Raw genomic sequence first — 72089 nt, 5'->3', positions numbered from 1 at the left:
AAAAGGTGATATCAAAAGGACACTCTTTCTTAAACAATCCTTCTACCTTCTCCTATCAAGGGAAACCTCCCTTAGCACTGGCACAATTCTTACATTTGAGACCTTACCCCCAAAGGTCCAAGAACTCTTACACGAATTTGGTGATATATTTCCCAAAGAGATACCCCTTATGCTACCTCATCTCAGGGGAATAAAACACCAAATAGACTTAGTCCCAGGAGCAAGCCTTCCTAATAGGCCAGCCTATAGGACTAACCCTCAGGAGACTAAGGAGATAGAGTCTCAGGTTAAGGAATTGTTGGAGAAGGGATGGGTCCAAGAGGGACTAAGCCCTTGTGCTGTGCCAGTGTTGTTGGTGCCCAAAAAAGATGGTAAGTGGAAAATGTATATAGATTGTAGGGCCATCAACAACATTACTGTAAAGTATAGGCACCCCATTCCTAGACTTGATGATTTACTTGATGAGTTGCATGGTGCCAAAATCTTTTAAAAAATTAATCTTAAAAATGGCTATCACCAAATCAGGATGAAAGAGGGCGATAAGTGAAAAACCGTTGTCAAGACCAAGTTTGGTTTGTAAGAATGACTAGTAATGCCTTTTTGGGCTCACTAATGCAACAAGCACCTTTATGAGGCTTATGCATCATGTCTTAAGGGATTTCATAGGTAGATTTGTAGTTGTTTATTTTGATGATATTTTAGTGTACAGTAGGAGCCTAGATGATCACTTAGGACATCTAAGACAAGTTCTTAGGACATTCTCTATGCCAATATAGAGATGTGTACCTTTTGTGTAAATAATATAGTTTTCTTAGGATTTGTAGTTGGTAGAAATGGGTCCAAGTGGACCCTGAGAAAATCAAGGCCATCGAAGAATGGCCCACCCCAAAAAATGTAGGAGATATTAGGAGCTTGCATGGGTTAGCAAGCTTCTACAGAAGGTTTGTTCCCAATTTCTTTACACTTGCCTCACCTCTCAATGATTTGGTGAAGAAGAATGTAACATTCACATGGGGACAAAGACAAGAGCAAGCCTTTTCTTTGCTCAAAGAAAAGCTCACCAAGGCACCTTTTCTAGCTCTTCTTGATTTTTCTAAAACTTTTGAGCTAGAATGTGATGCCTCTGGAATGGGTGTGGGAGCTGTATTGTTGCAAGGTGGGCACCCTATTACTTATTTTAGTGAAAAACTTCATGGTGTCACTCTCAACTACCCCACGTATGATAAATATCTTTATGCCTACATAAAAGCCCTCCAAACTTGGGAACATTATCTTGTTTCCAAGGAATTTGTCATTGATAGTGATCATGAATCACTTAAATACATTAGGGGGCAAAGCAAGTTAAACAAAAGGCATGCAAAGTGGGTAGAGTACCTAGAAGAATTTCCATATGCTATAAAATACAAAAAGGGAAAAACAAATGTGGTAGCTGATGCCCTTTCTAGGAGGCACACATTGTTTTGCAACCTAGTAGCTCAAATTTTGGATTTGATAACATTAGGGAATTGTATGCTTCAGATGAACATTTCGTTCCTATTTATGAGAGTTGTAGCCAATAAGCCAAAGATGGATTCTATTTGGTTGAAGGGTATTTGTTCGAAGAGGGAAAGCTTTGCATACCCCAAGGATCCATAAGGAAACTACTTTTGAAAGAGAGCCATGAAGGTGGGCTCATGGTCCACTTTGGGATAGACAAGACCATTGTCTTACTCAAAGAAAAGTTCTATAGGCCCCATATGAAGAAAGATGTCCATAATCATTGCACTAGGTGTGTGGCTTGTTTACAAGCCAAGTCTAGGGTGATGCCTCATGGGCTATACACACCTGTACCCATCCTATCTGCACCCTGGGTAGACATTAGTATGGACTTTGTCCTTGGGCTTCCTAGAACCCAAAAAGGTGTAGACTCTATCTTTATGGTGATGGATAGGTTTAGAAAGATGGCACACTTTATACCTTGCCACAAGGTAGATGATGCTTCTCACATCTCAAAACTCTTCTTCAGGGAAGTTGTGAGACTCCATGGTTTGCCTAGAACCAATGTGTTAAATAGAGATGCCAAGTTCCTTATCCACTTTTGGAAAACCTTATGGGCTAAGCTAGGAACTAAGCTTCTTTTCTCTACCACTTGCCATCCACAAACTGATGGGTAAACAGAGGTAGTGAATAGGTCTCTATCCACCCTTTTAAGGGCTCTTCTAAAAGGAAACCATAAGTCTTGGGATGAATATCTTCCTCATGTAGAATTTGCCTACAACAGGGGGGTTCATAAAACCACCAAGCAATCCCCTTTTGAGGTTATCTATGGGTTCAATCCTCTAACACCCTTAGACCTAATTCCCCTCCCACTTGACACTTCTTTTATACATAAAGAAAGGGAATCTAGGTCGGATTTTGTAAAGAAGTTGCATGAGAGGGTTAGGAACCAAATAGAGAACCAAACAAAGGTGTATGCAACTAAAGGCAATAGAGGAAGAAAGGAGCTAGTTCTTAATGAGGAGGATTAGGTTTGGCTCCATCTTAGGAAGGATAGATTCCATACTAAGAGGAAATCCAAGCTTAGTCCTAGAGGTGATGGACCTTTTCAGGTCTTGGAGAAGATCAATAACAATGCCTATAGGTTGGACCTCCCAGAAGAGTATGGAGTTAGCACCACTTTTAATATTTCTGATTTAATTTCTTTTACAGGTGGAGCTGATGCTGACAAGGAGGAACCAACAGATTTGAGGTCAAATCCTCTTCAAGGGGGAGGGGATGATGCAATCCTCCCTAGGAAGGGACCAGTCACCTATGCCATGAGTAGAAGGCTCCAAGAAGATTGGGCTAGAGTTGCTGAAGAAGGCCCTAGGGTTCTCATGAACACCAGGGTAGATTTCTGAGCCCATGGGCCAAGGTTGGGTCCACTTGTCTTTCTAAATATTAGAATAGGTTGTTCTTCTTCTGGGCCTTATATTTTGGTCATTCTAGTAGTATAGGGTTTTAACCTTATATTTCAGGGCATTTTGAGTAGACTTTGTAGTAGAGACTTTTTTGTATTTTCATGTATTTTGGCATGAGGGTGAACTTAGCTATTAGAGGGGTGTGTGTAGATAAGTTCTAGCTTCTCATCCCAAGGAGGTGAGCTTAACTATTAGAGGGGTGTGTGTAACTAAGCTCTAACTTCTCAAGGAAGCTTCTCAAGAAGTTTCTCAAGGAAGCTTCTCAAGGAGGTGAGCTTAGCTATTAGAGAGGTGTGTGTAGCTAAGCTCTAGCTTCTCAAGAAAGCTTCTCAAAGAAGCTTCTCAAGGAAATTTCTCAAGGAAAGTACCTAGGCTATAAATAGAAGCATGTGTAACACATGCTGTAACTTTGATGAATGAGAGTCTTGTGAGACACACTTCAAAGTTCCACTTCTCTCCCTCCTTTTTCTCCTTCAATTTCATGCCCCCCCCCTCTCTCTCATTCTTTTCCTCCATTGAAGCTTACTCTCTAAGCTTCTTATCCAAGGCACTCTCTTGATGGTGAAGCTCCTCCTTCCATGGCTTATTCCTTAGTGGATGACGCCTCCTCTCACTTCTTCTCCTTTATCTTCTACTGCATATCCATGGTTGAAAATCACCATTGAAGGACCTCATTGAAGCTCAAAGATCCAGCCTTCATAGAAGCTTCTCAAGCAAGCTTCCATCATGTTATAGAGAAAAACCAACTTTTACAAAATACAAAAGATAAGCACCTCTTTTTCATTTTCTTAAAAATGAAAAGAGTCTCATTAGTATTTCTTAAGGTGTAGAGCATTAAGGTAGTCTAAAACCTAAATGATCATTGTTTAAATATTGTACTTTTAGTTTCTTTGATTTTATAGACAACTAGTAGGGTACCTGTGCCAAATGAGCATAAAATGGAGAAATAATAAAATCATATATCTAACTTTAGCGTGGAAACGAAAGAATAAGCTTATCATGTTAAAATTGATTTACTTTTATTATATTGCATTTTTAGGAATACTAAATATATAAAAAAGGAATACTAAATAAAGTAAAGTTGTTAAGAATGGGTCATTGAGGTGATAAGCGAATATGCCTGTATTTTCTTATTTAAATATTCACAGAGAAAATCAAAAACCCTTCTCGTCTTCCCACCATTGCATATTGTTATTTATTGGGTATAGAATAAATTTGTTTTTTTTTTATTTCTACAAATATGATTGTTTCATTTTACGAGAAAATTTAATGAAAGGCTAGAGTCTATAATATAATTTTTTCAAGTGCAATAAAGTTACATAATGTCTATTTTTTTTGTTGATAGAAGGGGTATTTTCATGGGTATTGCACAGGTCACGTTAGTTTTCATCCATATTATAAAATGACATGTGAATAAATTGATAAGTTTCTATAACTAAATTCTTTAATGTAATGCACAACCATTAGTTTAATATACACAAAATTTTAATTAAAAATTTAGCCACAATTAAGCTTCTTGTTTCTCTCCAAGAATGTTTTAGTGTGAAATTTCTATTTATTCTATTATTATTATAATAATAATCATAATTGTTTAATTATGCCATAAAAAATTCTTTCATGAATGGTTTAATTTTCATTTCCCACTTAAAGATTTTGACATTTATAGTAAAATTGAAATGTAGTATAACTTTAACACCAAACACGTAGATGAATTAGTCAGACAATGGATTGGGACGTGACGGGAAGAGATGTGATGAGTCTGAGCAAAAGTCCTCTACGCTGGTTGGTATTTATATAGGTATACTAAAAATTATTTGGAGTTATTTATTATTATTATTATTATTATTATTATTATTATTATTATTTAGCATAAAATAAATTATCTTTTCATAAACCTTATGTCTGCCATTGTTGAATGCAGAGCTAACCAAGAAAGCTTGCAAGAAAAGCTAGAAAGAAAACTAGGAAGCAGTGAATGAAATTCTATGTATTGAAAATTAGTTCTCAAAGTTGTACAAATGGTTTTATATATATATATATATATATATATATATATATATATATAATCAATTACAACAGCAACTAACTTCTAACTAACTAACTAACACTAAGATCCCCCCTCAAACTAGGAATGGATATCAAACGTTCCTAGTTTGGAATTCAAAAATTTAAAAGCACCAGGCATTAGGGCTTTAGTGTAAACATCAACTAATTGATTTGTAGAAGGAATGAGAAGCAACTTCACAAGACCACTTAACACCTTCTCTCAAACTATGTGGCAGTCAATCTCAATATGCTTTGTTCTTTCATGAAACACTTCGTAACTATGTGAAGAGAAGATTTGTTGTCACAATACAAAGTGGCAGGTTTCTGAAAGTCTACTTTGAATTCTTCCAACAAATAGGTAAGCCATTGTAGATCACAAATGGCGTGGGCTAGTGCTTTGTATTCGACTTCTGATGAGCTTCTAGATACAGTGGCTTGCTTCTTGGATTTCCATGAAATCAATGAGTCACTAATGTACATCATAGCATAACCAGTGATAGACCTTATGGTGTTAATGCAACCAGCCCAGCCAGAATCACTAAACCCCTTTAAATGAAATTTAGTTGTAGCAAAAAGGAAAATCCCTGCTCTTGGGGATCCCTTAATATACCTGAGAATTCGAACAACAGCCTGTTGATGAGCTGAGGTGGGAGCAACAACTAATTGGCTTAGATGTTGCATAGCATAAGTGATATTTGGCCTTGTATTAGTCAAGTAGATCAGTCTACCAATTAACCTTCTAAAAGAGGAAACATCTTCCAATGAAAGAGGAGTTCTTGATTGTTGATGCAGCTTAGTAGCATAATCTGATGGAGTAGATAATGGCTTAGATCCAAGCATACTAGCATCACTGAGAATGTATAAGGCATACTTCCTTTGACATAGATTGATACCAGTAGGTTTTCTGGCTACTTCAAAACCTAAGAAGTGTCTCAAGTCACCTAAATCCTTTATCTTAAAAGCATTGTCCAACAACTGTGTAATACCTGTTGGATCAAATGGCCTCGGAATAATTAAGAAGGGTGTAGATGCAATTGGCATTGATGTTTTGATGATGATCATGATGATGTGTTGCAATTGATGCAAATGGGCTTTTCAAGATTAAAATTCAAGACAATACTTCAAGATTACAAGTCACAACATCAAGATGATCACTAGAATATTAGGAAGGGAATTCCTAATTGAATTAGCAAAGGTTTGGCCAAGTGATTTAAAATAAAAAGTGTTTTTCAAAGGTTTTACTCTCTGGTAATCGATTACCAGAGGATGTAATCGATTACCAGTGGCCAAATACGTTTTATAACAGCTATAAAAATTTGAATTCGAAATTTTAGACTGTGTAATCGATTACACAATTTTGGTAATCGATTACCAGCAGTTAGTAAACGTTTTAATTCAAATTTTAAAAGCTGTAATCGATTACACAATTACTGTAATCGATTACCAGACAGGAATTTCAGAAAAATAATTTCAAGAGTCACAACTTTTCAAAGGCTTTACTCATGACCACCAATGGTCTATATATATGTGACTTAAACACGAAATTGCTCAGAGATTTTCATAACAACAAAGTGTTTATCCTCTCAAAGAGCAAATTCATTTTATCCTCTTAAGAATTCCTTGGCCAACTTGATTGCAATTCATTAAGGAATTATTTGAGTGCTCAATCTGTAAAATCCATCTCTTTCTAGAGAGATTTGTTCCTCTTCTTCTTCTCATTCTCTAAGGGATTAAGAGACTGTGAGTCTCTTGTTGTAAAGGATCTCTAAACACAAAGGAAGGATTGTCCTTGTGTGTTTAGAACTTGTAAAAAGAATTTACAAGATAGTGGAACTCTCAAGCGGGTTGCTTGGGGACTGGACGTAGGCACAAGGGTGTGGCCGAACCAGTATAAAACTGAGTTTGCATTTTCTCTTCCCTTAATCTCCTTTATTTATTATTGCTTTATATTCATATTCAAGTTGCTTCATTTGAATTAACATTTAAGAAGATTGTCATTAAGGGAATTCATAACTTGTGTAAAAAGTGAAATAGATTTTTAATTAGGGGAAACAGTTTGCAATATCTTAATTCAACCCCCCCTTCTTAAGATATCTGAGGCCACTTGTCTAACAAAGGGGGGGTTGAATTAATTATTACTGAACCTTTACTAATTAAAAATCTACCATTCTTAGGCTTTTACCATGTTGTTAAGAAAGTAAAGAATAGAAATAAAAACTTAACCACAAGTAAAAGCGATAATTAAAGTGCATAGCGGAAAATAAAGAGTGTAAGGAAGAAGAAGTCAAACACAAGAGTTTTATACTGGTTCGGCAACAACCCGTGCCTACATCTAGTCCCCAAGCGACCTGCGGTCCTTGAGATTTCTTTTCATCCTTGTAAAAGCCTTTACAAGCAAAGATCCACAAGGGATGTACCCTCCCTTGTTCTCTTTGAACAACCTAGTGGATGTACCCTCCACTAGAACCGATCCACAAGAGATGTACCCTCTCTTGTTCTCAGTCACAACAACCCAAGTAGATGTACCCTTTACTTGTACCACAAAGGATGTACCCTCCAATGTGTTAAGACAAAGTTCTCAGGTGGTTAGTCCTTCGAAACTTTGTGAAAGGGAAACAAAATAATTCTCAGGCGGTTAGTCCTTTGAAATCTTTTGTTTTAGGGAAAGGGAAGAATCAAAAGAATTCTCAGACTATGTCGTTTTGAATTCTTTGACAAGGGAGAAGGGAGACACAAAAGAATTCAGGCGATTAGTCCTTCGTTCTTTTGGAAAAGGGAGAAGAGAGACACAAAAAGAATTCAGGCGGTTAGTCCTTGGCGAATTCTTTTTGGCAAAGGGAGAAAAGAATGAAAAAGATGAATAACACACTTTTGTTTTCAAGGTTTGGAAAACCAGAAAACTTTTAGAAAGCTTTTGACAAAGGAAGAAGAAGAAGTTCAAAGAGATGTTCAAAAGTAAATTGGAAAAGTTGTTTGTAAAGGTTGTCAAAGATTGTAATGAATATCTCAAAATTGCAAGTCAAGGTCTTGCTTTTATAGACTCTTCAAGTCTGGTCAAGAAAAGCATTAGAAGAGTTATAGCCTTTAAAAAAACTGAAAACCATTGGAAGAGTTACATCTTTTGATTTTTTTTCAAAACTTGTCATTGGTAATCGATTACCAAATCCTTGTAATCGATTACACAAAGCATTTTTGTGAAAGGATGTGACTCTTCACAATTGAATTTGAATTTCAACGTTCAAACACACTGGTAATCGATTACCAATATCTTGTAATCGATTACACCATTTTGAAATTAATTGGAACATTGTAAATTCAATTGAAAGCTTTTGAAAACAAACTTTGCCATTGGTAATCGATTACAGGAATCTGGTAATCGATTACCAGAGAGTAAAACCTCTGGTAACTTAGAAAATTTTGTGAAAACTTATTTTGAAAAACAAAATTAAGCTATGTTTGTTTTTTGAAAAATCTTTTCAATACTTCCCTTGTGAAGTCTTCTTGATTTCTTCTCTTGAATCTTGAATTCATCTTTTCTTGAATCTTGAAATCAAATTTCTCTTGATTCTTGAATTGTTCTTTACTCAATCTTGAAATCATTCTCTTGGGCTTTTTTGTCATCATCTTTGTTATCATCAAAACAACTTGAATCAATCTTGATTCAACATCATGAAGCTTGCTTCTACAATGCCTTGTATTTCAATCAAATCGTAGCCTTACAAAGCAATATCATCCACATAAACTAACAGAGCAATGATAGTGTTGAATCCATGCTTGAGAAACAAAGAATGATATGAAGCACATTGCTTGTACCCATGTGAGATTAGAAAGAAAGACAGCCTGGCATACCACTGCCTGCTGGCTTGTTTCAGTCCATATAGCTAATAACATTCTTATGCTGAGGCATATAAGTTAAAACCTTAATCTTTGCATTCATTGCCTCTATCCATATAGGATCCTTAGAAGCTTCATTATAGGATTGAGGTTCAAGACTTTGTGTAATGGATAAAATGATATTGTGATAAGAAGGAGACAATTTGCTATAGGAAAGAACAAAATTAAAAGGATAGAGACAAGTACCTGCAGAATAACTGGCTAAAGTTGAAGATGGGTATGAAACATGGAAGTCCTTATACTTGCGGTCTATGTGCCTGTCTTAGAGATCTTCTGGTTCTATTAGAGGACTGCTCTAAAGTCAAGGGATCAGAATTAGTATTATTTGGCACATGCATGATATGATCAACTGGTGATTCTGATGAGACACCGTTAGATTGATCAATGGAATTATGAGGAATAGGAAGGATAGTGACAGGATCAGGTTTGTTTTGGCCAATGAATGAAAAACAATCCTCATAGAAGATCACATTCCTAGAGACAGATATGGCCTTGGTTTTAAGATCAAATATAATGAATCATTTGGTGTTTGGCTTAAAACCCAAAAATACAGAAGTGGCAGCCCTAGGATCTAAATTCTTTCTATTAGCTGCTAGAGTACTAGAAAAACATAAACACCCAAACACTTTTAAAGACTCAATATCATAGATTCTTCCATGTAATTTTTCATAGGGTGTATGATTATTAAGAAAGGGAGAGGGCATGTAATTGATAAGAATAGTAGAGTGAATCAATGCATATGACCATAAGACAGTTGGAAGATTTAATTGAAATAACAAAGATCAAGTCACATTAAGCAAATGTTGATATTTTCTTTCAACAATGCCATTTTGTTGGGGTGTTTCAATACAAGTAGTTTGATGCACAATACTAGTATCATCATAAAATTATCTTATGATAAAATCTAGTCCATTATCGGACCTAACCACTTTTACTTTTGTCTCAAACTACCTTTTAACATTGGCAACAAAATTCTTTAAATGAGACTGTGTCTCAGCCTTTGAATGCATGAGAAAAACCCAAACAAACCTTGAGTAATCATCTATCATAGTAAAGAAATACTTGTAACCATTTAATGAAGTTAAATTGCAAGGACCCAGATATCAACATGTATAAGAGCAAAAGCACAAGAAGAATGTGATTCACTACTAGGAAATGATAATATTTTCTGTTTTGAATGATGACAGGTTTCACAAACAAATTGCTTATCTAATATAAGTATAGGATAAAATTGTTTCAATAACAACAATCTTTCTAAAGATGGATGACCAAGTTTATAGTGTCATAGATCTATAGGTATTATATTACATGAAAAGGTAGAAATATTGGAAATGCTAGAACTAACAAAATCATACTTGTACTTAAACTTGAATGGAATCATCTTGAGTCTATAAAGTCCTTACACCATCTCAATTGTACCAGTCTTCTGCTGGTTCATATCCTGGATAAAACATTTATCATTCATAAATGTTAGTGATGCAATCCTCTCTAGGAAGGGACCAGTTACCAGAGCCATGAGCAAGAGGCTCCAAGAGGATTGGGCTAGAGCTACTAAAGAAGGCCCTAGGGCTCTCATGAACCTTAGGGTAGATTTTTGAGCCCATGGGTCAAGGTTGGATCCACTATTCTTTGTAAATATTAGAATAGGTTTTTCCTTCTTTTGGGCCTTGTATTTTGGCCATTCTAGTAGTATAGGGTTTTAGCCTTGTATTTCAGGGCATTTTGAGTAGTCTTTGTAGTAGAGACTTTTTTTTTTGTATTTTCATGTATTTTTGGAATGGGGGTAAGCTTAGCTATTATAAGGGGTGTGTAGCTAAGCTCTAGCTTCTCATCTCAAGGAGGTGAGCTTAGTTATTTGAGAGGTGTGTGTAGCTAAGCTCTAACATCTTTAGGAATCTTCTCAAGGAAGCTTCTCAAGGAGGTGAACTTAGTTATTAGAGAGGTGTGTGTAGCTAAGCTCTAGCTTCTCAAGGAAGTTTTCTCAAAGAAGCTTCTCAAGGAAGTTTTCTCAAGAAAGCTTCTCAAGGAAGCTACCTAGTCTATAAATAGAAGCATGTGTAACACTTGTTGTAACTTTGATGAATGAAAGTCTTATGAGACACACTTCAAAGTTCCACTTCTCTCCCTCTTTTATTCCTTCAATTTCATGCTTCCCCCTTCTCTCTTTCTTTTCCTCCATTAAAGCATTCTCTTCAAGCTTCTTATCCAAGGCACATTCTTGGTGGTGAAGCTCCTTCTTCCATGGCTTATTCCCTAGTGGATGGGACCTCCCCTCTCCTCTTCTCCTTTGCCTTCCGCTTCATCTCCATGGTAGAAAATCACCATTGAAGGACCTCATTGAAGCTCAAAAATCCAGCCTCCATATAAGCTCCACAAGCAAGCTTCCATCAAGTGGTAATCAAAGCACAAGAGCTTCATGTAGGTGCTCCTTAAACCTCCATTAATTTTTTGCTTTACCTTCTCTTCCATTGTTGTTTCTTCATTTTTCTCCATGTATCTCCTCACATGTCTTGTGCTAAATGTTGTTAACATGATTCTTTAGAATTTCCACCGATTAATCTTGCTATAGAAGCTAGATTTGTTTTTCTATGGTTCAAATTTCTTGTTCATGTTCTTGAACCATGAATTGTGTTGAGTTTAGGTTCCTTTGAGTTTTGTCTCTCTATTTTTTGTGGCTGAAACCTAAACCATAAAATTCTTACAAAAACATTAAATTAGAATAAAACATCAAAAATCTAGAGTGACTTGTTCACCTATTGTAGTTTTGTCATAGAAGTCATGTCTAGTCATGAAACTTGTCACATAAGATTTCTTATGTTGTGCTGAATTTTATTTTTCTTGTTTCTTTGTCTAACTCATTTGTTCATGAGTGTATGAAATTCTTTTAGCCTATTATTTGATTTGAGTCAAATATTTGCATGTTAATTAGTCCTTAACATTTTCATGCAAAATTCTTAGAGAGTCTTTGATTGTGATCCTTTTCTTGAACTTTTAGGTTTCCTTATGATTGTGTCTATTGTGAATTTGAGTTTTGGTGAATGAATTGCTGGCTGAAATTTTGATTCTAAGTGAATATTGAACTCCTAAAACTGTCGTAAACAAGCCTAGTGAGTTCAACATACATAGGAAGGTTGAAAGTAAGCCCAAGGCAATCAATATTCCATGCTAAAAAAAAATCGAAGTCTGAAATCGCTGGTGCTGGCTGCTTGGACATACAAACTTGTAAAAATTACTGAGAATTGGTTACTTCGAATTTTGAGCTGAAAGTTTTACTGAATTTTATAAACGTCTGGAAAAAATTTATAAAAAAAGAAGGAAGTGATTTGGATAAAAGGAAAAAATACTAAAAATCACACAATTTGGCAGAAAAATCAATATCTAGGAAAAAAAAGTGAAAGGGAAGTGTGCTTGTTGTTTTTGCTCAAAATTTATTCTATACTTGGTGCTTATTTTATACCAATCTTAGTTCCTAAATTTCAATTGAAAATTAGTGTGAAAACAAGTTCCAAAGCTAGAGGTTTGTTGAGTCTTTTTTTCCAATTTTTTTTACTCTACTCTAGAGCCATTCTAAGTTTCTCTTTGAGTCCTAGCTTGCTTCTATGTCCTTTTCATTGCTTTAATTGTTGAATAATCCTTGAAAAAATTGTCTTGTTAAAACTCCATTGGTTTAACTTTCATTTCATTTTTTTTGTCTTTGGTTATTGTTGTCTCTTTGTTTCCTTGTTTGTGAGTTGCCATATAGGGGAATTGGAAAGGAGGATTGGTGCCATCCCTTGAAGAGTTTGGGTCAAGAAGCAAGGGGCCAACCACCTTAAGAGTTATTGGACTAAGAAGCACTCCAAATTGAGTGAATCACCAAAGAGAGAAAAACCACCAAAATTGAGGACCTTTTTGCAATTTTGTAATTGACAATTTACTTACTTTCATTGCTTTCAAATTTTGTAACAGAAAGGCCTTTCATTGGAAGTAAGTTGGGAGCCTCCAATAAGTCACCCTACTTCCCTTTGTGTGTAATAATTTTAGGCAATTTTCCCTTAGGATTGTGAGTGTTTTGTTGGGAACCTTAAATGTAGTCTTCCAAACACTCTTTGGATTCGCCTAGTTTACATTTCTTGCTTACTTTCATAGCTTATTTCCTTTACCTTCCATTGTCAAACCGCCTAGATAGTTTACCCTTTACCAATTAGTTTTTACCTTATCTTTCACACCTCTTTAAGTGTTTATTTTGACTAGTTTCAACCATAGTTTCTTTTACCTTTTGTTTTCAAACCCCCAACAAGAAATAACCACAACTTAGGAACCAACATGAGTCATCATTCAATTAGTGTTAATGGTGAGGGTACTAGTCATAAGGACCCTCTATCTAGAATCTTAGATGAGTTGAGTTCCCTTAAGTTATGGAAAGAAAAACAAGAGAGAAAAGAAAAAGGAAAAAAAGGAGTGGAAGAAATAAGTCAAGATGAAAGAGAAAAAATAAGAGAGGAAGAAAAAAGAAAAATAATGAAAGAAATGAAAAGAGAAAAACATGTCTCCTATAGTAGTCATGACTCTTGCAAGAGTTTAAGTGAATAACTTAGCGACTATTATTGAGGGCGTCATAGTTCACATAGAAAACATCGCTCCCAAAGAAGAGAAATGGATAGAAGGCCTCAAGAGGTGAACATTAGCCTTCCATATTTCCATGGAAAAGATAATGTTGAGGTCTACTTAGATTGGGAAATGAAGGTTGAACAACTCTTTGCTTGCCATCATATTAGCAAAGAGAGAAAAGTTCCATTGGCTACCCTTAGCTTTCAAGGGTATGCCCTCTATTGGTGGACTTCCCTTGTTACGGAACGAAGGATTCATGGGGATCCTCCAGTAGAGTATTGAAATGATCTTAAGAGTGTCCTTAGGAAGAGGCACATTCTCTCCTACTATGAAAGGGAGCTTATGGACAAGCTCCAAAGGCTTAAACAAAGGAGTATGGGTGTTGAAGAATATAGACAACAAATGGAACTACTCTTTTTAAGAGCTGGACTTAGGGAAGAGGAAAGAACAAGCACAACTAGAGTCCTTAGTGGGCTTAGTATGGAAGTAAGGGACAAGGTTAAACTCCTTCCATATAGGGACCTAGATGAACTAGCCCAACTTTGTATAAGAGTGGAACAACAACTAAAAAGAAAGCCTTCTTCAAAATCTTATGGCTTTCACTCTTATCCAAGGAAGGACCAAGCCCAAGGAATTTTGGGGGTTGCACCTTCAAAACCCAAGGAAGATAAAGGTAAGACCATAGAGAAATACACTCCTAAGACTAGTTCCTAAGAAAGGACTAGCAACATTAAATGCTTCAAATGTCTTGGGAGAGGTCACATTGCCTCTCAATGCTCCACAAAGAAAACCATGATTATGAGGGGTCAAGAGGAAACTACTTCTTACCCTTCCACTAGTGGAAGTGAAGATGAAGTAAGGCGTGAAGAGTCTAGTGAGGAAGTCTACCCCCATGAAGAAGGTGACCTCTTAATGGTTAGAAGGCTCCTTGGAGGTCAATCTTGTGATCTATCTCAATCCCAAAGAGAGAACATCTTTCTTAATGGATGCAAAATTTTAGATAAAACTTGTTCTCTCATTGTGGATAGTGGATCTTGTTGCAATTGTTGTAGCACAAGATTAGTTTCCAATTTGAACCTTACTATCATTCCCCACCCAAAACCTTATAAACTTCAATGGCTCAATGAGCAAGAGGAAATGATAGTTAACCAACAAGTGAAGGTAACTTTCTCCATTGGGACATATAAGGATGAAGTTAATTGTGATATAGTTCCCATGGAGGCTGCACATATTCTTTTAGGAAGACCATGGCAATTTGATAGAAAGATAATTTACAATAGCCTAACTAATGAGATTACCCTCACCCATCTTGGCACTAAATTTGTGTTGCATCCTCAAACACCTTCACAGGTGGCCAAAGATTAACTAACTATGAGAGATAAGAGGGATGAGGAAGAAAAATAAAAGAAAAAGAAGGATAGTAAGGCCCTATCTTAAAAGGCCAAGGGGAAAAGAAAAGAGGAAAATGATTCCTCGAAGAAGATTGTTAAGAAGGAAAATCATTTTGCAACAAAAGGTGATATTAAAAGAGCACTCCTTCTTAAACAATCTTTCTACCTTCTCCTATCAAGGGAAACATCCCTTAGCATTGCCACAATTCCTACATTTGAGACCTTACCCCCAAAGGTCCAAGAACTCTTACATGAATTTGGTGATATATTTCCCAAAGAGATGCCCCCTGGGCTACCTCCTTTATGGGGAATAGAACATCAAATAGATTTAGTCCTAGGAGCAAGCCTTCCTAATTGGCCAGCCTATACGACTAACCCTCAGGAGACTAAGGAGATAGAGTCTCAGGTTAAAGAATTATTGGAGAAGGGTTGGGGTCCAAGAGAGCCTAAGCCCTTGTGTTGTGCCAGTGTTGTTGGTGCCCAAAAAGGATGGTACGTGGAGAATGTGTACAGATTGCAGGGCCATCAACAACATTACTGTAAAGTATAGGCACCCCATTCCTAGACTTGATGATTTACTTGATGAGTTGCATGGTGCCAACATCTTTTCAAAAATTGATCTTAAAAGCGGTTATCACCAAATCAGGATGAAAGAGGGTGATGAGTGGAAAACCGCTTTCAAGACCAAGTTTGGTTTGTATGAATGGCTAGTGATGCCTTTGGGTTCACTAATGCACCAAGCACCTTTATGAGGCTTATGCATCATGTCTTAAGGGATTTAATAGGTAGGTTTGTAGTTGTTTATTTTGATGATATTTTAGTGTACAGTAGGAGCCTAGATGATCACTTAAGACATCTCAGGCAAGTTCTTTCAGTCCTTCGGAAAAACACACTCGATGCAAATATAGAGAAGTGTACCTTTTGTGTAGATGATATAGTTTTCTTAGGGTTTGTAGTTGGTAGAAATGGGGTCCAAGTGGAACCTGAGAAAATCAAGGCCATCCAAGAATGGCCTACCCCAAAAAGTGTGGGAGATATTAGGAGCTTCCATGGGTTAGCAAGCTTCTATAAAAGATTTGTTCTTAATTTCTCTACAATTTCTTCACCTCTTAATGAGCTGGTGAAGAAGAATGTGGCATTTACCTGGGGTGAGAAACAAGAGCAAGCCTTTGCTTTGCTCAAAGAAAAGCTTACTAAGGCACCTGTTCTAGCTCTTCCTGACTTTTCTAAAACTTTTGAGCTAGAATGTGATGCCTCTAGAGTGGGAGTTGGAGTTGTTTTGTTACAAGGTGGGCACCCTATTGCTTATTTTAGTGAAAAACTTCATGGTGCCACCCTCAACTACCCCATCTATGATAAAGAGCTTTATTCTTTAATAAGAGCCCTCCGAACTTGGGAACATTACCTTGTTTCCAAGGAATTTGTCATTCATAGTGATCATCAATCACTTATGTACATTAGGGGGCAAAGCGAGTTAAATAAAAGGCATGCAAAATGGGTAGAGTACCTAGAACAATTCCTATATGTTATCAAATACAAAAAGGGAAAAAAATGTGGTAGCTGATGCCCTCTCTATGAGACACACATTGTTTTGCTCCCTAGGAGCTCAAATTTTAGGATTTGGTAACATTAGGGACTTGTATGCTTTAGATGAACATTTCTCTCCCATTTATGAGAGTTGTGGTGAAAAGGCCCAAGATGGATTCTATTTGGCTGAGGGGTATTTGTTCAAAGAGGGAAAGCTTTGCATACCCCAAGGATTCATTAGGAAATTACTTGTGAAGGAGAGCCATGAGGGTGGGCTCATGGGCCACTTTGGGATAGACAAGACCCTTTTCTTATTCAAAGAGAAGTTTTATTGGCCCCATATGAAGAAAGATGTCCATAAGCATTGCGCTAGGTGTGTGGCTTGTTTACAAGCCAAGTCTAGGGTGATGCCTCATGGGCTATACACACCCTTACCCATTCCATCCGCACCTTGGGTAGACATTAGTATGGACTTTGTCCTTGGGCTTCCTAGAACCCAAAGAGGTGTAGACTCTATCTTTGTGGTGGTGGATAGGTTTAGCAAGATGACACACTTTATACCATGCCACAAGGTGGATGATGCTTCCCACATCTCAAAACTCTTTTTTAGGGAAGTTGTGAGACTCCATGGTTTGCATAGGACCATTGTGTCAGATAGGGATTCTAAGTTCCTTAGCCACATCTGGAAAACCTTATAGGCTAAGCTAGGAACTAAGCTTCTTTTCTCTACCACTTGTCATCCATTAACTGATGAGCAAACAGAGGTAGTGAATAGGTCTTTATCCATCCTTTTAAGGGCTCTTTTGAAAGGCAACCATAAGTCTTGGGATGAGTATCTTCCTCATGTAGAATTTGCCTACAATAAGGGGGTTCATAGAGCCACTAAGCAATCCCCTTTTGAGGTTGTCTATGGGTTCAATCCCCTAACACCCTTAGACCTCATTCCCCTCCCACTTGACAATTCTTTTATACATAAAGAAGGGGAATCTAGGTTAGAGTTTGTAAAGAAGTTGAATGAGAGGGTTAAGACCCAAATAGAGAACCAAATAAAGGTGTATTCAACTAAGGGCAATAGAGGAAGAAATGAGCTAGTTCTTAATGAGGGGGATTGAGTTTGGCTCCATCTTAGGAAGGATAGATTCCCTACTAAATGGAAATCCAAGCTTAACCCTAGAGGGGATGGACCTTTTTGGGTCTTGGAGAGGATCAATAACAATGCCTATAGGTTGGACCTTCCAGAAGAGTATGGAGTCAACACCACTTTTAATATTTCTGATTTAATTCCTTTGTAGGTGGAGCTGATATTGAGGAGGAGGAACCAACATATTTGAGGTCAAATCCTATTCAAGGGGGAGGGATGATGCAATCCTCTCTAGGAAGGGACCAGTAACCAGAGCCATGAGCAAGAGGCTCCAAGAGGATTGGGCTAGAGCTACTAATAAAGGCCTTAGGGTTCTCATGAACCTTAGGGTATATTTTTGAGCCCATGGGTCAAGGTTGGATCCACTCTTCTTTGTAAATATTAGAATAGGTTTTTCCTTCTTTTGGGCCTTGTATTTTGGCCATTCTAGTAGTATTGGGTTTTAGCCTTGTATTTTAGGGCATTTTGAGTAGTCTTTGTAGTAGGGACTTTTTTTTTTGTATTTTCATGTATTTTTGGAATGGGGGTAAGCTTAGCTATTATAGGGGGTGTGTAGCTAAGCTCTAGCTTCTCATCTCAAGGAGGTGAGCTTAGCTATTTGAGAGGTGTGTGTAGCTAAACTCTAGCATCTTTTGGAATTTTCTCAAGGAGGTGAACTTAGTTATTAGTAGGGTGTGTGTAGCTAAGCTCTAGCTTCTCAAGGAAGTTTTCTCAAAGAAGCTTCTCAAGGAAGTTTTCTCAAGAAAGCTTCTCAAGGAAGCTACCTAGTCTATAAATAGAAGCATGTGTAACACTTGTTGTAACTTTGATGAATGAAAGTCTTATGAGACACACTTCAAAGTTACACTTCTCTCCCTCTTTTATTCCTTCAATTTCGTGCTCCCCCCTTCTCTCTTTCTTTTCCTCCATTAAAGCATCCTCTTCAAGCTTCTTATCTAAGGCACATTCTTGGTGGTGAAGCTCCTTCTTCCATGGCTTATTCCCTAGTGGATGGTGCCTCCCCTCTCCTCTTCTCCTTTGCCTTCCGCTGTATCTCCATGGTGGAAAATCACCATTGAAGGACCTCATTGAAGCTGAAAGATCCAGCCTCCATAGAAGTTCCAGAAGCAAGCTTCCATCAGTTAGTTTGCAGGGTAAAGAGAAAGCCAGTTTAGACACTGAAATCAAGTTATATTGAAAGCTATGAATGTATTAAGATTCTTCTAGGTATAAAAACTGAGTAATCTGGATTCTGCCTACAAGGATTGTAGTAAGTGTATGACCATTAAGAAGCTTAACCATTATAGGTTTTATTTTCTTGCATAAAGAAAATAAATGTGGGAAGGCTGTGGCATGATCTTTGGCTCTAGAATCAAGAATCCACTCATCTTGGCTAGTCTTGCTAACACTGCAAGTAACAGATAATATACTACCTTTGTTAGTAGCTGTACCAATCTGATTTATTTGTGAATTGTTTTGGACTAGAGGTTGTTGTGGTAATGACATCAAGGCTTTATATTGTTGAGTAGTTAATCTTACATCTTCATTTCGTGTCTCTTGATTTCGATCTAAGGGTGAACCATCACCTTCTTCTCTTATACTACTAGCATTATTGATGTTTGGATTTTGAACCTTGTAAAGTTTATGTCCAGGTGGGTACCCATGCTTCTTGTAACAATCATTTATGGTATGGTTAGAAAAACCACAATATGTGCAGACCTTGTTTCCTTTTACTCCTGAATTTCCTCTGCCAGGATTGCTTTGAGTTCCCTTTCCTCCTCTGGAAGCATAATTATGAGAAAACCCATTCTTCTTGTAGCATCTATCAATAGTGTGATTATCTTTCCCACAATAGGTACATGAAGGCCTAGAATTCGATGAATTGTTGCCTGCTGCATTGATCAGACTCATGCTTCCCATTAATTCATTGCTATTGATCTGTCTTTCCTGTTGAACAACATATGAGAAAACCTTGGCTATGTTTGGCAATGGGTCCATCATCAATACATTGGATCTCACAGTATTAAATTGATCATTTAAACCTCTAAGGAACAACATTATATGATCTTGTTGCTTTCTTTCCATCACATGAACATATTGGATCAGGCCTGTAACTTTCCAATTCATCCCAAATAATTCTCAATTTTGTGAAGTAATAGGTAATGCTTTGATCACCTTGTTTGATAGAAGCCATTTCTTGCGACAACTCTGAAATTCTCAGTAGATCTCCTTGTGAGTATCTTGACTTTAAGTCCTTCCAAATGTCTCTAGCATTATCCATCCATAAGATACTTTACCTTATCAAGGGTGAAACCGAGTGGACAAGCCGAGAAACCACCAGATTGTTGCATCTCCTCCAAGATGCATGAAGAGGATGATTTAATGCACATTTCTAAATTGCTCCATCTATGAATTAAATTTTATTTTTCGTGCTTAATGCAGTAAGCATCGAACGACTCCATGAGTTGTAGTTTGTCGGATCAAGAACTGGAGAAACCAATGCAATTGCAGCGTTTTCACCTAGATGAAGGTAGTATGGGCTATGGACACATTCAGGGATTGGTCTTGTGAAGAAATCTCGTTGGTCATGATGAAGAAAATGAAAGAAAAGAAAAGATTTAGCTTCAAGATTAGGGAGTTGCGCAGCAGAACACTAGTGCTCTGATACCATCATAAACCTTGTGCCTGCCATTGTTGAATGCAGAGCTAACCAAGAAAGCTTGCAAGAAAACTAGGAAACAGTGAATGGAATTCTATGTATTGAAAATTAGTTCTCAAAGTTGTACAGATGGTTATATATATATATATATATATATATATATATATATATATATATATATATATATATATATATATATATATATATATATATATACCAACTAAACTAACTAACTAACACTAAGATCTTTCTTACTAACATGAGACCACTTAACTAATTTATTAACTAACACTAAGATCTTTCTTACTAACATGAGACCACTTAACTAATTTATTGAATAGTTTATTTTCTTATGAAATGAACTAGGGAAATTTATGAAAGCACAAGCTTAATGCATGATTTATTATAAAATATTACATTATCCTACAAATTTGAACAAGAAGATTTTTTTTATTAAGGATTTAAATTGTTTTGGCATTTAAAAAAGCATTTTTTATTACAATTATAATTTTATATTTTTGGTGACCAAATAAAAATTGAATTTTTAAATCTTTATAAAAACTATTAATGTTCTATATTTTGACAATTTTTTATTTTTATTCATTTTGTATACATATATATAAAATATTTTTTTGTTTTATTTTATTGAATTATATTCACAACAATGACCAAAACAATACCCCATGCATGGCACAAATACAAAAACTAGTAATAATAAATTTGTGAATCTATACACAGCTTGAGAATCAACATGTTGACTCTAGGAAGATTTTCATGCTTCATATTATAAATGTCATGCAAAGACAAGTTTAGATAGCATGGGTCTTGATATACTGCTTCGTTAAGATTTGGTTTGATTAATCACAATAAAATGACAATGAATATGGTTCAAAACCAAACCAGATATTAACGAAGTAGTATATCATGACATATGTCATCCGAACCTATCATTGCATGACATGTGTAAACCAAAGCATGAAATTTTCTGGAGTCGCCATGTGAACTCCAAAGTTGTGTATGGATTCACAAATTTACTATTATTTAGATTTTCACTTGTCTCTCTAACTCTCCTCATTTCTTTTCTTTATTTCTCTTCAACTAAAATATCTTTATAGACAATTTGGTTAAAAGAATGGGAGGCGAGAGGAATTTTAATGGAGGGGATGGGATGGGAGAAGAAGGAAAGGGAGGCGAGAAACATTATTGCATGATGGGGTTCACTAAGAACCTTGTCCTCAAGGTTTTGAAACAAATCCAAACATATAACCATATGGATGGATGATGGAATGGGTTGTGAAAATTTCTTGACATGAGCATACCAATAGCTGTAAATGTGATTGTAACAAGCTAAGAAACAAAGGGGCACCTAGATTTTCCATATTAGACAAGGGTTTGAATTTAAGGTTGAAAGTGGGATCTAGGAAATTTTAGAAGGCAACTAGCAGAAAAGTTGTTTAAGTCATGTGAAAGTGCAATAGGCGAGGAAAAACAAGGTGCGCATAGATTTATGTTTTGAGAGAGTATTAGGTATTCCTATGCTTTTGAGTTGTTTACATCTCTCTTTGACAGTTAAAACAATTTTTCCAAGCAAAATGTATTTGTTTTTTCAGTCATGTTTGGTTACTTTAAGCAAAATACCAAATCTCATATGTGAGAGCATCATAAGTTATATACAAATGCTAATATATTTACATTTGTAATTTTCCTTAAAAGAATGTTTATATAAATGAAATTAATATAACGCCTTTTATAGTTATGAATATAAATTATTTTAAAATATATCAATATTTACAATTCTTTTCACATGCACACAAATATATTAAATATTATATATTTATATACATATATACTAATATATATTTTTGTAAAAAAAATTAAAACTAAAGAAAAAATATAATAATATAAAAATTTACATATAAATTAACACCCATACGTATGAGTTATTACTTTAAAAAACTATATATTTTTTATTTAATAATTTTTAATGCAGATTTTACCATATTCCTCTCTAGCTATTCATGTATAAAAGACATTGTGGGAATGAAGTATGAGGTATCAAATTGTTGAATAACATCTTCTCTCCTCTCACCCACTCTCACTTTCTGGAACTTATGGTCATTTTCTTTAATGCAATCTCCAATTGAGTCTCTTACTTTTCAAGCAATCCTAATTAATCAATAAACCTTGATGCTTTTCAATTGTTTGTATCTTTCTTTTATATCCATATTATTTATATATTTTCTGCAAAATCGTAGTTTAATTGCTTACTTGTAGTTATTAGTAGGTAATTAGTTATAGCATATAACTCACCATTTTTTGTTTCATTTTGTTACATCGTTAATTTTTTGGTTGAATCACAACACTACCACAAAGACATGAGTTTTGCTAGATATGTTGGTTTCTCATGTTGTTAGTATTGGTGTTTGTGACTGTAACTAGGGGTGTTCGCAGTGTGGTTTGGACGGTTTTTTCTCAAAATTACGTCCGAACCAAACAATAAATTAACATGCGGTTTGGTTCGGTTTGGATTTTTTTAAAAATAAAATCCAAACCAAATCAAACCAATCTATGTGGTGCGGTTTGGGCGATTTTTTTGTTTTTTTTTTAATTATAAAATCTTGTTTATAATCATAATAAAAATTAATATGTTGTAGATCTAAATATTCCTTTAGAAAATAAAGTATAAAAACATAAAATAGTCAAATAATTCAAGTAATTCATAAAAATCTGCTACAACAATAATTCAAGTAAAAAATAAAAACATAAAACAGTCAATAGATCCAAATAATTCATAAAAATAAGCTACAAAAATAATTCAAGTAAAACATAAAAACATATGAATAATGATTCCAATCTTCCAATTCTTCATCCTTAGTCTCCAATAATTGCATGTCAAACAATCCAAGCCTTCATTCTTCATTTTGCAAAAATTAAAACAGTCAAAGAATTAATATTTCTTTTAATACTCAATCAGTACTCAGTACTATTATCTTTGAATTGAAAATGTAAAGGAGACGTATCATCTAAATCCAAATCTATTCACGCTTCCTAGAATAACTCTGACTAGAACAACAAATCATTTCATACAAACACCTTCACATACTAATCAAACATAGATTTTTGCAAATCTCCCGTACAATAATTTTTTCTTGAAAATCTCCCCTAACCAGCAACATATATATAGTTATATACTACATGACACGTACTAAAATAAAAATTAAAAAAATATATAATATAATATGTAGTTTGGTTTGGATTTTCAGCTAGAAACCGAAACCGAACCAAACCACTCGATTTCTATAAAAAAATCAAACTAATTCAAAAACTCACAGTTTGGTTTGGATTTCGATTTTTTTTTTTTTTGCAGTTTGCGATTTTCCATTTGGGTTGGTTTGGTTTTGAACACCCCCAGTTGTAACAAACTATGAAGATATTGTTTCTATTACTTTTGGTAATTACATGAATTAGATCTTCTTTATGTCTTTATGATCTATTTGAAAGAGAAAGTGGGTTAGTTCATATGTAACTAGTAATTTTTTAAAGTTTTGTGTTGTCTTGAAAACTGATTGTGTGTTGTGTGATGTCCACTTTCATTTCATTTCTAGACCTTTCTTTCATTTCTTACATCCATCAACTTTGATTCATGGGCGCTGTAAAATATGGGTTAATTTCTACACAATTTCACTTCCAAAATGGCTTCAAATATTTTTGTGTTAATTTTCAATTAGCATTTTGATTGATGTCTCCCCTTAAATGTATACTAATAAATTAATTGGTAAGCATGCTATGTATGTGTATGTTACATGAGTGGGAGGTTTAGTTTATTTCTCAACCATTTTTATTTCTTCTCATTATTCCCTCTTTTCTTTTATTTTATCACCTCCTCCTCCTTTCTCCTTTGTATCAAAACATTCCTACGCTAAGGAGAAGTCTTGGGCAGCGTTACTGGTAGGCATAGAGTTGAAGCAATCTTGTGTTCTCCACTTGCTCGCCTTCTTGAGGACAACTATTTTGTGAACCTCAGTATTGTTGAAAGTATAAGCCTTGACAATGACAATTATACTCATTATAGCTCTACCACCAATAACGCTGACAAAGACTTGTCCTTGAGTGTGGGAAATGTTGATCACAAATGACAAATGAGTAGGAGGGTTATTTCTCACTACTTGAAAATAGACTTTTAACATCGGTTATTAAGGACTTTCAACATTGTTTATTAACCGATATTGAAATTACTGACGTTAAAAGTATTAACGTTAACATCAATTTTCTAAAACCGATGTTAAACTAAACTACACAACATCGATTTTCTAAAACAAAACCGATATCGTATAGTAAGAAATAACAAAAAAATGTAAAATTTGTACAAAACAACATCAGTTATTAAAAAATTGATGTTGTGTTTGACTGACAACATCGTTTTTTCTAATCACTGGTGTTGTGAGTTGACGACAACATCAATTTTTCTAAAAACTGATGTTGGTATGCCGAAAACAACATCAATTTTTCTAAAAAGTCATTGTTGTTACTAAAAAACAACATCGATTTTTCTGAAAAATTGATGTTGTTTTTTGGAATTTTTTTAATATCCTGTCTGTTTTTTTTTAATTACCCCTAATAAACCTACAAATTGAAAAATAGAACCAATATAGACAGTTTTTACACGAAAATCCATAATAATTGATATTTACTATCAATTAAAAGGAATATTTAAAGTAATGAAAGTCAATACATAAAATCATTTGTAACCTAATCCAAATTAACATAACTTTACAATTGTAAAATTACTTAAACACCTAGTGTTTCATTTTTATTTTTAACTTTTAAACAATATCTTGCTCACTGAATGTGAATTGCCTTCATGGTCTCTCTGGTTTCAATGTTCTTGTATTAGTAAAATATTGCATGATATAATAAAACACAAGTTAATGAGTATAAATTATAACAAATTGAATTAGTTTTGAAGTAAACAATTATCGTTTCCCAATTATCCTTGAAACCTCCTAGAACTATCAATGACATCCAATGCATGCGTATTGTACAATTAAAATATTGATGTCAAATACTAATCATAATGTAAATGTATTACAAAATACAATTGACCTGTTAATAATTCATTTCAAGTAGTTGTTGGGCCTATTGTGCAAGGAACAAAACCAGATGACAACATTGCCCTTAGGACATATAAAGATCATTTGCCAATATGCACTGCATTGGAGAACATTAGGTTATTATAGTGCATACATTATTTAAATTGATCTGTTCAGTTTTACTTACCCATTCAAGTAGGCTCCTGGGTAGACATCTCTCTGTGAATTCTTGATGTAACTTCATGTGGAGCTTGTAGGCCTTGGATTTTCTTCATCAATGGAGTCCTTTTACTTCTTGAAGATCAATGACAACGGAATGGAGAAGGAAGAAAGATGATTGGAGACACTACTTCAAGGAGAAGATGAGTCAAAAACAAGCTCACTACCATAGGAAGCCATGGATAAGAGCTTTAAGGTAGAAGAAGATGAGTGGAGGGAGAAGGATCACGAAATTTTATGCCTCAAATGAGGTCTGAACTTTGAAGTCTAATTCTCAAATGATCCAAGTTGAAAAAAAATGCACACACAAGACCTCTATTTATAGCCTAAGTGTCACACAAAATTGGAGAGAAATCAATTCAAATTTCACTTGAATTTGAATTGGTGGAGCCAAAATTTCACTAATTATGATTAGTGAATTTTAGCTATGGTTCAGCTTACTAATCCAAGATCAAGTCCAAGATTCTCCACTAAGTGTGCTTAGGTGTCATGACACATGTAAAGCATTGAGGACATGTACAAAGTGTGGCTATATGATGTGGCAATGGGGTGTAGCAAGCAAATGCTCACCTCCCCCTTAAGATGGTCCAAAATTTAATTGGATTGGGCTTCTCCCAATTCAATTAAATTTTTCTCCCAACACACACACATCAAATATTGCACTTAATGCATGTGAAATTGCAAAACTGCCCCTAATACAAAAACTAGTCTAGGTGTCCTAAAATACAAGGGCTGAAAAATCCTACATTAATAGGGTACCCTCCCTACACTATGGAGCCCTAAATATAAGGCCCAAAAATAATGAAACCTTAATCTAATATGTACAAAGATAAGTCGACTCGTACATAGCCCATGAGCCCAAAATCTATCCTAAGGCTCATGAGAATCCTAGGGTCTTCTCCTGCATCTATGTCCCAATCTTCTTGGAGTCTTCTATCCAATACCATTGGGGGGATAGGATTGCATCAATTCTGCATCCATTTCTTAATTTAATCTTTTGATTCAAATTATGATTGTCCAAATTTTTGTATGAACTGTGGCTCGAGGAATTCATACACAGAGGGATTCCCCGCCCACATACTTGTCTCAGTCATATGTCTATTGTTGTTAAAATAAAGTAAATTATGTATGAATTTAAAACAATCATTTATAACAATAATGTAAAGTGACTTACTGAATCCATAATTGTATAATAGAGATGGTAAGACATTGACCACCATGTGCTATTTTAGAAAGATCTTCATGCTTTATGTATGAGGGGAAGTTATCATTATACACCTCGAACACGGTAGCATCCCACGACACTTGCAAAGGCTTAAGGAAAAGCTACGGGATGATCAATGTCATCAGGTATAGGGGATCGACATCAGGATCGACCTCAACTCCCTATTTATCCTACACAATTAATAAACATAAGTTAATGACAATCAACACTTTACTCGTAACAAATCCTTTTTTTTTAATAATTTTTAGAAATAACAAAATGAAATACATGTTCTGAAAAATGTTTTACAAGATGTGTCGGCCAAGCAAGGAAGGTATCAAGTGTCTGCCCCACTAACTAAACCTCTTGAGTATGTACAGGTACGTGAGCATTAGCATCTTGAACTTCCTCAACACCAGTAGCTTGTATAAAAGCTTGATTGAACAGTGCACTTATATTATTCAGTGGTTGATGTTTTATTTTGGAAATCAGTGTTTGTTGATTGATTTGAATGGATTGATTGTATGATGTGAGTGAATTGGAATTCATAAATCATATGCTTTGAATGAGCATGCAGTCATTAGAAGAGAAAGAATATGGAATTAGGATCATGACTAAAAATGTTAGTTGGTTTGTCAGGTTGATTGTGAAGGAACACGTTAGCCATAACCCGGTGAGAGTGTGATCTTTAATTATGAGAGAACGACTAGTAGTAAGTAATGGTTTTTGCATGAATCTCTGAGTATGGAATGAATGCATGTGTTTGAAGATGATGAAGGCCATGTTGTAATTGAAAGTAGCCCCTTAGCCAAAAAGCTTACCTTGTGTACGAATGATTCATCCCTTGCACCCAGTTTGAGCTAAAAGTATGATTGTTTGATTGAACCTTGAGCCTGTACAGTTTATCTCCTTCTACCTTGTCTTAGGTTGTAGGAGAGCATCATTCATGAAAGGAAAAATTTGGTTCAAAGCATTTTGCCCCAAATTTGGGGGAGTTTATTGGGTGAAAGCTTCCAACGGTAAGAAATAATAGCACACACAGGAGTTAATAAGCACAATAATGTGTTAAAAAAAACTGTAAGTAGTAAATAAAAATAAAAATGTATGTTGTTATTCAAGAAAAAGAAAAGCTAAGTGCGGAAAGGCAAGTAATAGAGCTGGAATAAAAAGAAAGAGGTTAATCTATGGATGAATGCTCTTCTAGAACTTAAGTTTTGCATCCTAGAAAAACCATGATTTGTTTGTAGCCCAACCTCATTACAAGCCTAGTAAAGTCCTTCGGATTCAAGTTTGTGTGTTCTTAACTATATGGTATGAGATGAAGTGCAAATATTGAGACTTATGTTGGTTGTTGACTGATGGATAGTCCAAACACTTGTGCTTGAGTGAAACAGTAGCTGTGAGGCTTTGGTTAATGATCCTTCCTTGATATCTGTCATTCTTACTAGCTTATTTCAGTTGTGTTCCTTAATAATCATGTTCACATCTTTGAAAAACTGCATGTCTTGTGAGAAGTTGTTGATGGAAACTTTGAATGCCATTCATGTCATGTGATTGAATTCTTTGGAATAAACACATTTGTGAAGAACCACTGTCAATTTTTGTCACTTGAGGACAAGTGAATTGTTCTTTCTTTGCTTGAGGACAAGAAAAACTGTAAATTTGGGGGAGTTTGTTAGTCATCGTTTATGACTAACTTTTGTATAGAAAAGTTTTTCAAAATGTATATAAATCTCCCAATTTGTGGTTCTTTTTGGTAGGATTATAAATAAAATTGCTTTGTTTAGATCTCTGCTCAGTAGAAACTTCTTTACATGGAATTAATGTTAAATTTTCTTTAATTTCATGCAAAAAAGAGCTATTTTGAAGATGTGCCAAAGGAGTCATCACGCTAAGCGAGCTCAATGCGCTTAGCGCCCATCAAAGGCTAAGCCTAGCACCAGTGCGCTTAGCAAGTAAAGGGGAATCTGGAAAGGCATCTACTCCATAAGCATGCGCTTAGCGCGTTATCAACTCGCTAAGCGAGTCGTCTGTCGCTTTCCAGGCTTAGTGCAAGATTGGCGCTAAGCTCAATTTCACTTACTCGCGCTAAGCGCGACGTCGAGATCAGGAAGCCCTTTTAAGCCTGATTTGCACAGAATTAAGGGAGAGCTGAATAGCCGTCAGAGGCCTGAAAAGTGTGAATTTCAGAGAGAACAGAGCAGAGCAAGGGGCCAAGTTTTCATCTTTTAGGGAGATTAGTGAGTTTTTGAGAGATTGTGAGATTCCTAGAGGTGGTGGAGACATCCCCACTCCTTTGTAAGCAAGCAATTTCTCTTGATTCCTCTTCTTCAGTGTAAAAGGAGCTTCCTTGCCATGAAAGGCTAAAACCCTCAGTTGGGGATTCTTACTGAGTAGTTGATGTAAACTCTTTTTCATATTTAATTAAGGTTGTTTTATGTGTTCACTGCTTCTATCTATGCTTATTGTATGCATGCTTGTGGCTTGATCACCCATTTGTGTGTGCTGTTAGGGACTTTAGCCTTGGGAAATGTATTGTTTCCTTAGAACTTGATAGAGCAGGGACTGAATAACTGCATTGCTAGGGATAGTGTGCAGGGTTTTAGTTTTCTTTATTATGTTGTGAGTATAATGCTGTTTAAATTAAGCTAAGTTCAACAAGAGGGATTTGCGAACGAAGTTTGATTTAAATTAGTCCAAACTCTGGAGGAATTAGTGTTTGGTATTTTTATCCTCAGCATAGAACACATGAACATCTTTAATTAGAAAAACATCTTTAATTGCATCAACTTACTCAGTAGGAAGACCCAACGCATTTAGATATCTACTTTCACACTTACTTGTTCTCGTTTATTGCTTTTACTTAGGATAAAACATACTTTTGCTTTAATTCACAATCATTAATTTCTGTTTGCAAATACCTGCTTACTTAATAAAACTTTACTAAATGAACAAGTTCCCTGTGTTTGATACTCGATTTATTCCATTTTAATTATTTACTTGATGATCCGGTGCACTTGCCGGTAGATTTCGCACCCACACAAATAAGTAGTATTCTTAGGGGCAAACATCAGTAAAAAAATTGATCATGGACAACAAAGGTAACAAGATCTGGAGAGGTGCTGTAAGGAGACCTCATAACACAAGTCAGAAGAGGGATGTTATCAATTACAGGGTTTTCCTTCCAATTGTGAATCACAACAACAAGAAATATTTCGAAAGGAAGAAAGCACTAAGATGCATGAGTCATTTGTAGAGTGGCTAGCCTCAAGATCTCACTCATTTTTTATGAGCATTGTTATATCGCACAAAGTAATGTAACATTAAAATTCACAAAATCACATGCAAACTTTCTTCTAGATGTCTAACTTCTAAAAGATGATTTCTCTTGTGTTTGCTTTGCATATGATGTTTTCTTAAATAAAGATAAAAAAAAGTAGGTCCTTATAAAATTCTCTTGTGAGGATGCTTGCCAACCTCTTCACTAAGTTTATCTCTAGCATAAATCATGTCTATGCATTATCTTTTCTCTCCATCTTAATTAATTGTTGTGTAATGATAAATTAATTTTAATGGAGGGGATGGAATGGGAGAGGAAGGAAAGGGAGGGGAGAAACATTCTTGCATCATAGGGTTCATTGAGAACCTTGTCCTTAGGGTTTTGAAACAGATCCAAACATATAACCATATGGATGGATGATGGAATGGATTGTGGAAATTTCTTGACATGAGCCAACCGACAGTCATAAATGTGATTGTAATAGGCTAAGAAACAAAGGGGGCACCTAGATTGCTCATATTAGACGAGGGTTGGGATTGTACATTGAAAGTGAGATATATGAACTTTGAGAAGGCAACTAGCAAAAAAGTGTTTGAGTCATGTGAAGGTGCTATAGGCGGGGGAAAACAAGGTGCACATAGATTTGTGTTTTGTGGAGTATCTAGTATTACTTTAAACTTTTGAGTTGTTTACTTTTTTCTCTTTGACTGTTAAAATGAGTTTTTCCAAGAAAAAAAAAGTTTTTTCCATTATATTTGGTTACTTGACACAACATACTAAATGAAAATAATATATACAAATGAAAACATATTTGCACAATTAATTGTAAAAAATGTTTATATAAATTAAAATAATATAATACTTTCTTGAAATGAGCCAACTGATAGTTAAGATCGTGTGGAAAAATATGATTGTATCGGGCTAAGAAAAAAGGAGGCACCTATATTTTCCATATTAGACAAGGATTGGGATTTATGGTTGAAAGTGGGATCTAGGAAATTTAAGAAGGCAACTAGCAGAAAATGAAAAAGATGATGGAGCTCACAAATCAAGAGGAGGGGGTGAATTGGCTTCTAAATCAAAACAATTTTTTAAAAAAATCAGTGTATAAAACTTTTTTTCCATGGATCCTATCACAAACTTTTGATAAACCAATATTTAATCAATGACCCTTTACACAAAATCCTTTGTTAAAGTTTTTTCTTCAAAAAGACATTTTCTTTAACCTTCAGGAAATTGATCAAGACCAGAATGAGAAAGAAAGATAAGATCAAGAGAAGAAGTACACCAAATTTTATACTGGTTCACTCTCTATCTCTAGAGAAGCTAATTCAGTTATCTAATCCAACCCAAATTAGATTTTCACTATGCGTATAGAATTCTTACAAGCAATATTAGTTCCTACCCTTAGCCCAAACTATAAAAAAAATATTCTAGCATGCCTTTAGAAATTCATTCACATACTAACAATGTGCAAACCATACGAAAAGTAGAGTCAAAGAAAGACACAACCTGATCAATCATACGCAAGAACCTTGTTTGAATGAATGAGTGCCTTCTTGAACTCGAGAAATTCACAACTCACTTTTCACAATATGATCTTCATAATCAAAGATTAGAAATTGTGAGTCATACTGTATCTAAGCGCTTTTTCTTCTCTTTTAATCACTTACTTCAACTCATACAATTTCGCACTTTTTGCACTTGCACTTCACACAAAAGAGAGAACACAAGATGACTATTTATAGATAAAACAGTTATAACTGCCTATAATTGATTAAATATACAATGTAATCGATTATTTCAAAGAAGTAATCGATTATATTATCATTTCAATTGATTAAAGTGTTCTTTGCAAAAACTGGAAAACTTTCAAGAACAATGTAATCGATTAAAGCAAAGTCTCTTGAAAAACTAATCATTGTCTCAAAAATAATTGTGTAATCGATTATGATTACCTTGTAATCAATTACAACGATATGAGAAAATTCTCTACAAGCTACTAACACTTGTGTAATCGATTATGATCATGCTTGTAATTGATTGAAACAGAGAGGTTGAAACACAGAAGAAATTTTCTAACTTTAGAACCTTTCTTCTTACTTCTACATGATGGTGCATGATGCACATATGAAATGATAGAGACTAAGATGCAACACACAATACAACAATCAATACAGATGCCACTCAAGAGAGTTGGGCATATAAAAGACAAAGTTTCTTCAAGTTTTAAGGCTAAGTCTCCATGTTGCTCCCCCTATCTCTAACAAAAAAGTTGGTTAAGTCACATGAAAATGCAATAGGATGGAAAAAACAAGTTGCACATAGATTTATGTTTTGAGGGAGTATTAGTGTACTTTCCATGATGCAATCCTCCCAAGGAGGAGGCCCATCACCAGAGCCATGGCTAAGAGACTCCAGGAAGATAAGACCAAGGATGCAGGAGAAGGCCCTAGGATTTTCATGAGCGTTAGGGTAAATTTTGGGCCCATAGGTTAAGTATAAGCCCATTTCTATTTCACTATTATTTTGGGCCTTGTATTTAGGGCTCCATAGTGTTAGGAGGGTACCCACAAGTTTAGAGTACCATAGAGTAATGTAGGATTTTTCAGTCATTGTATTTCAGGGCACCTAGACTAGTTTGTATTAGGGGTAGTTTTGTAATTTCACATGCATTAAGTGCACTACTTGATGTGTGTGTTGGGAAAGAAATTTAATTGAATTGGGAGAAACTCAATCCAATTAAATTTCGGACCAGCCAAAGGGGGAGGTAAGCATTTGCTTGCTACACCTCATTGCCACATCATATAGTCACATTTGTGCATGTCCTTCATGTTTTACATGCCTCATGACACCTAAGCACACTTAGGGGAGAATCTTGGATTTGATCTTGGAATAGTGGACTGAACAATAGCTGAAATTCACTAATCATAATTAGTGAAATTTTGGCTCCAAATTTGGCTTCACAAATTCAAATTCAAATTCAAGTGAAATTTGAATAGAAATTCAAATTTTCCTCCAATTTTGTGTGATGCTTAGGCTATAAATAGAGACCTTGTGTGTGCATTTTGCAACTTTGATGATTTGAGAAATTAGACTTCAAAGTTCAAACCTCATTCTCCCTTTTTTCTCTCAAAATTCCGTTCCCCTCTCTCCTTCTCCCTCCACTCATCTTTTCATACCTTCAAGCTCTTATCCATGGCTTTCTATGGTGGTGAGTTTGTTATTGACTCATATTCTTCTCGAAGTGGCGTCTCCAATCATCTTTCCTCATTCTCTATTCCGCTGCCATTAGATCTCAATCTTCTTGTTCTTGATACGTAAATTTAGATAAAAAAAATTTGTAACAATTAATTTTGATTTAATAATTAATTTGTTTACATATATAAATTTTTATGAAACCAATGATTTTTATTTAAAATTTATGTATGTAAAAAAATTAATTATTAGATCAAAATTAATTGTCACAAAATTTATTATATAAATTTACATGTGCATTAAATATATATTAGAAATTTTAGTGTTATATATAACAACATTAATTATTTTATAACGTAATTGTCATATCAGCTCAATTGGTTAGAGTGTCGTGCTAATAATGTGAAAGTCACATGTTTGATTGGTGTACCAACAATTTAATGGGTGCACAAAGGAATGCCCTCCTCATGGTCCTCGTTGCTATCAGTGTGGGCTGGTGATTGAGGAAATAAAGAACATCACGAGTAACTATCCATATTTCTCCATCAAATTTTTGAAAAGGCAGGGGACTCTCTAGCCCATAACTTAGCTAGAAATGCAAATAATGTACCTCATAATTCAATTATTACTGAGGTTCCTAATTGTATTAACTCTCTTATTGAAATGGAAATGATCTGAGTTTCTTGCTGTCAAAAATAAATTATTTACTTCAGTATAGATTGTAAATAACCCATATCAGTGTATGTTGATAATTTATCCATTCATTTACTGAGATGTGGCAGCCTTTGTCATGTCAGATACTCAATAATTTACCACTGATAAGAAAGAATTAAAAAAAAAAAGAAATGACAAATACAGCACACTAAGAAAAGGCCAACATCATAAGGATGTGATACTTAAAATTTTAGTTCACGCAAAAAGGATAATACCAACAATATTATGGCTTCAACAATCCACTTTGCCAGTCAGTTTACAATAGAATACACACTTCCACACAAATCGTAATTAATACCATATTCTATTTCTTCAGCATCTATCTGCTTCTTTTACTATTACACAAATTTCACAATGTAACACTTGACACAAGGAGATAGAATTGACAATTAAAGATGACTTACATGCCAAATTAACTCATCTCAAAACACCCTTCAACACCTCAACTAGCTTAAGGTGTGCAGTTAGATGAGGGAAATGACCAATCATGTCTATGATCTCCAAAGTGGACACCCCTTTAATTTTCTCCTCCAAGTAGTGCCCTATGTTAAGTGGAACAGCCATATCATTGCTTGATTGGATGATAGTGCAGGGTATTTGAACCTTTTCAAGCATGTCTCTGTAATCACTGTAAAACACAGTTTTGGCTAAGGAAATTGCAACTTCAGCACCCATACTTTTCAAGCAGTTGTGGAATTTGTCAACAGAGGCAACATCATTTGGATCAACTGCAATAGGAGCATAGATTGAGATCCAATTTTCGTATTGCGACTCTATGGTTGAGACTAGTTGCTCAATATCTGAACTCTCAAAGCCACCTTCGTAGTCATCTGTGTTTATATACCTATGCATGTAATGTCATGATGTTATTAGGAAAATAATTTGCCCCAAGTAAAAAATAAAATCCAGACATGCCATAAACTAATTTAATTGTTTGCTACTAAGTTTAAGGGGAAAACATAAGTTAGAACCTTTAAGTCGTGCATGTTTTAGTCCTTAACCGCTAGATTCTTCAGATTTTTAAATCTATAAAAAAAAATAGAATGTTTTGGTTTACACATTTTCATATTCATTTTATTCCTATAACTAAATTCATTCCTAAGTTACTATTTTATTCATACAACTGCTTTCATAAATCACACATTAATTTCTATTACATCTCTTTTTATTAAAAAAATGAAAATCAGTTACACATGAAACGTCTGTTTTTTTCTATTAATAAAACGCATCACATGCCCAACATGATCACCTAAGCAAATCAGTAAGAGACCCTAGAACATTAACATCTTTTACTCATCCGTCCCCACCTAACACAAATATTATTCCAAAAAACCAGGAAGTAGCATGTATCCTAGAACATGATTCGTGAGAGAGACTTCCAAGCATGGTTCAATGATCGGGACATAATTTACTATGTATGAATATATATATATAAATGGTCCAAATTTATGGAGACATATTTGCAAAAATGGAAGAGAGATGGTAGAATCCTCCTTCTGATGATTGAAAATTGAGTAAGTGAATGAAGAAGATAAATGTTTTACACATTCTAAAAAAATTAAGACTTAAAACCTTTTGTTACTTGTAAATAAGATGTTTTTTTTAGTACTTTTAAGTTTAATTGTTTTCTTGTTTTAGTTCTTGTTGTTAAATAATAATATTAACTAATAATGTAACAATGATATTGCAACTCATTTATTTGCTAAGTTATTATCAAGGTGTCTAATAATGTAGTCATGTATATCTTTCTCCAATAAATTGTGTTTTTAAAACTTTCATCAAATGAGCTGACATGCATCATCAATTGTTTGAACAAATGAAGTCAAACTCTTTGATCATTGTTAATAGTCTTTTAATATCAATGATATATCATTATTTAACATTGTTATTTGACACCAGCAAAGACTAAAAAAAATATAAAAAAAAAACTAAAAGAACTAAAACACTCACCATGGTTTGAACTAGTCAGAGAGAAATTTGAGGGAAAAAATTATAATCATAAGTCGATCAATATTTAATAGAAAAAAATAATAGAGGTATTGTTTCCAACATTTCAAAAACATTAAAGGTTATGGATTATATCATAAAAGATTCAAACCTCAAAAAGTCCATTTCATTTTTTCTATCTAAATTAAATTTTATACTACTCATTGAACAAGAGGTGGTATCATGTACTTAAAATTATAATTAATCGAATAATTAATGATAGCATAAAACTTGTTTTTTCAAAATAGATGGCCGGCTTGGCCGGCTGCTTGGTTTTTAAAATGAATATGTGTAGCAAACTTCCAAATTAGAACTTTTGAAAAGTATTGTACCAAAAATTCAAGTTAACAACACATGGGAAAGCGATTTTTTTTTTAAATTACATACGTGTATTATACTTGGGTAACTTTTCCCAACTAATATACATCCTATAGCGATGGTACTTATATATCTAATTATAGCAATAATTTTGAGTTTTTTAAAGTAGTTTCTAGTATTTTTTTAAAATAATTTTTAGTATTTTTTTGAAGCACTAGAAGTAATATTTTTTAAAACGTTAGTTTTTAACTTTTAACTTTTTTATATTTTATTCTCTTTTTATTCTTAAAATTTTTATTCAATTTCCTTAATACCCTATTTAAATGTGTTCTTTTACATTTTTTTCCTACTTGAACGGTTAGTTTTATCAAATACTTATAATTTATTTTCAGCTTTTAATTATTAGTTAATTTTTCAACTTTAAGCTAATTTTTCATTTAATTTTGTCAAAACATAGCCTTGGTAACATACTTTGATATCTTCTTTTTTTAACATTTTTTACTATAGAGTGAAATTTTAAAGTGATCTCACTATAAACTAGGATTAAGAGTATTTTTAGATTTTGTATAGTTCATCAAAGACTGGGAGATAAAGATGAAATGAATATAACTGAGATTTTTTTTAAGATCAAAAGTGGACAACAAAATTAAAAAAAAAGTGTATGACTAAAATAATACTATTAACATATATTTAAAAACTAAATGACATTAAATAGTTAAGTTTAAGAACTTATTTGACATCTCAAGAAATTATTTACCATTTTTTTTTACTTTAAGAGATTAATGTGACAATACATACTAACTACTTTAAGGACCAAAATGACTGACTAGTCTAAAAAAAAATCATAAAAGAAGCTTATATAGAAATATAGATCAACTCAGTCAACTCACCTTGGTGAAGCAGTAACAAGAATAAGTCTCTTAAAGAGCTCAGGCTTTTTAGTTGAGGCAATGCAACCGATCATAGCAGACATGGAATGTCCAACAAAAGTGACACATTTGAGGTCCATCTCATCTATGATAGTGATTAAATCATCAGCATAAGGTTCGAAGGATGTGTACTTGGCATGGTCATAAAGGCTCTTATCTGTGACAGCCCCAGAAAAGGGCCAATCAAAGAGAACTAGAGTGTAGTTTTCAGCCAAAAGAGGAATGATTTTGTCCCAAATTGACTGGTCTGTTCCAAACCCGTGACACAAAACTATGGTCTCATTGCCTGAGCCTATGGTTCTGGCATTTAAAGCTGTTGAAAGGCTCTTTTCTGGTGTCACCATGTTTGAAAATATGGTTCACTAAGAAAGGAGTAAAAAAAAACTGAACTAGAATTATGTATACCTAGGTACTTGGTGGTGGTTTTGTTTAGTGCTGTCTGATCTCAATTTATAGTCCTAAAGAAATGGCTTAAAGTTAAATAACTAAATATAAGAGATTGGAGTGGTTAGGAAGTCGTCTGTCAAGTATCAAGGGCAGCTTGATTAACTATTGTGCAGACATCATGAAATTAAAAAAATAAAAAATGATGGTAGCTTGACGTTGTTCTTATTAACAGGGGATAGAACAATTCATTAATGAGAATATGCTGTGATGGGAGGTCTTTGCATTTAAGAACCTTGGTGGTTAGAACATCGTTTTTCAAGTCCAGTCCCATTAGTAATGGTGCAGAGTTCATGAAATTTTTTAAAAAATAATATTATGTTTTTTAAAAGTAAAAATACTCTTTGGGAAAAAATAACTTTAATATTCTACATTTTCTTATTATTGAGAGGCCTCCTATTTGTAAGTTTTGTCTAGATGTTACTAAAGAAATAATTAAAAAATTAACAAATTGGTACTTTAGATGAGGTTAGAAAGATGACCAATTCTAGGTCTGAATCCCTGATGGTGAGATAGTTTCAAGCATTAAGCACAAATTAACGATAAAAAAGAGTCAAATATGCACATACAACATATTGCACATTGTGAAAACTATTTTTAATCATTTACATAGTTGGTCGTACACAGAATAATTAAGCAACTTGATACAAGCACATGTGCCAACGAATGTTGTGCAAAGGGATTCTGATTCTGTCATGGTTGTACTCAGTTCATATTTGAATTTGTTTCTATTTTTTAACTTACTAATCATCTTTTATTTTCTTTTGACTACATCTCTTCAGAAATTCACAATTTTATTAGGAATTCTTAGTTTGGTTTGCATCTTGACAAAACTTCAAGGACACAATGATGGTATACAATATTTAATAAAAAAAATCAACAAGGTTAAAACTAGTCTTCCATTACATGATGAACCAAGATTTGAATCCTCGGTAGAAGAGAAGCATATTTAGTATCCGAATGTGTCTAACAGGATTATTTCCAATGAAAGATCCATGTTAAAAAACCAGAAAAAAAATATTGACATAAAACTATTTTCACCCTATAATGTTCTCCTGTGATATGTGACTATTTTCACATCTGAAGCCATTAAATGGGGTAGCTGGATGTTGCATCAGTACCCTTGACCACCAGATACAAGGATCGACTTTGTGCCAATATTCACCTCAAATATTTTAGGATATGTCACCACGAAAATTTTGTTTTTCAACCTCTAAAAAGCTTAAAAGGATCGATCAATAGTTTTGAAAGACACAACCTCCAATGCACTAGGTGTCATCACAATGTAAACACTGCCTTCTAAAAAAATATATGGCAGTTATCAGAACAGGGCTTCAATGGAGTTAATATGCGACTATTTTCATTATTTCAAATCTTAAAAATTTCATCACATTGTTAGATTGATAAATAGGGTGTGTAGTTAATATGTAAAGGAAGGAAAATCAAAATCCAATTTGCTTATGCAACCAGAAAATGCCTTTAAAAATATAATTCTCTAGATAATTTACTCAAGGCTTCTACAAAAAAAAAAAAAAAAAAAACAACCACAATCTGATACCCAAAAGTCATCATCCAAGCTGTCTATTTTCTCACCAAGAAATTTATGCACCTGATCTCCAATTTGAACCCAACTGCAACCTGGATTTTTCTTAGCTCCCCTTGACTTCATCAATTTCCTAACCTTGTTTGCCTCATCCCATCTTACAGCTTCTGCATACATATTTGAAAGGAGTATATAGTATCCACAGTGCTGAGGCTTTAATTCAAACAAATGTTCGGCTGCCCACATCCCCAATTCTATGTTCCCATGTATTCGGCATGCTCCAAGCAATGCACCCCATATATTAGTATCCAGTACAATAGAGAGGCCTCTAATAAGGTCTGCAGCTTCTTCCATTAGATCGGCCCTTCCAAGGAGATCAACCATACAAGCATAGTGTGTATGTGTTGGTTCAATATTTAGATCGCGCATCATCTTAAAGTATTTTCTTCCCTTCCCAATTAGCCCTCCATGGCTACACGCAGACAAAACCGCAATAAATGAAACTGAATTATATTCCACACTGTCTTCCTTCATTGCTTCAAAAAGGTTGATTGCAGTGTTCAACTCACCTTGCATACCATAGCCCAAAATCATAGTGTTCCAAGAGGCCGCATCCTTGTTTTGAATATGATCAAAGACCTTAGTAGCGAGATCTATTCGTCCACACCTGGTATACAAATCAAAGAGTGAGTTCACTGCAAAAAGATGAATGTGAAAAAGCTTTCTCACCAGCAGACCATGGACCTCTTTGCCTTGTTTTATGGAAGCTAGATTTGCACAAGCTGATATAACACCCATGAATGAAACAATATCAGGCCTCATGCCCAAGAGTCTCATTTCTGAAAACAAACTTAGAGACTCTGAGCTGTCATTTGTTCGAGAATAGCCTATAATTAGTATATTGTAGGAAACTTCTTCCCTGACAGAAATATTCAAAACATTCTGAGCAAGGTTTATGCATCCACATTTTGTCAGAGCATTAGAGACAAACAAATCCAAGGAGGATCCAACCCGAATAATCTGGGCATGAATTTCTTTTCCAACATTCAGGAAACCTGACCTTGCACAAACTGGAAGAACATTTGTGAAGGTTACATTGTTGGGGGTTTCTCCCTTGGCTTGCATTTGCCTCACTAATTCTACAGCTTCATACTCAAGCCTGTTCTGAGCAAAATTTGCAATCATAGCATTCCAAGATACAAACAATATTTCTTACTCCCATTTTATTGAATATAATGGATGCTATTCATGAAGATCCTGATTTGGGATACATATCTACCAATGAGTAATAAATACATCAGACTCAATAGCCATCCTCAAACTAAACCCATGTGTAACATCCCAATTTTTCGTAAATAAATTTAAAAAGATTTTTAGTAAAAAAATAAATAAATAAATAAATATAGAGCAAATAATAGGCTGAGTACCCTAGGTATAAATAGTTATGTTAAGTCAGCTGCCTCCTTTTGGTCTCATTTTCGTTTTTCCCCTTCTCCTCTCAAAACCCTTTCTTTTTCCCGCAGCCCACCAAACCAGTCTCAGAAAAACGACGATCTTAAACCCGTTCACCGTTGGATCGTCGTGAAATTTGAGTATCATTACAAACTTACAGAAGTAGGGAGTAATCTGTATTACTTATCTAATTAGCACCCAGTTAGTATCAAGTAGACAACCTTAGAGTTGAATCGTTACAATTCTTGAACCTAAGTGAGAGTTATGAGTCAAGTATACGAAAGTGAGAAAGATCATGTTGAAGGAAGAGGCTTAGACTCAAGGGTAGGCAAATCATGTATTCTCGATAGTCAATGTGAACTAGGATTGGTAGAGTGTGAGAGTCTCGAAACTCATTATCTTTCTTGAACCGTCCGATGTTCGAAAAAGAGTCGACCATGTGATCAGTCACGTCTCCTTGTGTTTGTTTGTTCTTTTCAATTTGTCATTAGTGTCTCCTATGATATTATTCTACTCCAAATAGTATGTCATTCACATTCTATTATAGTTGAGATGTCACTCTCGTGAGAAGACTTACTTATGTAATACTATCATTGAATAAACGAGGATCATCGGATTTAATAGTTAAGTGCAGAGGAGTCTTGTGATCGGAGTAACAGAAAAAGAGTTTCAACTAGACACACAACTTGATATTGAGAATCATATGCGTGATATCTTTTTCTCGATCTTTCGGCAAGTTTCGGGGACGAAACTTCTTTTAAGAGGGGTGGAATTGTAACATCCCAATTTTTCGTAAATAAATTTAAAAAGATTTTTAGTAAAAAAATAAATAAATAAATAAATATAGAGCAAATAATAGGCTGAGTACCCTAGGTATAAATAGTTATGTTAAGTCAGCTGCCTCCTTTTGGCCTCATTTTCGTTTTTCCCCTTCTCCTCTCAAAACCCTTTCTTTTTCCCGCAGCCCACCAAACCAGTCTCAGAAAAACGACGATCTTGAACCCGTTCACCGTTGGATCGTCGTGAAATTTGAGTATCATGTTTGCAACGGAATTCCGAGCATTCTCACCGTTGGGAATTTCGATATCATGTCTGAACTGAGAGAAACACCCTTCGCATTGTAGCCTTTTTCTTTCCCGCAGAAACCCAGAGCTGTCTTGGTAAAACTATGATCCCGGTTTTGTTAACCGTTGGATTATTGTGAAATTTGGATATGTTGTTCGAAATTCAATTCCGCACGCTTCCACCGTTGGGATTTGCGAGATAATATTCGTGGAGGGAGAAAAAGGAATCGCATGAAGACAGTATAAGTGGAGGTTTCAATCTCTTCTCCGTCTCTCTGACGTTTGGGAATTCTATCGAAGCAGTCGGAGGAATAACTGAAAGAATTTCAGGGAACCGCTAAAGATGTTGCTATCCCTGGCTGAAGACACGTGAGTCCGCTCAGAGGTAAGGGATGAGTTATTCACAGTTGGGGATTAGTGAGAACATGTGTAGGGATCCTTAGAGGATTAAATTGGGGTTTTATTTTGAGATGTTTATTAAATTGCAATTTTTCCTTTATGATTATAAATAAAATATTGATGTCCTAATGAAAATTGCTTGATAAATTGTGTTCTTGATATTTGTATATTTCGACCTATGATTTTGATATAATTGTGTAATATTAGTTAAGGGGTTTTAGTCCTAATGTTGTGATAGTGTTTTATATAAATTGTTATATTGAGGATATGAAATGATGATTCAAATTGTGAGTATGTGATGAATTGTAGAAGAATACGTTGCTTTGAGATTATAATATTGTTATTGAGATTGAGTATAAGTGTAAAGTTGAACATGTGTTAATTTGTGAGATACGTGTAAACATGTGATGGTGGATTGTCACACTATGAGTAGTGAAATTGTGAATGAGTTCTAGTTGTGGATAAGTGTGTAGTTAACACTTGATGTGAAATTACTTGTGTTGTAAGCTATGAATTGTACAATAACCCGACCAGTGTTATCTTGAGAAAAGCGTTGATGCGCAGTGTTAAAGAGAAAATGTAGGTTTCCTATTTAGGAGCCAGTGTTAAATCATAGTGCGATTGTGTTGAACGTGTTTAAAACACGAGTGTAAGGTCGTGGGTATTGTATAATTCATGAGCAGTGTCTGCATGCAAAAAATTATTTTAGGGGTTGGACCTGAATCAGGAGGGAGAGGCCCTGACGGACTCTTCGGAGTGTAGGCCTTGGGGGTCACCGGGTTTGAGTGCTCCTTTAAGCCTATGCTGATCTCATATGGTTGGAGCATTCTCGCAAAACATCGTGACCCTGACTGGTCTCCCTATGATCTTACTTAGTGAGAGTGACCTGACAAACCCATTGTGTGGTGTGTCTTGTTATGTACTCCTAAGCGCCCCAGGGTGGTTTTTCACTGACATGGTACCACATTGCATATAGGATTGAGTCTTAGCATAACTATTGCATATGCTTGCTAATTGATGTGTTATTATATCTTGATCGAAGTGTGGGATTCTTGTGTAATGTGATTGATAATTGAAAAGTGAATTTTGAATGATGAAGTGGTGAAGTTACGTGAGCTATGTTTAAGCAAGTGGTATCTCATTTATATAATATGTATATTTATTTGTCTTGTTTCTCTATTAGCTAGGAATGTGATAACTCACTCCCTGTGTGTTGTTGTGTTTGGATCCTGTGATGATCTTGAACTTGTGTTCGGGGGAGCAGATGAATAGGTGGATGACTATGAAGAACCTCATGCTAGAGGACACGGGAACACCACGCTCTGATAGGATGTGACATTAGGATATAAGTTCTATATTAATTGTATGAGACTTATATGATTTTCTTTGAGTCGAGATGACTTTATTATTTATTTGGACAAATTTGAATATGATGTAGAAGAAAGTGAATGTGAGCCTTTTATCCATTTGAAAAGCTTGTATTTAAAAATGTTTTAAAAATACTTTTAATTAATATTTGAATTTTTATTCCTTTATTAATATATATGTGAGGGGTAGAGGGTGTCACACCATGGACTTCCGCTCCCAACTTGAAAAGTCCTAATTCTCCTAACACATGTAGCATACTAGAAATGGTGACAAAGTTTGGTCCCATTCCCACATCAATCATCAACCTAAATACATCCAAAGCATCCATATACTTCCCTCTAAAAGAAAAACTAGTAATAATAGGATTCCAGGAAACCACATTCCTCTCATCAATATCATCAAAAACTTTCTTGGAAGCCTTCTCACTCCCACATTTCCCATAAACATCAACCAACGCATTTCCAACCTTTACATGGCCCAACAAGCCAACCTTCATAGCATAACAGTGCACGATCCTCACCATCACCTCGTCCTCAGTCTCTGCACACACCGGCAACACACTAGCAACAGTAACCAAGTCTGGTTGAATCCCCGGTTTGACCGCAACCATTTTTCTTAAAAACCCAAGTGCCTCCTCGTAAAACCCATGAAGAGAACACAGCCCAATAACAGTATTCCACGACACCTTATCCCCCTCAGGAATTTCATCAAACACCTTCATCGCATCACCAAAAAGCCCACAATTCCCATAAATGGACAAAAGGGTATTCCCAACAAAGACATCCCCATCAAAGCCAAGCTTAAACGCAACCCCATGAACCTCCCTACCCTTGCGAACCTCCACAAAATCAGAACACCTTCGGGACAAAAGTGTAGGTGCACTCATCAGGCTTAACACCAGCACGAACCATGGCGTTGTAGGTGCCAAATCCATCAAACACACCAGCAATGGAATTGGCTCGTATAAGGGTGTTCGACAAGAAGGCACTTCGGGAATATGCAACGCTGTGTTGGAAGAGAAGAATGGAATTTATGGGGTTTCCAAAGGAGGCATATTGAAGAATGAGAGAGGCGCAGAGAGAGACATGCGGGGGAGGAAGCCATGGAGGAGGGAAAAGGGGTGAACTTGCTTGATTTGGGAAAGGGTGTGGCAAAGGGTGCAGAGTTGGAGAAGGTTTGGGTTGTTGGAAGATTGAGTTTGAGAGGGTGTTTGTTGAGAACATGGGAATGGAATATCACGGAACAATGTTGTTTTAGTGATCAACCACCAACAAGGACTAAGAGCATGATGAGGTTATGTCTCACTGTGTTTAGTGTGTTAGCCTGTATCATAGTATGTTTGTTTGCTGTTGGAGATTGTTCTCACCTCAATATATTATTATTGATTTCACTTTTCCAGTCTTATATATTATTGACCCGCCACAATGTGTTTTTAGCACCCAAAAATGGAAGATTTCTCTGTTTTGCTTAGTGAAGTATTGTGTCGGCTAAAGAAGCAATTGTGGGAGCTTTAGCCGCCACAATTTTAAACTAATAAAAAAGAATTTGCAAAAGAGAAATGGTATATAAAAATCGTCTTTTAAATGACAACTTACTCGTTTTTGTGTTTTTTTTAATCTACCCATTTCAATAATTAATTAAAAAAAACTACACTATTTTGATAAAAAAAAAACCTCCATAGTTCTCATGTTAGATAATCACTTTAATATTGAGATTGTGCAGATATTAAATTAAATTGACTATATCACTTCTACAATTCAAAATTAAATGGTCGTTTTACTGTTGATAGGTTATTTTGTTTTGTGATTTTCTAATTATGCCCTTGACTTGAGCTAATTTTTCAAACTTATCATTTGACTATTCATAGGTTATTTTGTGATTTTACCATGTTTTGAAAATTGTTGACTTTTTTAGTGTAACTATATTTTTTTTTTATCTCTTTTTACGGTATATATTTCCATGATTTCCTTCTTTTACAAATCTCTCTAACAATTCTTTTTATTATTTTTCAAAATATAAACAATTTTGAAAAAACAACATTAATTCAAATTTGAAAGTTATCGGACTAAGATATATCTTTTAAAAGATAAAAAACCAAAACAAATATTAATAAAAAGTAAAAGAACAAAAAAAAATCATGACAAAGAAAAAATATTGAATCCTAAAAAAATACTCTTCTCTAACTTATACATAGCTTTTCAGAGACCTATTAATAAGGACAGTCTTAAAATCCTGTTATGTTAGTTTTACGTTATTTTCAGTGACTTACATTTTTTGTGTTCAGACTTTCTAATGAACCAATGCTCTGTCATATTTGTATGGCTTATTACTTAAGGTTTTACTCAAAGTTGTGGGAAAAAAACAATTCCCTAGGTGTAGATTGAAGACTTAGTCTTAGGATTTTGGTTTGTAGAATTTTACAATGTCAAATATGTTTTTATAGATGTAGCATTTATATTGATTTTTTTTATCTAGGAATGTGTGTTCTTAGTTTATTTTATTTGTTGTCATGCTTAGATTGGTGTCATACATAAGTTATTGTGAATGATAAGATCACTATGTTTTCATGAACATAAGTATTTAACATATTGTAATCGATTACATAATTTTTGTAATCAATTACAATTTACAACATTAGCTAAGACATTGATTCTATTGAAATAAGGTTATTCCCATCAGGATAAATGATTATTAAGCTTGTTTTCAAGAGAAGGAAGTCATTGTGAGCCATATAATCGATTACCATAGTTGTGTAATCGATTGCAAGTGTTCTTAAAAACTTAATTTGTTATTTGTGTGAATTAATCGATTATCATTTATGCATAATTGATTATCATAGTTGTGTAATCAATTACAAGTGTTATTAAAAACTTAATTTGCTCTCTATGTGTGAATTAATCGAATACCATTTATGTGTAATCAATTACAACAACATTCTAGAAGCAAATTTGATACATTGCAAGCAAGATGACCGATTACCAAAAACTCATAATTGATTATATCGAATTGCAATTGGAAGATTATTCTTGTGTGATCAAAATAATTGATTACTAATTTACTGTAAACGATTACCATGATCTGAAAATGCATAGCAAGGGGTATCTGAATGAAATAATCAATTGCCAAGATTTGATAATCGATTATAGCGATTAAAACTGTTTTATTATAAATACTCATCTTGTTATTTTCCTTGCGACTCTTTTACGAGATAATGTTGCACGTATTGATTAGAAAGAGTCTCAGAGGGATTTGAAAAGCATTTCTTCATAGGATATAATTGATGCAATCCTACCCCCCAAGGACATTGGATAGAAGACTTCAAGAAAATTGGGCCAGAGAGGCATGAGAAGGCCCTAGGGTTCTCATGAGCCTTAGGGTAGATTTTGGACCCATGGGCCAACTATGAGCCCACTTATCTTTATACATATTAGATTAGGGTTTCATTATTTTTGGGCCTTGTATTTAGGACTCCATAGTGTAGGGAGGGTACCCTAGTAATGTAGAATTTTTCAACCCTTGTATTTTAGGGCTCTTAGACTAGTTGTTGTATTAGGGGTAGTTTTGTAATTTCACATGCATTAAGTGCACTACTTGATGTGTCTTGGGAGAGAAATTTAATTAAATTGGGAGAAACCCAATCCAATTAAATTTTGGACCAGCCAAAGGGGGAGGTGAGCATTTGCTTGCCACACCCCATTGTCACATCATATAGTCACACTTTGTGCATGTCCTTCATGCTTTACATGCTTCATGACACCTAAGCACACTGTCGCAACATGCCCTTTTGCGGGCGAGCGAGGCGAGGCTCACGGGTGTGCTTTTCAAAGGAGGAAAGATGCGCGGAGTCGCCACCAACGTTTATTTGTGGAAAACGTCAGAAAAACCGAAGGAAACCGGTCATAAAGAATATTCCAAGATTCGGGAGTTGTATTTACGTTTGAGGAAGGTATTAGCACCTCTCACGTTTGTCTCAAAGGACAACAACCTATTTTTTAGAATTGTGTGAAATTGTGTTACCTTAACTTTTATTTCTTTTTATTTTTTGAGGTCGACAAAAGCGAGGCTCTTGCTCCTACGTACCCTCCATCGAAGAGGAAATCAGACCTACGTAGTTCTTTTTAAGGGTGAATCAAGCGATTCTTTTTACTTGAAAGGTGATCATTTTAAGGCGTTGGACCTTAAAAATGATCCATTTACTTGGTAAGAAAAACTGAGATATTGAACTTTCAAATCCTTTTTAGTGATTTTTTGTGGACGAGCTTGACTTTGCGGGTTGATTTTAGCCTTAGTTTCACTTTAGTTATTAGTCAATTCAATTAAGAAAGAGAAATCCCAAAGAGAAACGTCCGATTGATTTTTCCGCTTTATTTTACTAAAAAATATTTTTTGATTATTATATTATTATTTTACCTCTTTTTTTATTTCCAACGTGGTTACGGCACGACCGAACGGTCGGATTTCATTTTAACAGAAATTAACGGATATTACAAATCAAATGATTGGTGGAAATTTATTTTATTTTTTGATTAAGCGAGAAATGACTTAAATAAATGACTGAAACACGTCAAAAGGGGGTACGGAAAGTTAATGAAACGAGAATAAAAGTACACAAAATAAATGGGGACCATCACGGGTACATAGAATGAATTGAAAAGCTCAATTTGGGGTACATACCGGTTGAAGATCGAAGAACAATGAAGAACGAACGATGAATGACGAAGAACGATTGAAAATCTTCGCGTAATTACCCACGGAAACGTTACAGAAGCGCCTCGGCTTGAATTTTCTTCACGGAAATAATTTTCCTCAGCAATTTCAAGTGAATACGAAGTGCCAAGAAGGCTGAACCCCTTTCCTCTTCACTCCTCCCCCTATTTATAGCAAAATAGGGGAGGAGCTTGGCACCCAGCTCGCCCAGGCGAGCCAGGTTACTTCCTTCAGAAGCAACCGCCTTTTGGAGGAAGAATCTGGAAGGCCCAAGTGGGCCTAGTTGCTATTTGCACCCTTTTTTTACTAAATACACCCCCATTTGTTTTTTTTGGTGATTCTTTTTCTGTAACGTTACGAAACTTTACGAATTTCATAATGATACTTATTTTCTTTCCGTAAGGTTATGGAACCTTACGGATCATGTAATTACTCTTTTTTAGCTTTTGAAAAAGTTACGGAAACTCACGGATTGCGTAACAATACTTCCTTTTGGTTTCCGTCACATTACAAAATTCCACGGATTGCGTAACCACGCTTCCTTTTGATTTCCGGCATGTCTCGAGACTTCACATATTGTGCAACAAAGGGTGCCAAGTACTTTGAAGCGGTCAATTAAAGGTTGCATGCCATCAAGCAATAGTCCCCGAACGAAATTAGGGTATGACACACACTTAGTGGGGAATCTTGGACTTGATCTTGGATTAGTGGACTGAACCATAGTTGAAATTCAATAATCATAATTAGTGAAATTTTGGCTCCAAATTTGGCTCCACAAATTCAAATTCAAATTCAAGTAAAATTTGAATAGAAATTCAAATTTCCCTCCAATTTTGTGTGACACTTAGGCTATAAATAAAGGCCTTGTGTGTGCATTTTTTCAACTTTGATCATATGAGAAATTACACTTCAAAGTTCATACCTCATTTGAGGCATAAATTTCGTGCTCCCCCCCCCCTCCCCCTCTCTCCCTCTCCCTCCACTCATTTTTTCCTACCTTCAAGCTCTAATCCATAGCTTCTTATGGTGGTGAATTTGTTATTGACTCATCTTCTCCTTGAAGTGGCATCTCCAATCACCTTTCCTCCTTCTCCATTCTTCTACCATTGATCTTCAAAATGTAAAGGACTCCGTTGATGAAGAAGATCCAAGATCTACAAGCTCCACATGGAGCTACATCATGTGGTATCAAGAGCATCTTCATCTAGGCGATGCTCTTTTGCTTCCTCTATCTTTTGTTTGGTCAATTCACTTTAATTCCTTGTTCTTCATCATCTTCTTCATGTTTCTCCTCCATTATCTTGTGGTTTGATGTTGTTTAGAGTAGATTCAAAAAAATAAACCGATTAAATCTTAGATCTACACTTGTTCTTGCATTTCTATGGTTCAAATTTTATAGATATATTCTTGAATCATGTTTTTGTGTTGATTTTAGGTTCTATCTTTTTCAGTCATAATCTTCTTGTGTTGAACCTTTAGATCTCAATTTTCTTGCAAAATATTGATTAGAAAAGAAATCACAAAAATCTAAGTGTAAATCACTTCATTCATGTTGTCTTAGAGTGATGTTTATTCATAATAATTGTCACATTATGTTCTAAGTTTGTGTTGAATTTTGATTTTGTTGATTAAATTCTAGATACATTTGTTCATGTATTCTTGCAATTTTTTGCCTATCATTTGAATTTTGATTCTAATTCATGCATGTTATTTAGTTCATAACATGTTCTAAATCAATTCCTAGAAGTAGTCTTGTTGTTGAACTTTTTTTTGTTTTCTAAGTTTCCTATATGATGCCTATGAAGAAATTGAGTTGTGGTGTTGAGTTGTTTCTGGATTTGTTAATCAAAATAAGTCTTAAGTTCTCTTGGATTGTGTTATCCAAGACAATTTGAGCATAAGTAAACACAAATTGTAACTATTCAAGCCTTAACCAACATAAACACTACTCTTGATTTCTAGGTTGAAATTCTAGTTGTTGTTAGTTTTGGCACACTGTCTTCTTAACTCGAATATGGCTTGAATACTTTGATTTTTGAGCTGAAATTTTAACTTCATAAAATAAACATCTAGACAAAAACAATGGAAAAATAATGAACAAAACGAAAAAGAAATGAGCAAGAAAAGGTGATAAAGATTAACGTCAAAATACATATCCAGAACAACAACAAAAATGTGTATGCTTGATTTGCTTGAAAATTGTTCATTATTTTGAGTTGTATTACAAGCCTATTTTACTTTTTGGAGTTTTTAATCTTTTAGATGTGTTGCCAAATTGACATTACTAGAATTTTTCTTTGAGTCTTGTTTTTAATTTGTCAATCTAATCTAGTGTCATTTTATGACTTCCTTTGTGTTCCACCTTGGCTTGTGGTACTGTCCTTTTACTTTATTTTTTCCTTGAATCTCATTGAATTAATGTCATGTTAAATTTCCTTTTGGTTTAGCTTTCATTTCATATTTTGGTTTCTTTCTTGTCTTTTTTTTTTGTGTGTGTGCTTAAGTGTTGCCTACAATAAGGATTGGAAGGAAATTGGTGCATTGCTTGAAGGAATATTTTTGAATCTTAGAGGTTAACCATCCTTGGAGCACCATTGGATTTGAAGCAACCAAAGCCTCGCCAAATTTTGAGTGAAACACTTGAGAAAACAAACAAGCATTGAAGACAAATTTGAAGACCTTAATTGCTTTGTTAAATTTGTTGTAATAGAACAATTGAGTGCAAAATTTTTTCTATTGTAATTCCTTGTATTTGGACATTCTTTGGGGGTGTATTAGGAGTCTCAAAGAGACCACCCAAACCTCTATTTATGTGTAATAGCTTATTTTAAACCGTGTAGTCTAAGTGAAGAGAATTGGAACCTCCAAAGGGTAATCCAAGCCTTCACATAGGAAACCATCTAGCTTGTTTTAAATTTCCTTTACCTTCCATTGTCAAACCACCTAGATAGCTTGATTTTTACTAATTAGTTTTTACCTTATCTTTCACACCTCTTTTAGTGTTTATTTTGGCTAGTTTCAACCATAGTTTATTTTACCTTTTGTTTTCAAACCCCCAACAAGAAAGAACCACAACTTAGGAACCAACATGAGTCATCATTTTGCATCTAGTGTTAATGGTGAGGGTTCTACTCCTAAGGACCCCTTGTATAGGATATTTGATGAGTTGAGATCCCTAAAATCGTGGAAAGAAAAATAAGAGAGAAAAGAAAAAGGAAAAAAAGTGGAAGAAATAAGTCAAGATGAAAGAAATAAAATAAGAGAGGAAGAAAGAAGAAAAATAATGAAAGAAATGAAAAAAGAAAAACATACCTCCTATAGTAGTCATGACTCTTGCAAGAGTTTAAGTGAAGAACTTAACAACTATTATCGAGGGCGGCATAGGCATACTAAACATCACTCCCAAAGAAGAGAAAAGGATAGAAGGCCTCAAGAGGTTAACATTAGTCTATCATATTTTCATGGAAAAGATAATGTTGAGGCCTACCTAGATTGGGAAATGAGTGTTGAATAACTCTTTTTTTGACATCATATTAGTGAAGAAAGAAAAGTTCCATTGGCTACCTTTAGCTTTCAAGGGTATGCCCTCTATTGGTGGACTTCCCTTGTTAGGGAAAGAAGGATTCATGGGAATCCTCCAGTAAAGTATTGGAATGATCTTAAGAGTGCCTTTAGGAAGAGGCACATTGAAGCAATCCTATCCCCCTAGGGCATTTGATAGAAGGCTCCAAGAAGATTGGGCCAGAGTTGCAGGAGAAGGCCCTAGTGTTCTCATGAGCCTTAGGGTAGATTTTGGGCCCATGGGCTAAGTATGAGCCCACTTAACTTTGTACATATTAGATTAGAGTTTCATTATTTTTTGCCCTTGTATTTAGGGCTCTATAGTCTTGGGAGGGTACCCGAGTAATGTAGGATTTTTCAGCCTTTGTATGTTAGGGCACCTAGACTAGTTTTTGTATCAGGGGTAGTTTTATAATTTCACATGCATTTAGTGCACTACTTGATGTGTGTGTTGGGAGAGAAATTTAATTAAATTGGGAGAAGCCCAATCTAATTAAATTTTGGACCAGCCTAAGGGGGAGGTGAGCATTTTCTTGCCACACCCTATTGCCACATCATATAGTCACACTTTGTGTATGTCCTTCATGCTTTACATGCCTCATGACACTTAAGCACACTTAGTCAGAAATCTTGGACTTGATCTTGGATTAGTGGGCTGAACCATAGCTGAAATTCACTAATCATAATTAGTGAAATTTAGATTCCAAATTTGGCTCCACAAATTCAAATTCAAATTCAAATTTCCCTCAAATTTTGTGTGACACTTAGGCTATAAATAAAGGCCTTGTGTGTGCATTTTTTCAACTTTGATCATTTGAGAAATTACACTTCAAAGTTCATACCTCATTTGAGGCATAAATTTTGTGCCCCCCCCCCCCCCTCTCTCCCTCTCCCTCCACTCATCTTCTCCTACCTTCAAGCTCTTATCCATGACTTCCTATGGTGGTGAGCTTGTTCTTGACTTATATTCTCCTTGAAGTGGCGTCTCCAATCACCTTTCCTCCTTCTCTATTCTGCTGCCATTGATCTTCAAAATGCAAAGGACTCTATTGATGAAGAAGATCCAAGGCCTAGAAGCTCCACATGGAGCCACATCAATAATCTTGCCAAAGATCTTGCATTCAACATCATGAGATGAACCATGGATTGAGCTTGAAGATTTTCTATCTACACAACAAGGTGTACTCATTCCATTTCTTAAATATTTATCTTAGATTCTAATCTTGGTTAGGATTACCAAGAAGGTTGTTGAGCTGTAGTGTTCAACTGTTTTCTCCTGTAAGATTCAAGGGAATTAGGGTTGTGATAGAAATTTGTTTGTGCATAGTGTTTATAAAGTGATTTCTTTATAGTGATTGTTCTAAGGGTTCTTAGAGAAAACTAGATGTAGGTTCTCTTGAGAGCTGAACCAATATAAACCCTTGTTTTGATTCTCTCTATCCTTATCTTGTTATTGAGTCAATCTTGAAATAAAATTGGTATTTGCAATTGTAATTGAATAAGCCATTAAAACTCTATTTTATGAACAAGAAGTAATTTTTTTCTTAAGCAAGATGATCGTTGTGATAAAAGATTTTGAGGGAAATCTTGATTGTTCAAGAGGGTATTTGTTTTTGAATTAATTCCATCAAGAAAATTTAAAAAATTGAGAAACTTAGAAGGGGGGTTAAGGATATTTATTGGCACTCATCATCAATTGTAGAGCTTGAACAAAAAAAAAAAGAATTGGGGGAGCCAAAAATAAGATTTGAATAAAAAAAATGATTCATAGTTTTTCTATTTTATAATTGTGTATAAATTTTGAGTGTTTCTTATTTTTGTAAAAGAAATCTTAAAATAACTTATTATCTAATATTTTTTTTTACTAAATTCCTTGACCGTCATACCAAAATCCAACAAAAAAAAAGTAAAGTCAAGTGGCCGAAAACTAAGAAGAAAAAAAATGAGAGAATAAATTTTCAATTTCATTCTTAAAGTATTATTTTCTTTCCTAAATAACCCCTAAAATAAACTAATCATATAAGTAATTATTAAAAAATCATACTAAATAGTCTCCTAAGTGTTGAAAAGTCATTCAAAGTAATTAGTAAGCATTACTAAAAATATATTAATATAGGAATGAAATTGATGAATATTCAATACTTTAGGGACTATTATATAATTTTTTTATTGCATATAATTTAGTTTGTGACTATTTAGGAATTAGAGAAATACTTGAAGCACCAAACTGATGGCTTGTAAAAAAGGATCAAATTATGGAGAGAAAAAAAAATAGTGATAATTGAATTTTCTCCTAAATGATAAAAAAATTTATTGCAAATGATCAAATTTAAAAGACTTATTTTTCCACTATCTCCTATAAAATGACTCTTTCACTGGATATATCTTGGAGAAGCTATAGGTATATATGTACCCACTATAAGTATATTGGCATCACATAGAAGTCCATGTATCCACACATGACCATGAAAAATGAAAATCGTTGATCAATCCACCCATGTTTTCACATGTAATCAATGATGAACATACTAAACTCATGCCATCACTCACAAACACTCATGAACCAAGTTAACCAACCACAGACACCCATTAGTACCACAACATCAAATCATCTACCTCATCTTCCATTAACCACCCCTAATCCAGTGAAACATACCCATATATTAAATAGTTTTCGAAACTATATTTTAATTATAGTTAATGTAAAAATAGTTATCTAACTATAATAATTATTAAGGTTAGTTAATGTCAAATTATGTAAAATTAGTTGTTTTTGTTATTATTACTGGTTAAGCTGATAACTATAATAAAATTGTGTAAAACTAATTATGTATTTGTCATTTTTATTAACTATAACTATTAAAGTTATTATCATTTAAAAAAAATAGTTTCAAGTTTATATGTAAAAATAGTAAATACTTTTTTCAATTATTACTTATTAAAAGTTAGATATTGAAGCAATTACAAAGAAAGAAAAAAATATTAGTCTTCTCTTTAATAGATATTTGGATCCGTCCATGAGAATTGCTCTAATGAATTTTAAAAAGTAAGTCTCTTTTCTTCCACTAAAACATTATTATTTTATATCTTTTATTTAATTTACATGATTTTGTTTTTTTTATGTGATAAATTATTATAACATTTTAGTTATTGTTTAAATTTAATGTGTTAATTTAAAAATATAATTTCATTTAATTTTTATATGTGGTCCCCTCAAAGAAAATGTTTTAACTTTATCATAATTTCATATGCAAGCTTAATTACTTCTACTTTTGTTTTTTTTATTAATGTACTAACTTTTATAGTTATAGTTTCTTTATCATTTAAGTTTTTATTTGTGTTTTTATCTTGTAAAAAAATACTTTAAGTCTATTATTGTAGATTCTTTACATGTTAATATGTCACAATGAGCTAAAATTCATTTAACTTGAATTTATAAATGTAACATATTATAAAAGCTAACAACCAACAATTTGATATTTTTTTATTAGCATGTCATATTTTAATTTGGATAAAAAAACACATAAAATGATACAGTAGTTTTAATCTATTTATAAATATGACATAAAAAATATATATAAAAAAATATGAAACAACCATATGGACTTTTACAAAATCAACTTTGTCTAGCCCAGTGCCTATGATGGTTGCGCCTTCAAACATTGCCCACGCAAGGTCGATCGTGTGTCTAACAATTTGGTCCTGAATCGAACCCTGAAATTCATGGTAACAACTTCGTTAGATTTCAAACACTTTTTACTTTTCTTTAATGATAATGATATTTTGGTGCTCTTACCTATCTTTTGAGTTCTCAAGGATGTTTCTTAGCCTTGTACTTTTTCCCCTGACGATGACCATTCAATTGTTTCTCTCTTGAAGCAGTAATTTGACATAAAGAGCAGCTCCACTCTTGTTTTGGTTTCTTTTCCATGCTCTCACTTTCATCAACTACAGGAGGTGTTATTGCTTTGCGCTTTGCACCATAATCATCCGCATCTAGCTTAGCCTGTAAGGGGATAAAAAAAAAAAAACTTTCCACTAAAGAAGAAGCAAGAAAAAATATAAAATTGAAGAAAAAGATACATAAAAAGAAGGGTAAAATAAACATAACCCTATACACTAACTAGTATGGCCACTTTATCCTTGCCAATATTGGTCAGTGTATAAGGTTGGCCTGATATCCCTTTCGCAGCATAGTCGGGGTTGTGGCCCACCAAATAGGTTGGTGTGATTAATAGGGTTCATGGTTTGATATGAAGACCCCATATTGACAGAAAATCGTTATGGGAATGAGAACCCCTCTATTCTTTGCTTCAGGATTCCCACCTTTCTCTCTAATGCCATCTCCTTCTTCACTTCCTCCTCGAACTCTCGTCAATATGCCAATGTCGCCTCATGGGCAATTATCTCTTTCTCAATTTCCTCCTTTTCTCGCCCCCATCGTAATTGCTCTATCACAAACTCTCACTGAAATGCTTCCTTGACATTGACCAGCACCACCATTGTGAAAACATTAGGCGTCAAAATATTGCTAGGAAAACCCCTTGGTACAAACTCAGATCATACAAATGAGTTGATGTTAGACATGCTTATTTTTTAAAAACATGAAAACAAATGGTGCCTTCAAAGTTGAAAGAAACGAGAAGAAAAGAGAGTGTTACCTTGTAATAATGGGTTTCTATAAATGTAGGTGATGGTGGAAGGAGGCATTGTTGATGATGTCGTTTGGTTTTGACCATTACAATATTAGAACTCCATTAAAAATGTTGGAACGTTAAACAAAGGGAAGGAATGACTCGAATAAAGAAAAATAAAGATGAGGAAATCGAAGACAATGTGTGTGTGTGCAGTGTTGTCTTTGAAAGTATGATTAAATAGTATGAGGGATGTTTGTTTACATGCACATACAAGGTATATATTTTCAACATTCTAATAGACAATGCGTGTTTTTAAATGTCACTGACTTTGTGTGTGTGTCGTGATGTTTTTGGTTTTGACATGAGCAACGGTCAAATCCCGAGAATTTATCAAATTTATCATTCAACAGTAGAAAAGGTAAGGAAAAGAAAAAAAAAAGATTTTGACAAAAAATTTCTCTCAATTTTTCAACAAAATTAATCAAATATGGATTGAAGAGGAAAGAAGTATTAAATATAAATAAATATTTGGTTTGTTAATTAAAGAATTGAAATAGTTATTGTTTTAAGCATTAAATATTTATTCATCACAAACATTTGATATATATTATTAATAAATTTTCAAAGTGGATAACTCATTGTTACAAATCATTCTCATCAAATTAATATAATTAGTAAGGCTGTATAAAATAAATATTTATTATGTAGAATTAAAATTGATAATAAAATATTTTATGATATAAAATCGTAAATTAAATATCAAATTTTAACATTTTCCGTTTAAGGTTTTTCTTTTTACTCATTGAACTTATTATCAAATTTATTAGTATTTTTAATTTATTAAAGGTACTTTATCTTTAATTAATTAAAGCTATTTAATTAATGCATAGTATTGAATATAAATTTTGACAATATATGACACAAAAATGGAATTTAAAATTTTGAATATCAAATGAGGGTATTATTTTGGTTTTTTCCTTGTGTTTCTTATGAAGAATAACGTTGAATATATATGGTAAACATATTTTGTAAGCATAATAATAATGATGTATTGATAAAATATTTAATATAGTGTTTTTAAATATAATATTAAATATAACTCATTAATAAAAATTATATATTTATATAAAGTGAAGAAATATGTAAAATGAGAAAGTGAGACTTTATTCTTCAATAGACTGAATTACGGTATTTTTAAGTATAACCTGGTTAAGTTGACTTTGAAATCGACTCATTATTCAGTTCATACATTTTTTTCTTTAAATATGTTAAATTTGAAAATAAATTTTTCATTTAAAATAATCTTGTAAGTCTATTGTTCTGCCAATATGAAACCTGTGCAATCTAGGCCCATACTTTTAACTTGATAATATGCTTTACTTATTCAGTCAAAAAAATTATTCTTTACGTATTTTTCTAATTCAATATAAATGTGAGAAAAGTTTATTACTTTTGTATGATTACTCTTTTATATTTTTCTTTTTATGGTTGTATGGAATTTTCTTTTTTCTCTTTTTTTTTTTAAAATTTTTCCACCTTTTTCTATGACCCAAAGCCAAATGTTACATGTAAACAAATTAAGGATATATACTTATTATTTGTTTAGTGAATATCAATAGTTAAAAGCTAGTACTTATTTTTTTTTCCTTTTGTCTTGGTAATTACTTGCTTGTAAGTTAATATTATTCCAATCTCATTTTGGAATCAATGCAAATAATCCACACATATTAATAGTATATTTGCGGGTTGACCCTAGTGATGAACTATTAACAAAGTTAGAAAATTTTGAACCCCAAATTCAGACATATATAGGATTGATGGCCTAATTAATTTAGTTTTCATTTAAAACTCTAGGTATTTATTAATTTACACGAATTTTATGTGATTCTAGATTTCTATATCATATGATAATGAATTAATAATTCTTTGAAAATATAAAATAATTATAATTTTTACCAACTAAATTTTCCTCATACGTTTTTCTCATTTATTAATTTTTTGTATTCAAGAAAAATACCCTAATAATAAATACGTACTTGATAATTTGATTTAAATTTAATAGCAAATTAAAAATAGAAACAAACTAAAAAATAAAAATAACAAGTCAAAATTGCAATTAATTTTTTTATTAAATCGATAAATTTTTATATTTTCCAAAATAAAAAAATCAAACATTTTTTCTTTGACATTAATTTTTATCTCAATTAATATAACATTCCCTAATTAAATTTTACTTCTGAGAATAGCGGGAGAAAAGAAGGTGATTGGTTTGTTTGTGCATAAGCAAAAAATCTGATGGGTTGGAGAAAAGGAAAGAGACTGTGCAGTTAATGGAGTGGCAACAGATGGGGCACTCCTACGCGCACCCACCGAAATTATTGAGTTTCCCATGTAATTCATAAAGATAACGTCATTCGCAAGTGTTTTTTTTTTCTTCAAAAATATGTTTTTTTAATTTATTAATATATTAAATTTTTTAATAATAAATATTTTTTATTTATAAAAAATATATATGGATTAAATAATTTATATAAGTTATATCAAATTTAGTTGTCACAAAATTTATTATTTAAATTTATATGCATATTAAATATACATTAAAAATTTTAATGTTATATATAACAACATTATTTATTTTATAATATAATTAGCTTATTAGTTTAGTTTGTTAAAGACGGATCAGCTAATTTGTGAACCTCATATGGATCGTATCGTTCTACGAAAGGGCAAAATAAGAAAAATAAAAAAGATGAAAGTATCTTAATTAGGTTTCATGATTAAGATGTCAACAAGAAGACAAAAAGGTAGAGAAAGAAAACAAATTTTGAGGTAGTGCTGCATTCAACCAAATAATCATGGGCAAAATAAAAAAATATTACTAACTGTTTTGAAAGAACGACATTAAATCAAATTTGAAAGTTAATGTACTAAAATATGAACATTTTAAAAGATAAAAAATCAAAACAAGTTTTAATAAAAAAGATATAAAAAGCATTATTTTTATAACAGAAAAAAAAAAATTGAATCCTAAACAAACCCTCTTCTCTAACTTATACAAGCAGCCAATTTTGTGACTTATTAATAAGGTCAGTCTTGAAATCTTGTTATATGTTGGTTTTAAGTTGTTTTCAGTTGCCTATTACATTTTTTTTTCTTTTGACTTTTTTACGCACCGATGCTCCATTATATATTTTTATGTCTTATTACTTATGGTTTTACTCAAATGTTTTATGTTTAAAAACTTCGAAAATTCGATTTCATTAACAAAGTAAATTTAAATTTTATTATTTGCAAATCATTGGTGAAATAAAATTTTATTAATCGAAGCAATTTTATGTAAATTAATTAATTGTATTATTATTAAAATAATTTAATTTATAAATTAAAATAATTTATACAATATTATTTTATTTTATAAATACATATTTTCCATTATATCAAATAGCTATTTTTAACTAAAAAAATCAAAAAACATATTGAACAATTTTTAATTTATAAGTAATTTTTAAACTAAAAAATGAAAAGTCAAAATATAACTTTTACGTTGTTTTTTTAGTGTTTATTTTCTTTTTTTCCTTTCTCATCACATGTTCTCTTACATTTCCAAGTTTTTGTATCTCTTCTTTTTTATCTCTCTTGCTACTAAAGACGGATAAAAGTCCCAAATAGTATACAACCATAACTTAAATAATTTTTAGGTGCTTCTATTTTTTAGGATAAAGATCCTTCTTAATAAAAAGAAAGAGTTAAAAGAATATTATTGAAGTAGAGAATGTATTCATTTTATGACTATCGGGTTAAAAACCAAAAAAAAAAAAAATCTTTAACAAAATTTGATGGTTAATTATGCTTTTAAAATATTGTTAGTCATCTTATATGACTAACTTTTGTATATAAAATATTTTCCAAAACTTACATAATTTTCCAATTTAAGGTTATTTTGTAGTGATTTTTTTGTAAATAAATCTTATTTTATGGTTAAAGTTGTCTCTAGAATATGTTCATTGAATTTAATGATAAAATCTATACAATTTCAGGTGAAAAAGAGGCTAAGTCATAAAGTGCTAAAAGTAGTTGAGCTTAGCTCATCAGTGGGCTAAGCTCAGCTTCAGCATGCTTAGTGTGACAGAAGAATCTAGCAGGACATCATCATTAAGGTCGCGAGCTAAGCGCGAGATCAGTGTGCTAAGCGCAGTAGCTGTCTTTAGCCAGGCTCAGGGCACGACTGGTGCTAAGCTCAAATCCACTTACTCCTGTTAAACGTGAGGGTGGCGCTAAGCGCAACATCGTGAATTCAAAGCCTATTGGAAGCCTGTTTTGTGCAGTATTAGGGTACAAGGCCCAGGGCACAGAATTCCACAGCATATCACAATGCCTATTTTGGGAAAAGAGCTCTGGAGGCAACAAGAGGAGTAACTTTTGCAGAGACACCTAGGTTTTGTAATCTCATTATTATTATTATTTGGGGTTTTTTTGTAATGGCTTGCTAAACACCCTTGTTGGGAATTTCTAATGAATAGCTGATGTAATTATTTTAATATCTAATTGATTGTGTTTCTTGCGTTCAATGCTTCTTTCAGTGCTTAAATTTCGTATGCTTTTAGTCTGATCAACCATTTGTGTGCCTAGTTAGGTGATTTTAACATTGGGAAATGTATTGTTGCCTTAGAACTTGAATGAAGAAGAATTGGAACTTAGTCTTACAAGAGGGATCTGCGGATTAAGTTTTGGTTTTAAGTATGTTGTTACAATAATGCTGTTTGGTCTAAGTCTAGTCTAACAAGAGGGATCTGAGAACAAAGCTTAGGCTAGATTAGGCTAAACTTTTGTAAGCTATTTAAGCTAAGTCTAGTCCAACAAGAGGGATCTGAGGATGAAGCTTAGTTTAAGTTAGTCTAAACCTAGGAGGGCTGTCTAAATTGAGCCTAGTCCAACAAGAGGGATCTGAGGACGAAGCTTGGATTGATTCAATCTAACTAGGGATCAAGGTTTAGTAATTCAGGCTACATCATAGAACACAAAAGCATGATTGATTAGAGAAACATCTTTATATGCATCAGCTGGTCTGTTAGAAAGACCTAACACTTCTACCTAATGCTGTCAATTTTTTACTTGCATTTTTATTGTTTTTAGTCTAGACTTAGTTTAATTTTGTTTTAAACCATCAATTATCAATGTTGCTTTCAACAATGCCTTATTTCTGAATTTAACCCTTTCTTAGACTAGTTCCATGAGTTCGATACTCGGATTCATCCGTTTTAATTTTTAAATACTTGACAATCCGGTGTGCTTTCCGACAAACCGGATTTCCCTTGAACATATTTGTATAAAGAAAAAGTGGACCAAAAGGTAACTGCAGGGGAAATCCAACAAAGTATTTATGGAATTGTTGCCGGGGAACTAGATTTAAGAAGAGTTTAGTTCAGTTTTACGGCATTGCTTTATATTTTTCTCTTTAATTCATTGATTCCTTTTGTTCATATTTTAGTTACCGTATATTCATTGTTCTTTTGAATTGGATAATTGTTGTTCTGTTTTCTTGCATGCGTAATCAAGAACTTGATTTGGAGATTAACACCACTTGTAGAAGGCGTAATCAAGAGAGAATCAGAAAATTTTTGCAGGATTTAGAAGTAGCAACAACTTCAGAAGAAGAACCTCGATCTTCCAAGGCATCTTCTATTTTTCCTATTGCAAGGCATTCTCATATAGAACCTGTTGAGGATACAATCATGGTTGAAGAGCCAAGAAGAGTAACTCTGGAGGATTATTCAAGTTCTAATGTGCCACAATTTTTCACTAGTATTGCACAGCCAGAAGTTCAAGCACAAACCATTACATATCCACCATCATTGATTCAACTAATTCAAAATAATTTGTTTCATGGTTTACCAAATGAAGACCCATATGCACACCTAGCCACTTACATTGAAATATGCAATACTATTAGGCTAGCTGGTGTGCCTGAAGATGCAATCCGATTGAGCTTTTTTTCATTTTCACTATCTGGAGAAGCTAAGAGGTGGCTTCATTCATTCAGAGGCAACAGTCTTAAGACATGGGATGAAGTTGTGGAGAAATTTCTAAAGAAATATTTTCCTGAGTCTAAGACTATTGAAGGCAAAGCCGCCATCTCTTCTTTTCACCAATTTCCAGATGAATCTCTGAGTGAGGTCTTAGAAAGATTCTGTGGTTTATTGAGAAAGACCCCCATTCATGGATTCTCAGAATCGATATAGCTCAACATTTTTATAGATGGGTTAAGATCACAGTCCAATCAACTATTGGACGCCTCTGCAGGGGGAAAAATCAAGTAGAAGACCCCTGAAGAAGCCATGGATCTCATTGAAAATATGGTTACAAGTGACATTGCTATTCTGAGAGATAGAGCCCACATTCTTACTAAAAAGAACTTATTGGAGCTAACCTCACAAGATGCTTTGTTGGCACAGAACAAGTTGCTATCTAAGCAACTTGAGGCATTGACTGAAACACTAAGTAAGTTGCCAACTCAAATTCATTCTGCACATACTTCACATTCTTCTGTTTTGCAGGTTGTAGGATGTACAATTTGTGGTAGAGCTCATGAATCTGGATGTTGTATCCCTAATGAAGAACAAGTTGCACATGATGTCAATTACATGGGGAACCAACCTAGAAATAATTTTTAATGCAGGTGGATTTTTTGGATTCTAGTATGGACAACAATACAACCAACAACAGGAACAATAGAGGAACCATCCTGGGAATCAATTCAATGGAGACCAGGGGGGATCATCCATAAGGCCGCAACAACAAGGGTCTAGTCTCTATGATCGCACCACGAAGTTGGAAGAGACTCTAGCTCAATTTATGTAGGTTTCTATGTCTAACCAGAAGAGCACAGAGTCTGCCATAAAGAATCTAGAGGTCCAAGTGGGACAGCTCGCAAAAAAGTTGGCAGATAGGTCGTCAAGCAGCTTTAGTGCTAACACTGAGAAAAATCCAAAGGAAGAATGTAAAGCTGTCATGACAAGGAGCAAAATGACAACCCATGTGGATGAAGGAAAAGCTGAGAAGAAGATGGAGGAACATAAACAACAGCTGGCAACTGAGCCGACACTTGAACTAGTGGATGATTTTGTTGAACTTGAATAAATTGTTGAGGAAGCAGAAGGTGATGAAGAAGGAGAGACACCAATAAGAGACTGTCAAGAGAGAATAAAGAAGAAGGAAGAAAAATAAAAACAAAAAAGAAAAAGAAACAAAAGAAAAAGAAGAAAAAGAAAAAAAGTTGAAAAATAGAAAACAAAAAGAGAAGGTTGTTGAGATTGAGAAGAAGAAGGGCAAGAGTGAGGCTAACATAGAAAAGAAGAAAAAGGCTACTCCTACTGAATGCAAGGAGGTACCTTATCCATTGGTACCCTCTCGGAAAGATAAAGAGCGACATTTGGCCAGATTTCTTGATATCTTCAAGAAACTGGAAATTACTTTGCCATTTGGAGAAGCACTTCAGCAAATGCCCCTATATGCCAAATTTTTTAAGGATATGTTGACCAAGAAGAATCGGTATATCCATAGTGATAGAATTGTTGTGGAAGGTAACTGTAGTGTTGTGATTCAACGCATTCTTCCACCCAAGCACAAAGATCCTGGAGTTGTCACGATACCGTGTTCTATTAGTGAGGTTGCAGTAGGCAAAGCTCTCATACACTTGGGAGCTAGTATCAATTTAATGCCTCTTTCCATGTGCCAAAGACTTGGAGAGATAGAGATAATGCCTACACGCATGACCCTCTAGTTAGCTGACCGCTCCACTACAAGGCCATATGGAGTCATTGAAGATGTTCTGGTGAAGGTTAAACACCTTATATTCCCAGCTGATTTCGTTGTCATAGACATAGAAGAGGATGCTGACATTCCTCTCATTCTTGGCCGCCCATTCATGTCCATTACAAGCTACGTGGTGGACATGGGAAAAAAGATATTGCAGATGGGCATAGAAGATCAGAAGATCAGCTTTGATTTGTTCCAGGAGGACAAAGATCCACCTAGCCAAAATGTCTATTTTAAAGTGGATGTGATGGAGGAAAAGAGACCTGAGAAGAAGGTCCTTGAAGTAGGAACTCTCTTGGATCTTGGATAATAGGACGATGCGTCAAGCTAGTGATGTTAAAAGAGCGCTTACTGGGAGGCAACCCAGTTTTTCTTTCCCTTTTCTATTTTTCATTCTTACCTCTTGCATGTAGTTAGGATATCTTGCTTGTGATTGTGATTAATTTCAGCTTGTTTAGTAATGAACAAGGGGTTGTGAGCTTGTGTGAAGAGATAGAAAGAAAAAGACTTATAAAATTTTTGCAATTGTCTATCCGCTAAGCGCAGACCTTGCGCTAAGCGCACAGACCCCTGATTGGTTGGCTGAATAGTTCAGCTAAGCGCACATCACTGCGCTAAGCCCCACATCTTTGTGGTAATTGAACTTTAACCTGTGGGCTTAGCGTGGATGATGCACTAAGCGCCACTTCTTCTCTGTAAACATTTCATTGTAGTAGTGCCAAGAGTGCTATCCTGCGCTAAGCCCCAGATCCATTCTGTAACTTGAGCTTTTAAGCCGGGCTTAGCGGGCCAAGAGGCGCTAAGCGCCAATCTCTTATGATATTTGAACTCTTGGAAGTGCGCTTAGCGTGCTTGTTGCGCCAAGCCTGAACTACTCTCTATAAGTTGAAGCTTGATGGACGCTAAGCCTCGCATCTTAGGCTAAGCGCATATTGCAGAAAATTTTGTGTTGTAGAAAGCGCTAAGCACAGCTTGCTACGCTAAGCCCCAGATGGTCACTGGACCTTAGAATTTCAAGTTGGGCTTAACATGAGGCTAGGCTAAGCGCTAGTGTTTTAAACTCAAACATCACGTTGGCACGCTAAGTGCAGCTGTGCGCTAAGCGCACCATACGAATTTCAGTTTTTAAAAATCAAAGGCAGAGGCACTTAGGTTGCTACCATTGCACCCAAACCTCTGCACCCTCTTAACCTTGAGCAAATTCTTTTACTTTCTGCTACGTGTGTACTACTTCTATGCATCATCTTTACTTCATTTCAAGAACAATCCAAGTAAGTTAGCATATTTCTATTTTTTATTTTTCATTCTTCAAACCTTAGGATAGATGACTTCTTGTTTTTCTTAGTTAGTTGTTGTTAGGTTAAGGCTATTAGTTTTAGGGTTAGTCAATGTTGGATTTTAGGTAACTTAGAAGCCCATTAGGGGCAATGTGGCTGAAAAGGGGAGAAGACCCCTGCAGTTCTATCTGGAAATCGCGATGAACACGCTAAGCGCTTAGCCTGTTCATCGCAACTGTTAAAATTTTGGATTTCCAGATGAACGTGCTAAGTGGACCATGTCACGCTAAGCGCGTTCATCTCTGCTGATGAACTTAAGTGATGAGCCCGCTAAACGCGTCTGTGCACTAAGCGCGACCAGTGTTCTAACATTAAGGTTTTGAGAATGTTTGTTTAGTGCTAAGCCTGGCCTGTACGGCTAAGTGCCACTTTGCTTCTATAAGTTTTTCTTTGTAATAAGGTTAAGCGCGTCTGTGTGCTAAGCCCTTGTTGTGTGTTGAGCTAAATGCCCTGCTGCGCTAAGCTCAACTCTCTCACTGTCTTTTATGTTTTTGTAGTCAGGCTAAGTGCACCTTGTGCGCTAAGCCTGAGTGTCTTTCTGTTGAGGATGAGCTAAGCGCCAGCATGCTGCGCTAAGCTCCAACCCTTTTAGGTTTTGAAAATTATAGACTTAGGCTAAGCTTAGTTGTGCATTAAGACTATTTTGTAGAAAAAAAATGTTTTTTGTGTCTTCGAGCTAAGCGCCAGCATGCTGTGCTTAGCGCTTGAGTAAATTTCATAAGGCATACTAAGCTCAGCTTGCTGCGCTATGTGCCCAATCAAAATTTCAGTTTTATTTTTTGTTTTTGTGAAAATAACATGTATAATCTCTTGTGTTTGTCTTATATTTTACAGATGGCATCTATGAAGAGGAAAGCACCCTCTACACCTACCCAAGCCAAATTTGATAGATCTAGGTTCACATCCCAAGAGGCTTGGGAGAGGTATACCGACATTGTGGTACTTAGGAAGATTTTTCCTAAAAGGAATGCCATTCTTCATCACACTGAGTTCGATGAATTTACTGAAGAACTCGAGCGTAGAAACTGGAACAAGGAGTTGACAAACTTTGTGGATGGTAGTATTGATCTGGCCATCGTAAAAGAGTTTTATGCGAACCTCTATGACCCTGAGGATAAACCACCTAAACTGGTGAAGGTGAGAGGTTGTTTGGTGAAATTCGATGTAGACACCTTGAACTCATTCTTGAAGACCCCAGTGATACTTGAGGAGGGGGAGAACTTTCTAGTATACTCTAGGTTTTGTCGTTCGAAGCTAGAACCACAGGAATTGGCAGCTCGATTATGCATCCCTGGAAGGGGATTCGAGTTAAACGCTGATGGATTGCCATTAAAGATCTTACGGAAGAATTTGACTACGCTCGCTCAGACATGGAGCATTCTTTCTTTCTCTAACCTGGTCCCTACCTCTCACACCTCTGACATCACATTAGACACGACCAAGTTGATTTATGGAATCATTCAGAAGATGGATATGAACCTGGGCTATATTATTTCAGCTCAAATTTCTATGATTGCCCAGCATGACTCTTCTAGGCTTGGGTTTCCAGCCTTAATCACTGCTCTGTGCAAAGCCAGGGGAGTCATTTCTGATTCTTTGACATTAGAGAGCCTCGGTCCAGCTATTAATGTGGCTTATGTGAAGAAAAACTACTGGAACCTAGATGACCTCTCAATTACCTTTAGAGGGCCACGCAAGACCAGGGGGAAGAGGTTTGAGGCTCCCCCATCTTCTAAGATTCCCCCTTCCTCAGCTCCAACAGCAATCCCAGCTGCCCCATCTACATCCATATTTGTTCCTCCTGTTTCCTTATCTGCAGGACCTTTGGACTTTATATTCACACCATAGTTGCTACACTCCATGCTCCAGAGCATCCACAAAGGGCAGTCCATTATCATGCAAAGCCTTTAGGGCTTGGGCTTGCCATCCATTATGAGCATGGATGAGTTTGATTTGCAGGTTGCCTGGCCAGGAGCCCAGCCTTCTCCTTCTGCAGAGGGTGGGGCCTCCGCAGCCTAGGAGCCTGCTTCTGAGGAGCCACCAGCAGCAGCAGCAGAAGAGGAGGATGAGCTCACCCCTTCTGAGCCTTCTAATTTTGATGCAGGTATACATATGGCTCAGGAGGATGATGCTTCTATATACCAAATCCCAGAGCCATCCCAAGCACCCATACCTGATGATGCCACACCATCTGCAGCAGCATCTAAATTAGAGCAACCTATCTCTCAAGATTCACCAGATACTCAGGTGTTGGACCTTAATGAGCATGCATAGGAGCAACCACAGGAGCAGGACATTTAAATTTGTGCATCTTGAACATTTTAGTTTATTTTCAGTTATTTTATGATTTTTGTTCAGTCATTTTAATTTCAGTTTTTATATTTCAGTTCTTTAAATTTCAGTTATTTAAATTTCAGCACTTTGAGTTGTTTGCTTGTATAAAAGTGTGTTTGAACAGTGAATTGAATGAAAATGATATGTAGTGGATTGTTTTGCATGAAATGAGTGTTTGAGAATGATTTGAATGAGCAATTGTATGATTTGAGTGGATTTATAATTGTTTTGATCAAGCTTGTAGCCATTAGAAGAGAATGAGCATGTGATTGGAAGTATGACTGAAAATGTTAGTCAGTTTGTCAGATTGATTGTGAAGGAATGCATTAACAGTATCCCGGTGAGAGTGTGATCCTTAAATTTTGAGAGAAACGACTATCATTTAGTACTGATTTTTGCGTGAATCTCTAAAGTATGGATTGAATGCATGAAATTGAGGATGATGAAGGCCATGTTTGATTATGATAGCCACTTAGCCAAAAAGCTGACCATGTGCTTGAATGAATTATCCCTTGTACCCAGTTTGAGCTGAATGAACTATTGATTGATTGAACTCTGAGCCTATACAGTGTTGTCCCCTACTACCTTGACTTAGGTTGTAGGAGAGCATCATCCATAAGAAGCGCGGTTCAAAGTAATTTGTCCCAAATTTGGGGGAGTAATTATTAAGGTAAATTTGTTCCAAATTTGGGGAAGGCACTGGGTAAGAATTGAAATGATCAAAGTAAATAGCATACACACACTATTTATGTATATACACATAATTTCTTTGTATATCTGGTGTTAAAAAAACTGTAAGTACAAATGAAATTAATAAGTGTGTATGCTGCAAAACAAGGAAATGAAGCTGAGTGCCTAACTAAAAGGCAAGTATGGGATGTGAATGAATGAAAAAGTGAAGGTTTATCTATGGATGTATGCTCTCCTCGAACCTAAGCTTTTGAATCCTAGAAAAACCATGATTTGTTGGAAGTCTAACCCCATTACAAGCCTAGAAAGTCCTTCGGATTCAATTTTGTGTGTTCATTGCTGTATGACATGAGATGAAATGCAAAGGTTGGGACTTGTGTTAGTTGTTTATGATGGAATGAGCCTAAACACTTAAGCTTGAGTGAAAAAATGACTGTGAGGTTTGGTTGATGATCCTTCCTTGATTTCTGCCATCCTTACTAGCTTATTTCAGTTGTGACTCTAATGTGCATGTTCTATCTTTGAAAAGCTGCATGTTTGTGAAAATCAATTGATTGAAGCAGTCCATGATATTCAATTCATATGGTTGAATTTCTCTGTGAAGCAAACACCATTTTTGAGTGATCACTGTAGCTTGTCACTTGAGGACAAGTGAACTATTTTTTCTTTGCTTGAGGACTAGCAAAATTGTAAATTTGAGGGAGTTTGTTAGCCGTCTTATACGACTAACTTTTGTAAAGAAAACATTCTCCAAAACTTGTATAGTTCCCCAATTTATGGTTATTTTGTAGTGATTTTTGGTAAATAAATCTTGTTTTATGGTTAAAGCTGTCTCTAGAATATGTCCATTGGATTTAATGATGAAATCTGTACAATTTCAGGTGAAAAAGAGACTAAGTCATGAAGTGCTAAAAGTGATAGTTGAGCTTAGCTCATCAATGGGCTAAGCACGCATCCACCGCTAAGCGCAGCTTCAACGCGACAGAAGAATCTGGCAGGGCATCATCATCAAGGCCATGTGCTAAGCGCGAGATCAATGCGCTAAGCGCAGCAATTGTCTTTAGCCAGGCTCAGCGCACGACTGACACTAAGCTCAAATCCACTTACTCGCGCTAAGCGCGAGGGTGGCACAAAGCGCAACATCGTGAATTCAAAGCCTATTTAAAGCATGTTTTGTGTAGAATTAGGGTACAAGGCCTAGGGCATAGAATTCCACAACACACCACAGTGCCTATTTCGGGAAAAGAGCTCTGGAGGCAGCAAGAGGAGTAGCTTTTGCAGAGATACCTAGGTTTTGTAATCTCATTATTATTATTAGGGGTTTTTCTATAATGGCTTGCTAAACACCCTTGTTGGGAATTTCTAATGAACAACTAATGTAATTATTTTAATATCTAATTGATTGTGTTTCTTGTGTTCAATGCTTCTTTCAGTGCTTAAATTCTGTATGCTTTTGGTCTGATCAACCATTTGTGTGCCTAGTTAGGTGATTTTAACATTGGGAAATGTATTGTTGCCTTAGAACTTGAATGAAGCAAAATTAAAACTTAGTTTTACAAGAGGGATCTGTGGATTAAGTTTTGGTTTTAAGTATGTTGTTATAATAATGTTGTTTGGTCTAAGTCTAGTCCAACAAGAGGGATATGAGGACAAATCTTAGGCTAAACTTTCGTAAGCTACTTAAGCTAAGTCTAGTCCAACAAGAGGGATCTGAGGATGAAGCTTAGTTTAAGTTAGTCTAAACCTAGGAGGGCTGTCTAAATTGAGCCTAGTCCAACAAGAGGGATCTAAGGACGAAGCTTGGATTGATTCAGTCTAACTAGGGATCAAGGTTTAGTAATTCAGGCTTGTAGAAGCAATGCCTTCCAAGGTTATTTTGATGATGCCAAAGAATCGAGAGTTAAGCAAAGTTTCAAGCAAAGATTCAAGAATAATCAAGATCATGATTCAAGACTCAAGATTCATGAATCAAGAAGAAGACTCAGTCAAGATAAGTATTAAAAAGTTTTTCAAAACATTGAGTAGCACAAGAAGTTTTTACAAAATCTTTTACCAAAGAGTTTTACTCTCTGGTAATCGATTACCAGAAGGTAGTAATCGATTACCAGTAGCCAGCATTGTTTTTCAAACTGATTTACAAATTTGTAATCGATTACCTGTGTTTTAAAACGTTAAGATTTTCAAAATTCAAAATGAAGAATCACATCTGTTGATGTGTAATCGATTACACCTTAATGGTAATCGATTACCAGTGACTGTTTTCGAAAAATTAATTTCCAAAAGTCACAATTCTTCAAGTGACTTGTTTCTGAAGATTCTTTCAAAAGTCATAACTTTTTAAGTAATTAGTTTTAAAGGAATTGCCAAGAGTTACAAGTTTTGACTTGAGTCATCAAGAAATTATAAATATGTGACCTTGGCATGAAATTTTTTTTATTGATCTCAATCATCTCTTCATCTTTGTTCAAAACTTTCTCTTCCAAGAAAAGTTCATTGTTCAAAAACTTGTGCTATTCATATCTTTCATTCTCTTCTCTCTTTGCCAAAAAGAATTCAACAAGGACTAATTGCCTGAATTATTTTTGTGTCTCTCTTCTCCATTTTCCAAAAGAACAAAGGACTAACCGCCTGAATTATTTTGTGTCTCCCTTCTTCCTTTTCAAAGAATTCAAAAGGACACAGTCTGAGAATTCTTTTGATTCTTCCCTTCCCCTTAAACAAAATATTTCAAAGGACTAACCGTCTAAGATATCTTTTGTTTCCCCTTTACAAAGTTTTAAAGGACTAATGCCTGAGAACTTTGTCTTAACACATTGGAGGGTACATCCTTTGTGGTACAAGTAAAGGGTACATCTACTTGGGTTGTTGTAACTGAGAATAAGAGAGGGTACATCTCTTGTGGATTAGTTCAAGTGGAGGGTACATCCACTTGGTTGTTCAAAGAGAACAAGGGAGGGTACATCCCTTGTGGATCTTTGCTTGTAAAAGTTTTTTACAAGGTTGAAAAGAAATCTCAAGGACTGGAGGTTGCTTGGGGACTGGATGTAGGCACGGGTTGTTGCCGAACCAGTATAAAATTCTTGTGTTTGTCTTCTTCTTCCCTACACTCTTTAATTTCCGCTGTGCACTTTAATTATCACATTTACTTTTGGTTAAGTTTCTATTTCTGTTATTTACTTTCTTAACTTAGTAGTAAAAGCATAATTGAATCTAGTAACAATAAGAAGGATAAGTTTTTTAATTAGTAAAGGTTCATTAATAATTAATTCAACCTCCCCTTCTTAATTATTTCGAGGCCACTTGATCCAACAAGGCTACAACATAGAACATAAAAGCATGATTGATTAGAGAAACATCTTTATATGCATCAACTGGTCTGTTAGAAAGACCCAACACTTCTACTTACTGCTGCCAATTTTACTTACTTGCATTTTTATTGTTTTTAGCCTAGATTTAGTTTAATTCTGTTTTAAACCATCAATTATCAATGTTTCTTTCAACAATGCCTTATTTCTGAATTTAATCCTGTCGTAGACTACTTCCCTGAGTTCGATACTCGGATTCATCCGTTTTAATTTTTAAATACTTGACGATCCTGTGCATTTTCTGGCAAACTGAATTTCCCTTGAACATA

General features: G+C 34.5%; 2 protein-coding genes across 2 annotated transcripts; both read right to left on the bottom strand.

Annotated features, from left to right (window-relative positions):
• Positions 1-34041: 34041 nt before the first annotated feature.
• Positions 34042-37525, bottom strand: LOC100792503 (probable strigolactone esterase DAD2). The gene is given in 2 exon segments (NM_001317624.1): positions 34042-34715; positions 37066-37525. Coding segments are annotated over 2 exon segments (810 nt in total). The 5' UTR covers positions 37449-37525; the 3' UTR covers positions 34042-34288.
• A 972-nt stretch (positions 37526-38497) lies between these two features.
• On the bottom strand, positions 38498-40379 carry LOC100793581 (pentatricopeptide repeat-containing protein At1g08070, chloroplastic). Its single transcript, XM_041013150.1, has 2 exons — positions 39661-40379; positions 38498-39563 (listed from the first exon to the last, which is right to left on the bottom strand). The coding sequence occupies exons 1-2, from the start codon at positions 40274-40276 to the stop codon at positions 39550-39552; spliced, it is 630 nt and encodes a 209-aa protein (XP_040869084.1). The 5' UTR covers positions 40277-40379; the 3' UTR covers positions 38498-39549.
• Positions 40380-72089: the final 31710 nt, after the last annotated feature.

The sequence above is a fragment of the Glycine max genome, chromosome 20, assembly GCF_000004515.6.
Source record: "Glycine max cultivar Williams 82 chromosome 20, Glycine_max_v4.0, whole genome shotgun sequence".
NCBI classification, from domain to species: domain Eukaryota; kingdom Viridiplantae; phylum Streptophyta; class Magnoliopsida; order Fabales; family Fabaceae; genus Glycine; species Glycine max.
Note: the sequence above shows the minus strand (reverse complement) of the source record. Positions and strands in the feature narration are given on the sequence as shown.

Bases quoted from the DNA above. Each gene is read 5' to 3' on its own strand.
- LOC100793581 (XM_041013150.1), bottom strand. From the start codon at position 40,276: ATGATTGCAAATTTTGCTCAGAACAGGCTTGAGTATGAAGCTGTAGAA.